Genomic DNA, 72089 nt, shown 5'->3' with positions numbered 1-72089 from the left:
AGCGAAGCAGAGACACAGCAGCGAGGGTGGCCCAATGCCAGCACTGGGACCACAGACGGACAGCAAGGAAGTCTGGATAGGAATGGCCTAAGCACCGAGTGGTCTGGGAGACCAGCTTAAATACCCCAAAACGTACCCTGGGGCTGGTGCTGTACTTGGTGGTTCTCACAGTTTAAAACAAAGACTCTAATGGGCTACTGAATGGCTTGGATGGGCCACTTTGGTAATCAGATTGTGATAAGTGACACCTCAGGAAGAGGGGACAAAAGAGGGAGGGGGAAATCCGAGTGGGCTGAAAGGATGTTCCAGCGGGCAGGGCTTGTCCTGATGTCATCAGCTCTGGAATGCTGCGGTTTCTTTGAGATGCATTCTCTAAGTGCTTGGGATGGTCGGCACTTAGTTCCTTCTCCGGGGCGGCTCCTAAGATATGCAGAGCGGGGCGAGGTGCTCTCGCTGCGGACGTGGTGTGCCCGCTTCGCCGAAATGGCTTCCCAAAGCAGTCTTCTTCCCAGGGTCTTCTGGCTGCCTGAGAACATGGATGCCGGCTGGGCATAGCTGGGGCTGGATAGCAGGCTGCCCGATAGCGAGGGCAAGCTCGGCGACCGGCTCGCGGGAGGCTCCAAGCGGGAACTGACCAGGGAGCGCCTAGCCAGGCTCGCTGGAGGTTTCCCCGGCAGGCGCCCGGCTGCTAGCAGCGGCTTGGGCCCATATGAGGCAGGCTTCCATGGAGGCAGGGGGAACAGCACACAAAACACAGTTTAAAGCAGGGAACAGGCACGGTCCGTGGTAGATGGCAGTGCAGGCACGGGGCACACTTGTAATAAAGTCCAAACACACACTGGGAAGTCCAGATACAGGTCAGGGCAGGGCTGCCCAGAAAGGGAGTCCTTTGTGCAGTTAACCAAACATGGAGTCAGTAAACTACACAGTCTATTACAGCAGCAGGGTACTTGACACGCAGGCAGGAAACTGACACGTGTATCAGAGCACACACGTGTAAAGCAATCTTTGGTGTAGCAGTGAAACAGTAACGCAGGAAACTTTAACACAGTTCATGGCAGGCCTTAAAGCAGGGGAGGGGGCCTACTTGGCAACATCGTTTCTTCCCTCATTGGAGGTTCAAACTGTTGGAACCAAGTATGGTTGTAAGTATAACAGATTGATTGGAGGTTCTATGACACAAATTACTGGTTCGATAGCTTATTTTGCTGCAGTTTGTTATAGAGTCAATGGCCTGAAGAAGAAATTATGTTTGAAACGAGCCAAAAACAAAGAGGCCGGCGAAGCTCGTTGCCGTTAGCAGTGATCGTCAATACCAGTGGACGCGGCGCCGCTGTCTCCTTTGAACTGCGCTGCTGCCGCTTGCAATTCACAGCAGACTACGAACGCCAACCCTTGGATACTTACCTTCGTTCCACGGGGCGTTTGGCTGCTCTTCAGTCCTCATTCCAGGACTGTTTGGTTATTACCCATTTGGGTTCAAAATAGACTGGGACTACATTGTATGCTGATCGGTACTTTTCAATTTATTGTATATTTTGGTCTAAGGTTGTTGTCAACTTCCCTGAGCCTGCTTGCTCTTCTTTTTTTCGGTGTTCTTTAGGAAGTTTTCCCTATCTGGTGTTTGTTTCTAAAACACATCAATTACAAATGACATAGACATAAAAAGGAAAGAAAAAGTGGAGATTAATACAGGATGTTTTTCTTCTAACAGGTGGTATCATCATCAATATCTCTAATTCCCAACATGGCCAGAGATTAAAGTTGTGAACAGATATGTCAGATTTTTTACAAAGCTGAAAAACTCCCCAGCACAGAAAAATCTGAAAGCTAAAATAAAAATAAAAATTGGAAGTTCAACCTCTCCCCCAAAATAATAGAAGCAACAGCTGTAGCTTTAAGAAACAGAATGCCTTCAGTGGTCATTGCTAGGCAATCACAACAGTATTGCCAGCCTTCAAGCCTTGGTTTCTGTCAGTAAAAGGTGGTGAAGTTATTGAGAGTGTACTGAACACTCGCTACTTGAACAGAGCTGCATGTGCTGAAGTTATTAAAAGTGTACTGTTTCCTGTTATATGGATTAATAAAATTTTCATGCTGCTTGTAAACTTGCAGAATGAACAGGTTGCACAAAGAAAATGTCCTGTAGCTGGGCTGGATCCCAACAGAATTAGTTATGACTGTGAATTAACAGGTTGATATGTATTATTGCACTATTATTGCACAACAATCAATCTTTTGAATTAGGTGTTGTTTTGAATGAAGTTTCTTGTCACACAGAAATATATAACAATATATTCCAATTTTTATATATGCTCATCTGTCCGGCGACACCGGCCTTTTGTCCACCCTCACCACCAGCCCTGCAGCCGCAGGCACCCCCTTTAGGCCCTGCAGCACAGCCTCTGGCAGTACCTCAGTTGCAGGAGCCCCTACAGGCCTCCAGGCCTCTCTCACCCTTAGGCCAGTTGCAGCCGACGCCCAGGCACAACTCTGGGGAACAGCCTGCAGCCACTCAGCAGACTCACCTGTCTCCTGCAGTTGCCCAGATGGCTCCACTTCATCCAGGCTCACGGGAGGTTGCCATCAGCACAAGTCAGGCAGGCGCAGGCCCCAAGATGCCAAGGGAGCCACTGGGGAAGGTTCAGAAGCAGCAGGGACGAGCCAGGCAGAGAGCAGGCCAAATGCCACACCCTAGGTGGGGACGGAGTGGGTGGGGCCAGGAGACTGCAGAGTCTACCCAGCCCTCCTATCAGATAGGCTGGGAGCAGGGCCAGTCAGGGAGACGGGGTGACGATTGGGGGCAGAGCCAGGGAGGTGGGGCCAGGGGAGGCCTTTAAATTTAGGTTCCTGTGAAGGCCGAGGAGGATTTTGCAGGGAGAGACAGCTGGAGCATGCTGCTACTCCCAGGGCAGGAGAAGGAACAAGGTGGTGCAACCCCCTTCCCTGCCCATCTGAGGCCGGAGGACACCTGCCTGGAGAGCTGGTAGGATGGCAGGCTGTCAGGAGAGGGCGCCAGTGAGGGAGGATCCTCACACATTTTAAGAACAAGGCTGACCAAGATCAATTTTTTAATTTAATTTGTAACAAACCCTTCCTGTTACAATCCAGTTGCCAGCTCCAAGTTGGGAAATTCCTGGAGATCTGGGGGGTGAAACCTGGAGAAACTTAGAGAAAGTGGAGTTTGGAGAGGGAAAGGACCTTGACATGGCATAATTCCATAGAGTCCACCCCCATAAGTAGCCATTTTCTCCAAGTGAACTGATCTGTGTGGCCTGGAGACCATTGTAATTCCGGGAGATCTCCAGCCACTACCTGGAGGCTGGCAACCCTATGTTACAAGCAGTGGTCTTGGAATATGCAGATTGTAGTATGTAAGCTGGTTTGGCTCCCTATCGTGGAAAAAGGCAGCGTATAAATGCAGTCAATAAATAATAAATATAGCTGAAGTTGGGGGTCAGATAAAAGCTAGGTTTGTTGGGTGGGAAGTGTTAGAAGAAGGGACAGGTGATTTCTCTTGCTCAGGCCTTTAGGACTGCCAGCAGAGAAGGAAGAAAGGCAACAACCATAGAGTCAGTTAGATAGATAGGCTGCTATCAGTCTCCTTCCTGCCAGGGGAACTTCCTTCTTTCCCCCTCCTCTTTTTCTTCTTCCCTGCATGCACCAGGAGAGGTAGCATGGTGTCTCCTCCTGAGAGAGATGGCCTACTTTCAATCTAAAGCCATCCTAGCTAGTCAGATCAGTTACTAGTTCTTTCTCTCCACTAAACTTATGTAAATATATTTCTTTAGATAAATAAACAGTTATTGGTTCTCAAACTTGGATGAGAGCTTTCTGCGTGCAGTTTATTTAGTTAACATGCCTTAACTAAAACTCACTAGGAAGGATGGAAGGAAGCAGGGAAAGGGGGAGAGGTTATGGTGACTGTCAGGGAAGGGAAAGAGGAAATAGTGGGGGGAGGGGAAGTGAGATGCGCCCAAGACCTTGTGGATCCCCCACTGTGTCTTCTAATTTGTTTTTAATGTATGGAGTTTTTATTGTTTTGAGCTGTTTTTGTTGGCTCTTTGGTCTTTGGTTTTCTGTTATGTAGGGAATCAACTTATTTTCTGCTACAGGGATAAAACAATAGCATTGTGATTCATACTACTTCTTTCTGAACTTCTATTGCAATTTCAGACTCAAAATCCACACACCTCAATCAGGTTCTGAAACCTATGGATGAGGACTATGTGCATTACAAGTATGGAAAGAAGAAGCAAGCCACTCAGATACCTGGATTTGAGTCCAGTGTCACCTTAGAAACCAACAAATCTTTCAGGACATAAGCTTTCAAGAATCAAAGCTATCTTCTTCTTCAAATACTTGAATCTGAAGAAGGGAGCTTTGGTTCTCAAAAGCTTATACCCTGAAACTGTTGCTGGTCTTTAAGGTGCCACTGGACTCAAATTCTGCTGTTCTATTGCAGACTAACATGACTACTTACCTGTAACTTGCATTCTTGGGGCCTAATGAGTGATCTGGAGCCACCCAGTGCATTACTGAAGCTAAGTGGGTATAAACATGGCCTGTCTAGGTTACAGACCACCATGAGCACCATGAAAGCCTCTGTGATCCTTCCAAATGGAGACTGAGATAGAGGTATGATTAGTAAATAGTTCCCTTTGCATCTTTGTAATGCTGTTCTAAGTGGGTCTGTGGAACTTTCCAGTATAAGTTTGTGAAGCAGAGCTCATGATGTGATATTCTTCCTGGTGCTCTCAACTGGCTAAAATAATTCATTACTCTCCAAATCTTTGGTGGTAGATATAACTGTATGTTTTCCTATGCTTATTTATTTAGTACATTTTAATCTTGGCCTTCCTCCAAGGAGCTCAGGGCACCATACATGATTCTTCTGTTCTCTATTTTTCCTCACATCTGCCCTGTGGGTTGGGATGAGAGAATGATTGGCCCTGGATAACCCAGTACAAGAAGGATGTGTCTCTCCCCTCCATCTGTTAAAACAAATGATATGTATAATTATTTATAAGAGGATGAAGTAGCATGGAATCTGATAACTTATACCATGAGATCAGAAACTACTTAATGTGATATAGCCCTTGTAAAGTCTTTGGCTACTTTCACAAGGAGATTTTGCTCCACTCTATGCCCCCACACCCCATTGTAGCAGGTTATTGTTTGTTTCCAGGTGACATTGTTGTATAATCATCTCTTCAGGGTTTTCCTTGCTTTCCTGTTTTTTCCAAAACCTGAGTTGGTACGATCTCTCCTGAAAGATTGTACTCAAAGGTGCTTTGGTCACACATGGATGGGATGTGGTACCATCTAGCACTATTTTCCTCCCTATCCGCTTGCATCAGCCATTCCCTTCCAACCACCAGTGGATTTTTTCACAGCTTTTAAAAAATAGTTTCCTTTGCCCCGGAGATACACATCTTGGGAATCCTCAGGATACAGTGAAGCCTCCCGCCATTATCATTCCACACCCTGGGAAACTCTTACAGGATGACTCAGCTCAACCCCACCCCTCCTGAGTAGATATAAATGACCTGCCAACACCTTTTCCACACTGTGACACTGAGAGATCTCTGTCTTTTGGTGCTACACCTCTGAAGATGCCAGCCACAGCTGCTGGCGAAACGTCAGGAACTACAATGCCAAGACCACGGCAATACAGCCCGGAAAACCCACAACAACCATCGTTCTCCGGCCGTGAAAGCCTTCGACAATACATCTTGGGAATACATAGAACAATTTTTTGAAAGGAAAAAGATTCCTTGCTATGAAGAGCAAGGTAACAGAAAGAGGAAGAAGAGTGAAGCCAAAAGTGCAAAGGCAGAATATAAAACTAACTTAGCTGGTTAACACATTCCACAGTGATAAGGAACATAGTGATCAATCATGCACGACCAGCAACATATCCATCCACCATGCCAAATAATGCTACTGCACAGGTGCAATAACTGCTCACAACACAGCTTGTAAACAAAACTTTCAGATGAGAGGTTCTCATTCACAAATGGGCATTTTGAAAAGAAAAATCTGTATGGTACTTGGGATCTCTGCAAAATTCTCTCTATCCCTGTTTGTTTCATGAGGCTGCTTTTTGCAGGATCTCCAAATCTACAATTCACAGATGTACACACCCCAAGACATCCAAAGAATTTCCCCCCAGTATACATGCTTGGTGTTCTGCCTAAAGGAAAGTTGGGTAGGTGCCGAGTGAACCTCAAGGGGAAATGGTGAGGTACCCCATATACAGGTAAGGTACCACTGTTGAAAAAGCCCTGTCTCTTGTTGCCATATACCTCTGCTCTGGATGTAGGGGCACAGAAAGCAGGGCTTGTGGGGAGGATCTTAGCTGATAGACATGATGGGGAGGGCAGTCCTTCCAGTACCCTGGCCCCAAGCCATTTACAGACTCATAAGGTTCTTTAAAAACCAGCACTTAGAATTGTGCCTGGAAACAGATAAGCAGCCAGTGCAGACCTTTCAGCGTGGGGATTCTTGTATCATGTCTGGCTGCCACATATTGAGCCTCCTGACGTTTATGCACGTTTTCAATGGCAGTGTCATGTAGAGTACATTATAGAAAGATAAAACACTCTCTTCAGAGACTCAGAATCCACCCACAACAGCTTGTGATTTTGTGTCAATGCAGTAAGAGCCTCCTTACTTGGGGAGAAAGAACATTCAAATAAATCATAGTATACTGTTCCAGATCACTTTTGCAAGGGAGGGCATGATATTACTTACATCAAATGCAATCTTTAGAAAGAGATAACAAATGTAGATGAATTAATGTATGCAAAAATGAGGGAAGAGGTCTTCAATGAGGACTGCAGTGATATATACATATAACTTTATCATGCATACTAGCTTCATTCCCTTCAATGGAAGAAACAGCCCTTCATTTACAAAGATCAAAACCATTAAGCAAAAAAGCAGAGCGAACCTACAATAAAGAAACTATGCAAACATCTTGCAAAAAGTGTATTAAGAAACAGTTCTAAAAGTGCAAAGTGCTACACAATTTCATAAGAACAACCTCATGTACAATATATGTATATCAAATTATCAAATATAGAAACAATCTAATATAAATCAGTCAACAGTTAATAAACAATATAACAACAGTTATTCTTTAAGTTAATAACAATTATTTCTTAATTAATTGTTGCCTTAGACCTCTCTATGGCAATTACAAAAAGAAAAAAGAGGAAAGCAGCGTCAGCGTTCCAGCGTGTGCAGCAATAAAGATAAGGTAAGTATCCACAATCTAGGAGTGAACTAAATGTAATCTTATTAGTATAGTCTTCTTCGTTTTTTCTTTTGCAGGTGCTGTTAAAGGGGTACAAGGACCCATGATTAGCGACTTGCCAAGGAGCCAGCTAATAACTTGTTTCATGTCCCTTCCTCAGGAGTCGCTCAACAGAAACACCCAGGCTGGAAATAAAGATATAAATTAAAGCAGTTGTCTCTTGTTGTTAATGAGTATAACTGACATCAAATAAACTAGGGCATAACATTAGTAATATATCACACCTGTACTGTTCCAGCAGCAAGCTGACTATATTAATCAATATGTACCAGACTAGAATGTATGCCTATAGTTTTAAGAGAAGTGCATCTTGGGAGTTGCAGTGCCTTACCCCACAGGTTCAGTTCCTGGGGCATTTAAAGCCCGCCAAAACTTGTTAAGGCCATTTCCTCTTTTGTTCATTCACACCTCAGCAGGGAGAGGAGCAAGTCATCTCTCTTTTTTCACCACATTCACTGGGTCTACAAAGCTCCATCAGGTGCCTTTATGCATGAAAGATGCACTCTTTCATTATTTAGAAGAATTGTGAGTAGAGATTCCTTACGTGTGTGAAGAAGTTAAATAAAACCATTTAAGTTTGTAACCCGTGTGTGTGCGTTGACACTTGACGACAAAGGGTTGGGATTCCCTCCTCGCATCGGAATAACACCCATGAACACTCACTCATAAATTCCACCGTGAAACTCTCTGGTGGTACATCTCATATAGCAGGAAGACAGCTGTTGACAAAAAACACCCTTGAGCACATCTGATTTAACTACCGATCTTAAATGCACATTCCACCCTAAACATTTAAAAGAACTGTTGGTAATACATTAAAGATTCTATAGGAAGAAAACTGAAACATCATCAATGACAATAACAAAATTACACAATTATTATGGGGTCACAAGCAATATTATGGGGTCACAAGCAACAAGTAAATGACAGTTCTGCATTTAACCCCATAGGTTTAAGAGTCTTCAAGCGATGGATCCAGAAGGACTCCTTACGTGCAAGTTCTTTCCGCATCTTTGCCGGGTCCTTCTGTTGTGCCTTCTGTTGTAAACTCCATCTCTTTCAAGTGGTGTTGGCAAAAATGTTCTGTTAAAGGAGCCTCCATAACTTTGTTGCAGATTCTTGACATATGCTCCAAAATCCGAACTCTTAAAGGATAACTGGTGTTACCAACGTATAACATATTACAATTACAAATAATTAGATAGACTGCACCCAAAGTTTTACACATTGAAAATGCTTTTAAAGAGATATGCAAGCTACCATTATTTAGCATAATATCTGTACCATTCAAAGACATAGGGCATACAGTGCAGTTGCCACATTTGTAATGTCCTCTAATAGGAGCAGTGTTAGACTGCTGTACCAAATCTGTATGCACTATGCAGTCCCTGATGCTACGGGTGCGACGAAAGCCAATGGTTGATAAGTTGTCACAGCCTGGAATATCAGAAATTAAATGCCAATATTTGTATATGATGTTTCTAATCTTAAAAGCCAAAGTGGTGTATTCAATGGCCCAAGATATTCCAGTATGGTCCTTTTTAGGTTTATAAGTGAGCAGTTCAAATCTGGGAACTGAGTCAGCTTTAAATACAGCCTTATTGATAATCTCCTTAGGGTAGCCCCTATTAAAAAAAAAACATGTCCTAAAACATGCTTCTCATGTTCATAGTCCTGAGATATTGTAGAATTACATTTTAGTCTTAAAGATTGACTATAAGGGACATTATCTCTCAGATGTCGGGGATGATATGAGGTGTATTCAAGATGTGAATTGCGATCTGTTAATTTTTTATAGGGGCATACCTGAATGGTGTTATTCACACTCCTATATACAGTCTCATCAAGGAAACTTAAACAATTTATATTAGCTTGCCAGCTAAATTTGATATTAGTATCTAAGGTGTTGAGCCATTCCACAAAAGGGGATACTGTATCAGTATGGTCCAGAAAGGGCTGCATGGACAAAACTACTCTCCTCATTTGAGTGGGTAGGGAATCCCTTGTACGTACAAGACATCCATGCTGCATCACACTATGGACTGAAGTTTTAGTCTGTGCCTCATTCCAGAGCTGTGTAATGCAGGATAGAGATCCTTCATGCACAAGGGCTGTCTCATCCATTACAGATCACTAGCTTCCCTGGATATAGTGACGAAAGTAATTAGGACTTAGAAAATCTGCCAGCTTAGTAAATGACATGATATCATTTGTATTGCCAACATGTTGAGGCATTTAGAGGCAGAAGCAGGGAATATGCCTTGGACTGGAACGTTCTCAAAGGGTTGCTGTGGGAGAGGAGCAATCTTCAGGGAGAAGTTAACTTGCAGGATTCCACAAGGCACAATCTTCCATGTTGTTCAACCTCTATGTAAAGCTTTTAGGAGAAATCATTCATAGTTATTGATGGAACTGAATGCCATCAATATGCAGATGACACCCAATTCTATATATCACTATCCCAATCACAGCAGGATGCAGTAGAAATCTTGAGTTGATGCCTGACAGCTGTGGACAAATAGCTGAAAGTGAACGAATTGAACCTGAACCTAGACAAGATGGAAGTAATGCTGGTTCGGACGTTGTCCTTTTGACCTTTGAGGAGGTTCAGTTGACCCTGGCTGACTCGGTTAAGAGCCCAGAGGTTACACTGGATCCAGCACTGCTGCTAGAGAAGCAAGCAATGCTGCTGCAAAAAGGGGCTTTTCACAACTCAGGCTTGCCTGGAAAATGTCCCCCTACCTTGACACGGCTGATATGGCCACCTGGATTCATGCCACAGCAACATCAAGACTAGACTACTGGAATGCACTCTACATAGGTCTCCCCCAAAGTCATCTTGGAGACTCCAGCAGGTACAGAACGCTACAGCTCTAGATGGAGCAAGCACATCACTCCCATTCTGCAGTCACTCCACTGGCTACTCATCAGATACTGGGCTCAGATCAAGGTTATGACTATCACATTCAAAACTTTCTTGGTCCCTTATATCTATGCAACTGCCTCTCTCCCTGTGTTCCACTATAGCAATTTTGCTCATCTGAATAGGGCCTTCTGCAGATACCTCCCTGCAGTTGGGCAAAATCAGCAGCTGCCCATACATGTTCTTTCTCTGTGATAGCTCCCACCTTATGGAATGGCCTGCCTGAGGAGGTCAGGAAAGTTCCCATCCTCCTGCCTTTCTGTGAACTATGCAAAACTGAATCATTCATGAGGGCTTTCTACTCAGATTGTAGAGCTGTGCCATAAGAAATAGCTCAGGCTGATGTCTTGGTAAGGGACAGGGATTATGCTATTGAGCATAATGTAGCTAATATAGATAATGTAGATATGCTCCTACTGAGTAGTTTCCCCATTGCTAATAGCTGTCACGTTAATTAGTTACTTTGTTTCAGAAAGGTTTTGTCTCTGTTTTGTTTTATGCTTGTTTTCAAATTTTATAATAATTTTTTTTAGCCTAAAAAGGACCAGGTCACTGGTCACAGGAGTGTGGCTGCCCTATTTAACCTTGAACTGCTGTTTGCATAAATAAAAAAAATTATTTAAAGGTGAAGGGGGGCAGTAAACCAGGAGAATAAAACTTGGAGTTTCAAATGAATACTGCTGTCATGGAAAATGAGTGGAAGCTCAAAGACTAAAGTACTCATTCATTGTGGATTTGGGACTTCTTAATTTGAATGAGTACTTTAGTTTTAGTCTTTGAGCTCCCACACACACACTCTGGGATAGTGTAGAGGCTGGATGGAGAATATCCTCTTTATGGGTCCATGATGTAAATGTTCCTCACAACCGCAGAAATGCTTCCTCAGAAGGCCTACACCTGTTGAAGGTCACTGTTTGTCAAACCTTTTCCCCCTATTCTCCAGACACATGCGTCTCTCAGATCCTTCACTCCTTCCCAGCAGGGCTTCCAACTGCCACCTCCCAACTCCCATCCTCAGGCAACCACTCCTCAGCCTCTTTGTAAAAACCCCTCTCTCTAGAGGGCAGTGTTTTGTCTGCTGATGTAGATATGCTCCTACTGGGTACTTTCCACATTGCTAATACCTGTCATCTGAATTAGTTACAGTTTGTTTCAGAAAGGTTTCATCCTTGCATTTTGATTTTAAGCTTGTTTTCAAATTTGTATTAATGTATATTGTATCTATTCGTTGTCTGTCTATTCATTGAATGTCTTAACTGCGGATCATATTGTCTATTTGCTCATTTAACGTCCTAGCTGTTGATTGTATTGTACTGTGCAATCTGCCTTGGGTCTTAGTGAATATATGAATATGAATATATGAATATATGAATATGAATATGAATATGAATATGAATGAAATTTACACAAACTCGAGATACCACAATGGGTGGCTATGTGGTCAAAAACTTCCAGGATCCTGCTTCAGGTGTACTATTTAAGAGGAAAATCTCATGACCATAACTTTACAAAACTTTAAATCACAGTATTTTCCCCTTTTTGTACCACAGACGCTACTTTACCACATAAAATTGCCTAGCCCCAATTTTCATCTGAAAACTATAAAAGAAAACAGAATTGTACTGGCAGAAGTCTATATGATTAATGTTTCCTTCTATTATTGAACAGTAACTACTTATGGCCACCACTAGATAGTTGTCATGGTTTCTTGAAGCCTCCTGGCAGCAACTTTGTAGCTTAGCAGGGAGGAAAAAGTACACAATAGCATTTAAAAAGAGTGCATTCCACAGAACGTTCACAATCATTCCAATCCAGTTCTTCTATCATGAATGGGCAAGTAAACGGGACAGACCTTGTCCTTGAAGGTGTTTATTAAAAAAGTGAAAAATGCAAGAAAGCTTCGTTCACAGCAAACAGATACACTTCAAAACATATCGCATAACAAGTGTGTAAATGTTGAGAAGCAAAAGTAAACCTCCTCCACCCATCTGTGTGTAATCCAGTGAAATATTTGTTACTTCAGTATGCTCTATTACTCCAGTAGTGTTTTTGAACAGGCAATTGCTACCAACATATTTGTAACTGAACAGCCTTGTAAAATTCTGAATGGACTTCAGAAGTGGATATAGTTAACCTATTAACTGTTGTGTAGCCTGTTATGCACATTTACTTATAAGATATACCCTGTGCTGCTTACACCTGCAAACAAGTGTGCACTAAAATCAACAGCAAATATATCATTAATATGAATATATCTCAGACACAAAGCAAACTTAAGCGTGTTTAAATTCCATTGATATGGGATGGAAAAGTTCCTATGAGAATCAATAGGACTGAAAACTGCTTAACTCTGGCTGGGTTGTGTGTCACTGTACTGGTTGTGAAAGTACTAGCATTCCTTCATTAAAAAAATTGTAATATAATTGTGTTTTTATCAATCATTAGGTCTTAATATGTTATTGCCCCCCCCCAGTCAGAATAAGAGGCAGACACAAGGCTTGGGTAATAAAGGGCCACTTTTATTTAGGCAACAACATGAACTGCAACAACTAAAAAACCCTGGCAAGGGCCTAACCAGCGGTACAGGTCAAGCCCTGGGGTCACGCCCCTGGACCCCGCCTTGACCTGTCTGGGCGAGACCCGCTGCCCCGGATGCGAGCCATCCACATGCATGGCTGGGATCCGGCCGGCCTGGTGGATGGTTTCCCCCTTAAAGCTCCAAGCACCTCCACCACGGAGCATGAGGGAAGGACTTGTCCAGGAGATCCCACCAGGCATCCTGCCCTCTCAACTGGCCGCCCCCAGGCATGCCAGCCGATTCTGACAGGCCCCTAATATCCCCACCAATGGGGATGTGCCAAGGGTACTCACTGTCCCACTAACATCCCCCCAACTAAATCCTGCCATTGATGGCCTATACAGCACCACCGTAGTCCAATAGCCACAGCTCCAGCAAGCAGTACAAGGTAGGCAAAAAACTTCCTTCCCCAAGGCCAATCAGGGAAAGAAAGGAAAAATTCCTACCTGGCCCCCCAAAAGGCAACCAGTCAAAAACCTGCACTGCTACTGGGTGGGCGGGTGGGCTGAGCATGAGGCAACAAGTGCTGATGCAGAGGCAGGGCTGTCCTGTTAAGGCACTTAGCCCCGCCCCCTTCCCATGTGACCCTGAGAGGCGGGGGAAATGCTGCCATTTATCCTCCATGGCGGCAAATCCGGCCCCCAGCCTCAAGCCCTTTTTTGTCAGACCCTGGGCCTTTTCACACTGCTTACTTTCAGTCGCAACGAGCCGGAACATCATGCAAAAACTGCGGAAGATCGTGTTTTCTTGAGCGAGATTTGCATGACATCGCGTGAGATTTGCATGCGAGAAAACTCGATCTTCTGCGTTTTTTGCGCGATGTTCTGGCTCATTGCGACTGAAGGTAAGCAGTGTGAAAAGGCCCCCTTGTTTGCTTCTCTATTTAATAGGAAAAAGTCCAGTAGCACCTTTAAGACTAACCAACTTTACAGTTCTCTTCATCAGATGCAGACAGGAAAATGAAGACAGGAAAATAATTTATTGCTAAAAAAACTAAAATATAGAAACATAACACTGGAAGGGATCCCAAGAGTCACCTTGCCCAACCCTCTGCACAATGCAGGAAAATCACAGCTACCCCCCCCCCCCCCCCGTGACTTCTGCTCTTTGCTCAGATGAAGGCAACCCCCACCCCCCATCTGGCCTGGAAAAAAATTCCTTCCTGACCCTGAAGTGATGATCGGCATTACCCTGGGCATATGAGAAAGGGCCATAAGAGCCTCCCCGCCCTCCCTTTCACAATATTCCTAAATTCATACTGAGTCATAGAATCAGAATTGCTATCAAATGGTTATCTAGCCTCATTTTAGAGCCCATCATGTTCCTCTATGAAAACCACCTTGCCCAACATTACCAAACTTCTTCTCAAAGAGACAACTGCAGAGTGATTGTTGGATTCATTCTAGCCTGCTGTCGTGGGGAGGGCGGAATACAAATCGAATAAATTAAATTAAATTGTGTGCATGGAGGGAAAGTAAATGAAGAAGTCCTGTACACTGAGCCACTGTGAAAATCTGTGAACTTCCTAAGAATATCCCAGAGTCCCCTGCAATGCCCAGGGAGGTTTCTGTACTCTGGGAATCCTTGGCCAACTTGTAGAAAGTTTCCTTGAATGAACACCACTGCCACAGAACATGAGAGTTTTTGACTATGATATAAGCCCATGGTAGTAGAAATAAAATCAACACATAAAGGCAGGTATATCTGGAACAATCAGGTTTATTTTAACAATAAAAGTGAGGTAATCCATGCGACACTCTGAGATAGTAGGTGACATTGTACTTTTGTATTATGCCTGCAATTCTATGTCTACAAGGAAGTATTCTACTGAATGCAGAATGATGCCATGTGATTCACTCCTGGAGTACATCCCAGGAAATGTTTCATATAAACAGTACATAACATTATAAAATAACAGCTCGCTTAGGGCTTTTATATTATCAGCAACAGGGACGAAATAAATCAATAAGATAAAACCAAAATTAAGAAAGTATTTTAAAATCTCTTGATATAAGTCTTTGAAAAAAAAATTAAATATAATGTGCCAATTTGACCCTAAAAGCAAGTTGGCAGATCTGGGCGGGGGGGGGGATTACTTTGTACCTTCATATACTCTCAGGTGTCCTAGAACAAAATCATATGTTCTTAAAGTACAGACAGAGAAATAAGGCCACTGTTTTATATAAATAGATGTTTATTGTTGTAGACACATTTTGCCAAAGTTTTTCTTAACTGACAAACTGAGCTGCTACTGGAGCCTAGGTTCTCTAAAGGTTCAGAGTTTGCATACTTATTTGAATGGAACGTTTTCTCAAAGTCCTTTCAGAAGCACCTTTGCTTTGAACATACTGAGACATTTCTCCAATTGCCTGAATTACTGCAGTGCCAAAAACTTAAAGTTTTTAAAGGTGCTTATAAGAAATAAAAAGTGCAAAAACATCTTGTAGCAACACTATCATATACAAGGGACGGCTTCTTACTAGAAAAATGTCATTTGGTTGTTGTTCAAGCCTGTAATTATGCCATACCATAAAGAATGAATAAAACATTCTTTGGATTTTACATTTAGAGGATACAGTTCGTTAGAATGAACATTATCTTTTACTCATATTGTGATTTATCTTCCTTTCCAATACAATCTGTATAAGAAGTAAGATCTAAATACTGAATTGCACAGAGTTGATTGACCCTACAGTGATCTTCACAGAACATGTTTCCATCATAACTTACAAAGTAGTTGTTATAATACTTGGGGAACAATTTGCTGTGTGGTACACTGAGCTGTATTACCATTTCATGTAAACTTTCTGGCTTTAAGTCCTCTATCCCATAAGCTTTGGTCATAATATATTCAAGTTTCCAATCTGATTCATTTTTCAAGTTGGCTTCAGTGAGGTTCAAATAAAATTGCCAAAGATCCTAGAATTAAGAAGGAACAAAGTGTGAACCATTTGGTCTCTTGCTTCATTAAGTTTCTAGAGTATGATGTATTGATTAAGAAGCCGTCACTGCCTATTATTCACAAATGAAGAGAAGGGTCATGTCCCACCCCAAGACACAAACTTCTAAACCAGCTTTGCATTTGCTATACACCAGCAGTGGGGGGAGGGAAAGAGTGTGAAGACAGACAGACTTCTGAAAAGGAGCTTTGGCCTAGGTAAAAAACGTGCGAGTGTGTCCCAAATATAATGCACACCGATATAACTAGTGCTGTGACTGTGGCACAAATGAGTAACTAGGCCTAAAATTGAAGAACGAGAAGAGAAAACTAAGTTTCTAGCCAGATATGTGTAAAAGTATGTAGTATGTAAATTATAAGCAGCCAGCACTGCAGGGAATAATTTCAAATATTTGGGTTTCAGATTATCAATGCTTCTGTACCCTCCTCATAGCTAGCAGAACCAAAATCAAATTTTGCAAAATAAAAAAAAATACAAAAGAGAAAAGTTTAAAGGTTACTGGGGGGTTAGAGGAAAGAATTCACTGTAAGTGTGCTTTATTAGAATACTTTACATATTTACTTTTAATAGTGGCAGTCAGGGAAGAAAAGTGCTTGTGCGAACAATTTGAGGAAGGAATATAGCAGCTCTAAAAATGACTTGACAGTGAGGAGGCAGGTAAATGCATGGATATTTCCCCCCACCATTTCATACAACATCAGATATTGATTTTAGATGAGTCTATATATGTTGTACATTATTTTCTCAATTATTTATAGATGCTAAGAAATTAAAGGAACATGGGAAATAACTATTTGGACCAATGGATGCTACATTTTTATGCATTTTTAGCTTTTCTACTCCCTGAGGTAGGCAGAAATTTCAAACTTTGCAAAAGAATCCTCAGCTCTCAGTAGGGCTGACAAGCCTCCCACTATGGGAGCAAACAAACAGGACCCCCCTGCACTGGAGGAGAATACAACAGACCACAGTGTATGAATTATTATGTATCTATTTAAAGTGATGAGTATGAACATAGAATAAATATAAATCACATACAATTTCATTCAACATCCTAAAACTGTATATAAATAACCATCATTACTAGAGGTGGGCATGGACTGAAAAACGGACCAAAATTTCACATGGACCAGAACAGTTTGGCGTCCGTTAACTGGCGGTTTGTGGGATGTGCATTTTTTCATGGACGCAATGACTTTTGGGCCGGTCTGTCGGTCCATGAATCCAAACATCCTGGCGCAGAGCAATCAGTTCCCTAGGCAATGTAGTGGAGTCACCTGTAGACCTTCTGCTGCCTTTGGAACACACCAATCTTAGCCCTGAAAACCTTGATAGGCAGCTCTGGCTGCCAACCAGAGAACTCCCATTATTCTGTATGAGAGCAAGCAGTTTATATATAACACCCAGCGCTGAGCTGTAGTTTCACTTTCCAGCTGGCAGTTACCGAGGAAAGAACTGCTTGTTGCGGGAGTTTTTTTGGATTGCATAAGAAGGTGGTTTGGGGCTTGTGCTGCAAGGCTCTGGGAACAAGCTTATTGGGTTTCCTCAGCTGAGGACTCCATCTTCTGTTTAAGTTTTTTTTATTTCAATTCTCATTTGCTTGTGGGGTGGTGGGCTAGCCTAGGGCTCTTCCCCAACCCAGTCTCAGAGCTGTAGTCAGGCTCTGGGTGCAAGCTTATTGGGCTCCTTGAGGCCTCACACCTCACACTTTTGTTTCATTTTTTTTCTTTCAGTTCTTGTTTGCTTGTAGAGTGTTGGGCTAGGGCAATGCACAGCTTGCTCCCCCTCTTGAAAGTTTTCTAAGGGCCTCTTGCTCCTAGAGACAGCCGCTGCCCCCCCCCCCCAAGTGCAGCCTCCGTACCTCTTTGCAGACGTCTGGCTTCCTCCATTGGTGGAGCTCCTCATTATAGATTGCAATGCTGCAATGGAGACCTGCCGATGCCTGGCTGTCCACATCTGCCTCCTCCCAATTTTTGTCTGTCCCCCACAAAATCCTCACTTTCATCCTCCTTTCCACCAGTGTCCCCTCAAGATGTCTGCCCCCCACCCCAAGATTCCTGTCTTTTAGTCTCCTCATGCCCAGGTCCACCTCCTCATGATGATTTTTCTCTCCCAGAGTTGGCGCTTCCAGCCTCCCTTTGGCCAGCCCATTGGGGAGACTTCTATTCCTCCAAGGAGACTCTCCTTCCCCCCAGGATTAACCTCCCCTCATGGATCGCATCTGTCCTTTCCTGTCCTGTCTCCCCAAAGAACATCCACTCCTCCCCCCTAAAATTAACCTCCTCTCATAGATTATCTCTGTCCTTGTGTTCTTTAAAAGAATATTCCTCCTGTCTCCCCCAAAACATGTCCTTGACCGTCCCCTCAACGAGTACTTCTCTCCCTCCCGATTCCAGCCCTAGAGCAGGTTTTTCTGCTCCGAGGAACCATCATTCCACTTTGGGGGCCATGATTCCATTCTTAGAGGAAGATTCTACAACTCAATCCAACCTTTTCATTGCAACTTTTTGGTGCTGCAAGCCAATGTAAGTCAATTGGCATTTGCAGCTCCTATTCTACCTGCTGGAAGTTTCCTAGGGGCAGTCAATTTGAGGGTCTGTAACTCAGACCTCTGAAATGCAATCTTGGCCAAACTTGGAAGGTGGCTGTAAGAGAGCCTGCTGAAGACTCACTGCAAGTTTGGCATCTCTGAGTGTGAAAGGAGCCCTCAGAAGTGACAGACCAACGAACCAGTCCATAAACAGGAGGGTCTGTGAAAAGTTCATGGTCTGTGGTACACAACAGACCACGGACCAATGGTCCATGTTTTTTTTCCCAGTCCATGCCCATGTCTAATCATTACAATCCATACATATAAAAAAATTCTTCTAATACTTCCAATGTTAATAACATCCCACCTAAATCAACAATGTGTAAATTACAAATTTAAACTGATCCTTTTATGCATCTGTACATGGCAATATTTCCATAACTCAGCCCCATGATTGTAAATTCTTTGTTTCTTTTCTTTTGCAGAGCATCCAGAGTGAGGTCTCAAAGTGACGGGCACCGTCAGATGAAGATAACCCAGTAAGTGTATCAGACTCTATGGATATACAGTTGGTAATGTCCTCTTTCTATATTATTTCTTTACAGGTCGGATACTGCAACCTGGAGGTGCTAGTACCCAAGAGCCCAACAGGAAAGCCAGCTCACTCAACCTGTTTTGTAATTTCCACTTTTTCAAGGGCAAAAGGAATATCCATACATCCGGTAATAATAAAGAATCCTCAGCTCTCAGTAGGGCTGCCAGGCCTCGCACTATGGCAGGAGGTGTCTCTCTGGCAGGCATAGTTGCCTACTGCCACTTGGAGCAGCAGCGGGATAAAAACTGGTGATATCATCTGCATTTCTAAAGGAAAAACTGGAAGTGATGTAGGGTAGTTCTAGGAATCTCTGGAAATTCTGTGGTTTTCCCCCAAAGTGACAAAACAACGCAGATGACATTGTGCCCTCCCATGTCCCTGCACCCAACCTTCCTGCTAGTTGCCAGACCACCCTAGCCTGGAAACTCCAGTTGTCTTTTTAAATTTTGCTACTAAAATTAATGTCCTAACCTGGATAACTCAGGTGAGCCTCACTTCAACAGACATCAGAAGCTAAACAGTGTTGCCCTTGGTTAATAATTGGATGGGAGGCCTCCAACAAAGACCAAGGTTGCAGAAGCAGGCAATGGCAAGCCACCTCTGTTAGTCTCTTGCCATGAAAATCCCACCAGGGGTCACCATAAATCAGCTATGAAGTGAAGACACCACCACCACTAAAGTTCTTAATTTTTTTACTTACCAAGACACTGTATGAGAGAGCATCATATTGATATAGTCTCACTCCAGGATTGTTGGAATCCACCTGCCATACAGACTTCACTGGTGTCACAGCAGGTGCTACAAACAAGGAATTTACTGCTTTCCCTGGACAGCAACAAACAAACAATCAGCAGCTCATGAACTGGGCTTTAATACACAAGAATGGAAGTCATAATAAATGTGTTCATTTTATAACATAATGCAAGACTTCTTTTTGTTTTTACAACCAAAAGGAGTGGGAGACAGAAAAGAGGTTGGATAGAGATTAAATATGAGATGGCAAATACGTATTTACACGTAGATTGAACAGCTGCAGAATATTTCATGTGGAAATATAATACATACAAGATAGCATATATGTTTAGGTTTAAAACAAATGTCTTGGAACTAGCACCTTTCCCTGGCTCCATTTTATTAAAAATCCTTATGCAAGAACAACACTAACAAATTCGAAATTGCAATCTCTGATGTGGGTAGTGAGTGCTTGACATTTGCACTCAGGGCTCATTTGGAGGCGGAATGTGCCGGAACGATGTTCCAGTAGCTCTGAAAAGAGGTCACATGGGTTTTGGCCCCGCCCACATGATTCCTCCTGGCTATCCTCGTCTTTAACAGCAGGCTCTGCTGCTTTATTTTCATTTGTGACTTGTGGGAGAGAGGGAGGGAGAGAAAATGAGTGTGTGAGTGCAAGCCGAGTGGGGCTGGGCTGCAAAGGAACATAAACTGCTTTGAATTCATTCTGCTCTGCTTGCTTCATTTTCCTTTGTGACTTGTGGGAGAGAGGGAGAGAAAATGAGTGAATGAGTGCACGCCAAATGCCGCTGGGCTGCAAAGGAACATAAACTGCTTTGAATTCATTCTGCTCTGCTTGCTTTATTTTCATTTGTGATTCGTGAGAGAGGGGAGGAGAAAATGAGTGAATGAGTGCAAGCCGAGTGGGGCTGGGCTGCAAAGGAACATAAGCTGCTTTGAATTCATTCTGCTGCTTTATTTTCCTTTGTGACTTGTGTGTGTGCGTGTGCGTGTGCGTGTGTGTGTGAGAGAGAGAGAGAGAGAGAGAGAGAGAGAGAGAGAGCGTGCAAGCAGGGCTGGCTCTCCAGAGGACGGTAAGCTGCTTTGAGTTTATTCTGCATTAAGGAAATACCTGGAGATTTTTTGGGGAAAGGGGCCTGAGGGGTGGATGGTGCCCTCTGACACACTTCTGGTGATGTCAGGGGGTGTGGCATATGCTAATGAGATATGCTAATTAGTTCCTGCAGTTCTTTTTCTAGGAAATGACCCCTGTTTACACTGATACAAAATCTGTGAAGAAGACATTTGGGACTTCAAAGATTTGGACAAGGGTGTAACTAGTTCCAGCTTTCTAATGCCATCCCCATTCCACACTGTGATGATGCATGGCAAACCACATTTCAGACTGCCTTGGTTCAAAACATATGGCATAGGAATTTGCCACTGAACAATACACACAGATATTCTATTGCAATCTACTGCAAGTCACACAATCCCTTAAATCTGGGTCTTGATTTGCATCTGAGTAGTCTTCTGGGGAGGCAAGTAAGGTCTCCTTTTGAAAGCTATCTTTAAGAGAACCTCCTTAAAAGGAAGTTGCCTGACTTTCCTGTGTTCTACAAAGAAGGACTGGTAGTAAAATCTAAAATGATTCAATTTGAATAGTTTTTATCACTAACACATATTTTGATTTTACTGAAACAAAACACTGTATATCTTTCCAAAGAAAACACATGAGGAGAGCAGATAGAGGAGTGTAAGCAAGGTTGTATTAACCGACGGCCAGGCCCCTAGGCTTTCAGGTATTTTACCCCCCCCTCCTCTCTAGCACTTCAATCTTTCACCCCACTATAGCTGACAGCCTGACCCTGGTACGGTAGGTACTAGATGGCATTATTTTATTTATTTATTTATTTATTTATTTATTTATTTATTTATTTATTTATTTTGATTTTTCTTCTGCCCTCCTCATATTTCCAGCAGGCTCAGGGCGGATTACAAAATACATAAAGGTTAAAATATATAAAACAGTTGTTATAATTAACAATTCTAAAAACATCCAAATTACAGTTAAAATACAATTATATATATCAACATAGCGGCACAGAATTATATAGCCCTATATCCATTTTGAAGGTTTCCTGAAGAATTCTATTCAAAATTTTTAAAAATATTTTTATTGCATGAGTTGAACTGTTCAGGAAAGCACATTTTGGGGGTATAATTGTTCAATACTGTAATATTTTGAAGTGAATATTTTTTTTATTATTTATTTAAAATACTTAATTTATGGATAATTGTTTTAATATAAGAGACAATTTGTTTCACTTCAATAAGGAAGCAGTTAATTATCTTATTAATAAAGGTTTTATAAGAGAATCAATTAATTGTAATTTATGTGGAAGTGTGCCTCACCAAAAAAACAGATGGGCCCCTAGGCTTTAGCCTAGTCAGCCTTATGATTAATACGGCCCTGAATATAAGGGAGAAAAGGGAAAGAGCTAAGGTATTCTTTCTTCTTCACTATTCCAGCAAGATGGAAACATGGTAAGGGCTCCAAGAAACCGATGTGGATGCACAGAGAGCTCCAGAATAAGCTAAGGGAGAAAAAGGAAATGTTCAGGAAATGGAGAGAAGGACAGACCTCTAAAGAGGAGTATATGAGGGTTACTAGGTACTGCAGATCAGCCATCAGAGAGGCCAAAGCTCAGTACGAGCTGGGTCTGGCCAGGAGGGCTCGCTACAACAAGAAAAACTTCTACAGATATGTGAGAAGCAAACACAAGGTAAAAGAGGCAATTGGACTGCTGTTGGGAGTAGATGGAGAAATTCTGATGCAGGACAGAGAAAAAGCAGACAGGCTTAATGACTTTTTTGCCTCTGTTTTCTCCCTGAAGAACTCAGGCACATCTAGAGATAGTAGAAAATGTGGCAGGACACCTGAGTGGCTAATTGACATTGACAGAGAGGTAGTGGAGAGGCATCTGGCTGCACTGGATGAATACAAATCTCCTGGGCCGGATGGGGTGCACCCAAGAGTGCTGAAAACTTTCCAGAGAACTTGCAGAACCCCTGTCCATCATCTTCAAGGCCTCCTGGAGGCTTGGGGATGTGCCACAAGATTGGAGAAGAGCGAATGTTATCCCAATCTTTAAGAAAGGGAGGAAGGATGACCCGGGAAACTACAGGCCGGTCAGTCTGACTTCTGTTGCTGGGAAGATATTAGAACAGATTTTAAAGGGATCAATCTGTAAGCATCTGAAGGACCGCTCAGTGATCCGGGGAAGTCAGCATGGTTTTGTTCCTAACAGATCCTGCCAGACCAACCTGGTTTCCTTCTTTGATCGAGTGACCAGCTTACTGGATCAGGGGAACTCTGTTGACGTGATTTATCTGGATTTCAGTAAAGCTTTTGATAAGGTCCCCCATGACATTCTGATGGGCAAACTGGAAGACTGTGGAGTAGACTATAGGACAGTTCGGTGGATAGGGAACTGGTTGGAGGACCGCACTCAAAGAGTGGTGGTTAACAGCGTTTCATCAGATTGGAGGGAGGTGTCCAGTGGGGTGCCGCAGGGCTCGGTTTTGGGCCTGGTACTTTTCAATATTTTTATCAATGATCTGGATGAAGGAGTGGAAGGGCTGCTCATTAAATTTGCTGATGATACCAAATTGGGAGGGGTAGCAAACACCCAAGAAGATAGAATTAAAATGCAACAAGACCTGAATACTCTGGAGAAGTGGAAAGCTGTAAATAGGATGCAATTCAACAAAGACAAGTGCACAGTATTACATCTGGGCCACAAAAATGAGAAGCACAAATACTGGGTGGGGGATACGCTTCTGGGCAGTAGTATATGTGAAAGGGATCTTGGGGTAAGAGTGGACTGTAAACTGAATATGAGCAGTCAGTGTGATGCGTTGGCAAAAAAGGCTAATTCAATCCTGGGTTGTATCAAAGGGGCCATAGCATCGAAATCTCAGGAGGTCATAGCCCCTCTCTATACTGCCTTGGTCAGGCCACACCTGGAGTATTGTGTGCAGTTCTGGAGGCCTCACTTCAAAAAGGATGTGGACAAAATCGAGAAGGTGCAGAGGAGAGCGACAAGGATGATCAGGGGTCTGGAGACTGAGCCCTACGAGGAAAGGCTGAGGGCCTTGGGAATGTTTAGTTTGGAGAAGAGGAGGTTGAGGGGGGACATGATTGCTCTCTTTAAATATATGAAAGGCTGTCATTTGGAGGAGGGCAAAGAGCTGTTCCAGTTGGCAGCAGAGGGTAGGACGCGAAGCAATGGGCTAAAACTACATGCACAAAGGTACCGACTGGATATTAGGAAAAACTTTTTCACCGTCAGAGTAGTTCAAAAGTGGAATCAGCTGCCTAGGGAGGTGGTGAGCTCCCCCTCACTGGCAGTTTTCAAGAAGAGGCTGGATGAATATATGTCAGAGATGCTTTAGGCTGATCCTGCACTGGGCAGGGGGTTGGACTAGATGGTCTGTATGGCCCTTTCCAACTCTATGATTCTTCCTTTGCTTCTCTTAGCCTTTCTCCTTCAATTTCATGTGGGGCCCCACTTGTATATTAAGGTATCTCAGGATGTACTATACCTTGACAGTCTTTTGATTGTTCTACAGAGAAAAAAGTATTTAGGTAATGTTTTTAGATTTTAATGCTTCATGTTGTAAAGTTTCTTTCTTCAAGAAAGATGACTCTAGAGTGTAATCTATAATTTCGAAAGGTGGATTTTGCCTTATCCTCAACAATAGCAGACGCATTGCTGGCAAAGACTCTCTTTTCCCCTCCACCCTCGCTCTCTGCCCCAGTCTTAATTAACTTTGAAACTGCAGGGAACCCAGAATAGAGGCACGTTAATGATGCAGGAAGCACACAGAAAAAAAATGAAGTATGTCTAGTCATGTTGAGAACATTCCTTTGACACATTACACAATAGGAATAGGCCAGCATAATTTGCCATTGTCACTGAAAATGTGGAAGGGAAGAGCAGAAATTTTTAGAAAGCTATTACAGGACATTTTGAAGACTCTTAATTCATAGGTTCACCAAAAGTCTGAAGTGATTTGATGGCACATAACACCAAAAAACCAATGTTTTTTTTAAAGATCAAATGCAAACCTTATAAAGCTGTTTTGGGTTCTTCAGGAAAATGAAAAACACTAACAAAATATCGTCTAGTACAGAGCTCTTATTAGACTGACTTAGAAAGAACCACAGAACATATTAGACCTCTGTGAATTTTTGTCTAGCTGATATGATTGTTTAGCATTTAGCAAATTTGGTTCACGCGACTGAAGTAATTAATTAGTATTATGAAGATGCAACTTTCTACTCATTCATAAAACCGTTTAAATTGAAATTTTCTTCTTGTTTTTTGCAATGGTTATTGTTTGGGACTATCCTAATATAATTCAGATTAAGAAACTGAAAACACACTCATAAATATATACAAAGGATCTGGAAAATTTACCTTTTACCTATCATAAAACTTACTATTTTACTGTCATTTAATCACCCCAAATGTATATAAAAAAAGGATAGTTTGGGTACATTCAAAGTCAGCATACCTTATAAGGCAATTTTGAGAATACAGCCTCATACATGGAACAGTGAAAAATCAGTAACTAATTACACTAAGATCAGAATGAAGAGGGGCGGGGTGGGGAGGGGGATGTTTTCCGGTCTGCAAACCATGAAACCAGCCAGGAAAGTGGCCTGCTATAAAGATCATTACCTTTTTTATCCAGGAGAATCATGATGCTGTCTCTATGAGTGTGTCCAAAAAACTGTCCAGCAATTACACTGCTGTGTCTGCGAAAAATCTCTATCAATCTCTCATTGTAGTATTCCCTTAGAGCAGTAGTATTTCGAACAAAAGGCAGATAGCCCACCGGCACATGTCCTATCACATATACCTATGGGATCAGAAATATAAATATCAAAATAATGTATAGTATAATGCACACATAAAGCAGATGCTTGTGATTTGCTGCTTTCTAATTGGCTACCATTTTGCATTCTGTTCAGACAAACTATGTTTGAAAAATAAATCTAGCACTACAAGCAAAATTAGATGATGCTTGAGTGTCCAAGACTGTACCTGCAGTGAGTTTGGAATCAGTCTCCTGAATCAAGCAAGCTGGGTCTCAGAGGTGTAACATAGAAACTGAAAATTGGAAAAATCCAGTGGTAATTTGAACAAGGGATTACTGTGACTTTGACGAATAAAATCCACTTTGATGGTCGGCAAGGAGGATGAGTTGCACTACAGATTTATTCCTGGAGGCTGAGTATCATCTGATTGATTGTCTATTCTGAGGAACTGTGTAATGAAGGGGAGTATGAGAAGAGATGGAAAAGGTTCAGGCACTTCTAAATAATCATCAAAGTGAGTCTTACTCTGTGAGATCTGCTGTGGTATACAATAGCTGTCAGGAACAACTTCTGCTGAAGCTGCCAGAGGTTAAACTCTCCTTCCCTATTCCATTTTAGAAATACTAACCTAACTGGGCTGGCATCAGAAAGTCCTGTGTGTATGGGCTGGGGAAAGAGAGAAGACTGGTTCTCCTGCTGCTTTCTTTTCATTTGTCATGTGAAAGCAAATGCCAGGCATTCTGAGGCACATTGCATCTGGGCCAAACTCTGAGCTCCAACAGTATTTTTCAGTTAAGTATTGTTAGTGTCTGCAGTTCTTCATATTTTCCAATTTTTCCTCTTGCCAGCTGGTTCTACGAAAGAGACCTGTGGCCTTGCCAATTTGTAGACTGTTCCTCTAGGATATGCAAGATGATTCTCATCAACTTGTTGATACATGCAAACCATTTTTCTTCTATTAGCCTGTTCTCACATGCTTACAATATACACCATCTTCTCACTACAAGGTCTGACATTTTTGTCATAAAGCCCTGTATTTCTTCCTGATGGTTCTGCTGTATACATCAGTAAGTCTCTAATGGTCTGAGGTTTAGCAGGCTATATTTACATTATTTCATAGCCAAAACTACCAATCAGATGGCTGCCAACTGTTAACTCTTTCTTCTTTCTTGACAAGAATGACTCCAACCTGCTGTTTTCCAGCACCAGAGTCATAGCTGGGATTTAGACTTGAGATTCTTAATACTTTTGGAAGCCCAAAAGAGGGAAAAGAATCCCCCTTACTTAAATTTGCATATAAATGACCTATAGGGTGTATCCCTATTATCAAAGAGGAGCTCCCCTGGATTTTGAGATCCAGATTTGGCATGCTTTCCATTCTCAGCAGTGGAAGCTAAGGAAAATGGGTCCTCTTGTCCAAAGATCCCCACCCCAAAACCCCACGTTTTGTTAGCTTTCTTTATGTAAATAGTTATATTCTCATATCATTACTATTTACATCAAAATTATCCCTACCTTTTCTTTGTTCTGTTGTGCCAAATCTAGTATGTTTTCCAGCCATTCTAGTTGGTTTGCTGGGTCAGTGATATTCCGAGTTGCATCATTGGGACTATAGTACAAGACGGTATTTAAACTGATTATCCTGAGTGGTGGTGAAGTAATGCTGGGCTGAACTATTTGTGTATAAAAGCCACCTGTAAAAAAAACCCCACATTTTAAGAAAGTTTACCAAACATTTTCTGCAATTTTCAAATAATTCTGGAAAAATTTAATTAAAAATTTGTCTGAAATTCTCAAATAATTCTCGAAAAAATCAACTGAAGTTACTGAAATTTTTGAAGGGAGTAAATTCCTGGAATGACATTTTTAAAGTTACTCTTCTTAAATATACATTTTCATGTTGGATAGCACAATTCTTTGACAACTTCTACTGATATAATTTTACTAGAAGGTACTCCAGGAAGGTATAAGTAATGTTCAAATCTAGCATTTAGACTTCATCAGAATTTTTCTAAAGAATATTTCATAGACAATAATAAATTACCTAAGGTAGAAATTGCTAGTCTCAAGTTTTATGTAATCTAGTTTACTGTGTAAATTGAGTCAATTCAAGGTAAGCACATCTTCCCATCCTTCAGTGGATACCTTGGATTGTAATTTGATTTGTTTGCCCTAATTCTAAACAGATTGTAGGACCAAGTTACACCTGAGGACTAAATTAAAATAATGCATTAATTGCACATATCATAGCAACTATTTGCCATGTGTTAAATGCATGTTCCCTTACTGCCCATCTTACCTTTCCTCAAGGTGCTTACTGCTTCATCAGTAAGCCAAGGCTTCCAGAAATCTGCTACAGCACTATAGACTTCACTGACAGATGCAGGCAGCTGATCCTGTAAAAGTACAGACACTCTCCTACAAACTGTATCTTCAAATACAACTTGTTTAAATCCACATGGGTTAAAAGTAGCTACCGTATGACTAGCATACAGGTATGCAAAATCTTGTGCAATAATCAGATTCATGTCAGATTTAAAGATGGAGTTTGGCTAGTATTTTTGGATTTAAAAATGATTTTCAAATTTACCAAATCTGCTATTTAAAAGGCTTCTTAGCACTTGAAAGGAGACAGATCATTATAAATATTAAGTTAAGACCAATTTACATATCCTTAAGCAAAGACCAAAAAGTGGGTTAAAAGTGTGTAAGGAACCTGGAACTGCAGTGGGGTTTTGTTTTCCAATTGCTTCATCACTTGTACAAATTCCAAGTTTTCAATTCAGACTTACAATGTACCAAACAAGGAACAAAGAGAAGTAAACAAAAAAGTGTTACTCCAAATGATAAAGTAGAAGATGCTTCCTCAAAGTGATAAATGATCAGGCTGTTGTGCTATTTATTCTTCTGGAAAGTGAATCTTACCTGTGGCCAGTAGTCATGATTTCCCAATGCAGGGAAAACTTGGAGATCTGGAAAGAAACTTCTTATGGTAGAAGTCATGTTACCAATAATATCAATGACCACTTTTGTGGAGATCTCTTTAGCTGGAACATGAGGGGGGCTGTCTCTTTAAAAGAAAAAAAGAATAGCCTAGTCCTGTACCACAAAATAGCTGCACAACTGTTTCAGAAATACATGCAATTATTTTTACTACTTCAGTGCTTGAGCAATTTGATTAATCACAAAAATAAAATACTTTGAAAAAACAATGAAACGTGAATGTTTTCATGTTTGAAAGAAAGCTGGGTTTCAGTTTGCTCTCCCAACTCCAGATCTCTGCCATCTAGCCCACAGCAAGTAATGTTACTAACCATTCAATTCTTTCCTTCTTGCAGGTTTTGTGAAAGAGCAGAAAGCAGCATTTATTTATTTAAAATGCCTTTCTCCTCAAAAGCAGAGCATTTTAAAAACAAACATTAAAAACGAAACAGCCCAGATAAAATCAGAAACCATTGCTTCTAGCTATCTTCAAAAATCTTTCATAGATACATCTGCCTTACAGAGTCTTCTAAAACCTGGGAGAACAGGTGCTTTCCTCACCCATTCTGCGAGGCCGTTCTATGACACAGATGCTGCTGTGGTATTTTATTTATTTAACGTATTTATATGCCTGCCTTGCTCCTGGTGGAGCTGGGACCCAAGGCAGGCCACAACAAAACACAGTACACAGCTTCCTTTGAAAAAACTCATCCTAATAAAAAACAAGCAACCAGTTAAAGGCCTGGGATCAGGCAGCAGTCTAATATCAATGAGACTGGATTTTCTATTAGTCAACTGTGTTTTCCTCATGACAAATCCAAAAGAAGGGTCTATTCAGAGATTCTAATATTTACCCACCTCACAATACCCAACAGGCCCAAACCCTTCCCTATCTAAAGGGAGTGCTTATTTCATGGCAGTCTCTGCTAAAATGTTGGGCATTGGAAATAATAATTTCACTGAGTGATACACTGTAGCCATACATGCCTAGATCATAAGTAACAGTTACCATTCAGATAAAATTTATGATTCAACGCAATGCATCTTCTATGTATCAGAGCTCTCAGTCACAAAGTACATACAACAAATTTATCAACTTTGCAAAGCTTTCCTCAGAACAGAGGCCCATAAATATTAGCTTGGCTTACAGACATACTTACCCTGTCCATATCATAAAGGATGCCTGTTGACCAGAATCCTTCATGTACTTCAAGGCTGACAAGATAAGTTTATATGGGGAATCACACATAAAATCTCCAAACATGCCAGGACTTGAGGCATTCACACCTTTGGAAGAGGCACAGACCTGAGTACGATTTATTGTAACATGGTAGCTGGGATCCAAATGCAAATCTGTGATGTGCCAGAACTGACCTGTTTTTAGAAAATGATAAATTGTGAATGCAATGCATATTTTCCAAGCAAGATGTTGCAGGTAGTTCTAAAATCCATATTAGGGGTGATTGATCATCATTACTTCTGAAAGAATGTATTCATTGGATCAGAAACCTTGTATTTGGCAAGCATTAGGTCAAAATGTTCAAGTCCTAAATAAAAAGCCCAGCTGAAAGATTTAAATTCACTTATCAGTTGCCTGAACGTATTTGAAAGGGTCGAGCAGAAGATATCCACTAACGAATATCTGTTCCTCACAATTCAGATAACATTTGACCCAACCAGTTGCTTTCCTCATCTTAATCCTTTTTGTTTTTCCCAGATTGGTCATAATTTATTTAGTATCCACCACAATAGCAGCACAGTATAATTAGTGTGGACTACAGTAGCGCTACCAGCCGGCAGGAGAGGTTTGGTGCTAAGCTCCAGCCAACTTCTCTCTTCCCATTTCTCCATAATTTCTGTTTTAACAATACTGTACAAATTTCCTCCTACCCTCCATTCAAAAAACATAGGTTGTTTTCTCAACTTGGAGATTATTGACACAAACTTTCAAGTAAATGCTTCCACTTGGCCACACCCAATGCTATTTAAAGAAACAGGAGATATGACCCTGTAAACACTGGAGTGGCTTTCTAGCCAATACCTTAGAATCCCTGCCTCCCCCCACTTTCCGTTTCCTTCTAATTTAGACTTTTTGGTGTCAGCCAACAAGTGTGTAGGTGAAAGAAAAAGAAGATGGAGGTGATGGAAGGGGCAGCTGTGAGAATTTGCATGGTTATGAACTAAATACTCATTGTGACTGTTGAGAAAGATGGAGATGGTGGGCAGAAGCATCTCCATCTTTCTCAACAGTCACAATGAATATGCAGTTCATAACCATGCAAATTCTCACAGCAGTGTGCAGCAGCAGTGTGGGAGATTTGGGAGATCTGGTCAAAGGGAGCCCCGTGGTCACCATCCCAGTTCCAAAAGGGGAGAATGTCCTGTATTGAAAAAACAACAGGAGAACGCGAGTAAGAGGGCCTGCTATGTAATGTGTGAAGATGAAGAAGTAGTTCAGTTTCATTTTACATGTCTTACCCGCTTGAAAAAACCATTAAAGAGGGAGTGGTAAATCCCATTCACAAGTGACCCATATAAATATACTCCTGCATTTGTGTGAACAAGAATTTGTAGGATTTCAACAGAGGATATAAAGCAGCACTGTCCATTGTGTGTAATTATGGTAAACCCACTTTCATGTACAAAATTCGGGTCCAGTAGCACTTAAGAGGCCAACTAGATTTCCAGGGTGTGATCCTTCGAGAGTCAAAGCTCCCTTCATCAGACTCATGGAGTGGGAAAATGTAGCAGTCTTTAAAAACCAGGTAGAGGGTGGGAGGGCATTACAAATTAGATTGTCAGTAAGCTAGCTATAATACATGTTGTAATTAGGTTGATAGAACATGGGTGTGAAGTGTGTAAAACTAGCATCTGTAATGCAAGAAAAATCTTATGTCCCAATTCAACCCTAGGGGATCCATTGTTCCAAGTTTGCAAATAAACTTAAGTTCAGCAATCTTGCATTGTAACTTTCCTTTGAAGTTTCTCTCCTTGAAAACTACTAATCTGAGGTCAGTAATGGAACATCCTGGAAATATTCTCCCACCTGTTTTTGAATGTTGTGATTTTTTATATCAGATTTATGTCTATTCATGCTTTTGCAAAGGGACTGACCTATTTGTCTGATATAGAGAGTTAAAGGGCATTGCTGACACTTAATGGCATATATAATGTATATATATAATGAGCGCTCCTGTGCTCCGCAGCACCTCAAAACAGGCCCAATCTGCGGGCGCGTTTTGGGCTGCTGTGGAGGGCAGGAGCGTTCCTGCGCTCCACAGCAGCCCCCAACCCAAGCCCCTGCAGAGCGTGGGCATGCTCCCAGGGCTGCATGATGACATCACTTCCCAGAAGTGACATCATCACGCTTGCGGGAGTGTGCTCCCCCCCCTCTCAAAAGTAAGAGCCAGGCCTCAATCCCCCACTGGGAGATTGAGGGGGCCTGGCAACCCTAATTCCATGTCTCTAATGAAACCCACTCAAAACCACTTTCAAAATGCAACAGGACTCCTGCAGAGACTTCCCAGGTTTCCAGTTTCCTCAAAGATCAGAAGCGTTAAAAGCCCAAGCAGTTCCATTACAACTACAGAGCAGCCTTAGGATGAACACTGACTGGCATGCCAAAAAGCTACCTTTTAAGCACCCAAAAACCCGAATAAACCAATGGGATTTTAAAGGGCTTTCTCTCCTTCAAATAGCATACCACAGCACAAGCTGCTTTTGACAAACTCTTCATTGTTCAGCTTTCCAGTAGCATAAGGAGGAAAGATTGTGCAAAATTTTTCAATTCCAGTTCAACACTTCATGTAGAATTTCTTTTTGAAGGTATTTTTGTAGAAGAATGGTGACTTTTCCATCAACAACCAAATGGCCTGGAAAACTGAAATACTTCTGCACTGGTGTCTCTGAATACTGGAAAATCTTACTGTTGAATTTGTGTCCATTTCACATAATTATATTTCACCCTGTACTTCCAGGATTTTATGGCTCTGTGACCCTATTACTTCCCCAACATATCTCCCCCATAAAAGATCCTAGTGAAAAGGCATGACATTGCATTGGAAGAAATTAGTTCTAGTCCACAAAAGCTTATGTTGAAATAAAATTGTGACAAGTCTTTTATATTTGACTAGATTCCTGTTTATTTTTGCTGCAACAGACTAACGGGCCAACTCATTTTTCCTAGTGTCTCTTTTGCCCAGTAATACCCCCCGCACACACACACACTTTTAAATTGGCATAAGACAGGCCCTTGTAGAGAAAATGAATACAACATGCAGAAGGCAGAGTAGAACCTTCAGGAATATGCAGTAAAATGCAGGCTCGGCCAGTGATCATTTGGGGTGTTAAAAACATGCCCCTATTTTCATTTCTGAAGTATTCAGTGGGAGGTATATTTACTACACTATATGAAACATTCTTCTACCTTATCATTGCATATTGCAGCGTATTTATTTTGATAATGGAAGAAAGCAGTAAGACATGAAGCCTGTTGGGAAAAGAAGGAAGCAGCCAGACTATAAAACTATCAGAATGACATGAAGAATGGGGATATAATATGGAGAAAAAAATTCAGTTATTTTGCAATTATTTGGATTCAGAAGCATACATACCTTGAACAATAGAGACCTGTTTAATTAAAAGACATCCTGTCACCTGTTTCAATGTCAGAGTACTTATTATCTTGGTATGTGTTACACTGTATTCATACTATTAATCTCAGGTGGAAAGAGCTACTACAGGACTGAGAATACTAGAGCTACAGAACTGTTGGACTGAAAGAGATGTAAAGACAATATATTCCAATGAACTTTGCTAAGAGAAAGGCCTTTACCAACACTTCTCCCTTGCCAATTACTAGGTCCCAGGACTATTACCAACAATGAACTTGGGAATAGGCCACATTCTGAAGGTGGAGTCAGCTACACAGGATTGTAAAAACTGTTTTAATGTAATGCTTTAAGCACCTTAGCATTTAAATATTAGAAAGAAAGGGCGTAAAGGAAGAACAAGTGAGGTGCCAGAAGACTGGAGGTGGAATATGTCCTTATCTTCAAGAAGGGGAAAAAGTAGGATCCAGGTAACTACTAGTACCAACATTCATACCTAGAAAGGTTTTTGAACAAATCAGTCAGTCCTCAAGAACAACTCACGCTAGACTAATCATATCTCCTTTTTTGAGAGAGTTACTACTTTGTTGAATCAGGGGAATACTGTGGGCATAGTTTATCTCGATTGCAATAAGGTTCCACATGATATTCTTGTTGACAAGATGGTAAAATGTGGTTTGTATCCTACTGCTGTTTGGTGAATATGTAACTGGTTAACAGACCACACCCAACGAGAGCTTGTAAATGGTTTCTCATCCTTTTGAGAAGGAGTGGTAAGTAGAGAGCCTCAGAGCCAAGCTACAAGTGACGCCTTACACAGGTTGGACACTTGTCAGCTTCCCTCAAGTTTTGATGGGAAATGTAGGCGTCTTGGTTTTACAGCTTGGCTCTCCATTACAGCTGCAAGACCAGGATGCCCACATTTCTCATCAAAACTTGAGGGAAGCTGACAAGCGTCCAACCTGTCAGGCGTCACTTGTAGCTTGGCTCTTGGTTGAAGGAATAGAGGATGCTCATTAAATTTACAGATGATACTAAATTGGGAGGAAGGTAGCAAATACAGTAGAAGACAATCAGGATTCAAAGTGATCTTAACAGGCTGGAAAACTGGGTTAAATTCAACAAAATGAATTTCAACCGAGATAATTGTGTCAGTCAGTCAGTTAGCCATTACTGGCATCAGTTGTCACAATATACACAATACAAAAAACATACAAAAACAAGGTTATTTCTGGAGCCATTCTTGATGGACTTTTATAGCCATATAGAGTTCATTGTTGGTAATAGTCCTGGGACCTAGTAAATGGCCAGGGAGAAGTGTTGATAAAGGCCTTTCTCTTAGCCATATACTACTTTCTCAGTGTTTTTAGTCAGGGAGTCATTCAGAGGGCAATAAACCTTTAAGGAATCTGGGATGCCCCTCATATTGACTAATTCTGAGTTTAAGTGAGATGTAAGCTTACTGAACACTGATTCCTATGCAGTTCAAGAAGAAATATTCATTCATTCATTCATTCATTCATTCATTCAATCAGTCAGTCCCCATGGCTGCTAAAGCTTTTCATGGCCTAGCAGTAAATAACATCCCATTAACCCTTTATTAAAAGGACAAGACAATTTCTCTCCAGGCAGCTGGCAACTCTACTCACAAGGCAGAAATTGCACATTTTAGCTCTACGCATTTTATCATATTCTTCCTGCATGGTTCTCAGGTTCTCTCATCCATTTTATCCTCACAACAACCTGTGAGGTAGGTTAGGCTATTTGACCAGATATGGCATGATCACCCAATGAGCTTTGAGGCATTGTGGGGAATTTAAACCCAGATCTTTCCATTTCTAGTGTGACACTGTAACCACAACACTAATAAGATACATGAGCAAATGTCACTTGTGATTGATTTGCCAAGCATCCACATGCAATGCCAATATGCAGCTGAAACAATCAAGGCTTTGTGTCACACAACAGACCAGCAGATTGCCGGGCAGACTTCTGTGGTTCACAGCCCGCCTTATCAAATACCTACGCTGCTAATCTAAGCATATCCTCAGCTGGCAGACCTTACGCTCACAAACACAGTAAGCAGCCAGGCCAGAAAATGCAACGTTTCAATGCAAGGCTCAAATGCGTGCGGGACAAGTACTGTTGCTATGAGAGGCGCTGAGTGGGAGCCGAGTGTGACTGGCTAGCGCTCCCGACTTGTTGCTTCTTTTGTGCGCAGCTCTTCAAGTCAGAAGAACCTTCCGTTTCTGCCCGGTCCACCCCTACCCTCTCCCCTCCGCCCAGCGCCGTCCTGGCGTCTCCTCTTCCACCGGCGCGGCCCCTCGACCTACTTTTTGGCGGCAAGAGGCTGTCCCCTGTCACTATATCTTGGCAACCGACCCCCTGGCACCTCGAACTGTCGGGCCTGGAATTCGCCCAGCGAGGGACGGCAAACTCACCGACGCTGAAGGGCATCTCGGGACTTGCTTGGGCCGGGGCTGCGCTAACGAGGTCCTGCAGCACGTTACACAGCAGCAGCCCCCACAAGCTGAGAGCGACCCCGCGAGCCCCCTGCGCACTTTCCATGTTCGCGTGAGCTTCGCTTCAGCGCTGGGACTGGCTCCCTCATGTGACCTATTCTCCTGAGAAGAAGAGGGAGTGTAATGCCCGCTCCCTTTCCATAACGCGCCCTTCGGTTATGACGAGGTAGAAGGTTACACTTATGAAAGTGAAACGCTGTGGAATAAGGAACGAACTCGTTTCTTTCCCCTACTTCCCTTGGAGCAACTGGCTCCTCAATAAGCCATTCTGTGGCAATGCAGGAGTTTCCTCTTCGCAACCAACAGCCCGGAAGACGAGTTGTTTTTATTCCGTAGTTGCCGCCCAGTTCGAAATCACTTGGAAAGGAGCGAAAACATATCAGGCAAACAACTGCCGCTGCATATATGCTCTCTAGACTATCACTCCGGCCCGCCGCGGCAAGGCTCAGGAACCAAAAAAACATCCCATCCCATGGGGTTAATGGGATGTTTGGCAGAAAAACCAAATCCTTACCCTTTGCGTTAAAGTGTTGTGAGCGGCTGTCAAGCAAATGTTAGAGAATCAGGAAGTATTCCAGGAATAATTGTGACCATAAGCAAAAGTATCTTCGTACTCGCTGTCATCGATGTGCTAATCAATTTGGATTTAATTCATTTGCTTTAATTTGGATTAGAATTCTTGATTTCAAAATATGGGGGAAATCTCTTTCAAGAACTGTGCACGTTTGGAGTCTGGGGGAAACTCATATATCTAGGAGTCTCTATCTTACACAGGGACGCTCATATGAAAGATCTTACACTTGTTCTCACATTGTGGATACACGTGCACTGCTAGGGAGACAGAGTATGCTTTTGACCAGACAAAAAGTAAGTCACTTGAGCATCTCCTGTGCAAGGCAAAGCAGATGGAAATTTAGCAAGTTTTCCATACTTGAAAAAGATTCATGTACTGAATTTTTACAGCTCCATAAAAGTGATAAAGGTATAGGAAAACCAATTGTTGGCAACCACTCTTTAACACTCATTTTGTCAAGGGAGTTTGACCTTGCTACATGTCTCTTTTTGTCTGCTACATTTTTGTCTCGCCCTTACTCTAAGCAGCTCAAGACAGTATAGGCAGCTCTCTTCTGTTACTTCGTATCCTCACAGGAACCCTGTAAGGTAGGTTGGGCTACAACATAGTCACTGGGAAGATCTTACAAACTTCATGGTTGTGTAGAGATATGAACCTGGGTTCTCCTACTTCAAAAACCCTAACTGTTATACCATTCTGCTTGTCACTTGAATATACACTTTAAATACAGCTCCTTTAGTCACCAGGTTCAAATCTGTTGAGGAAGCACATTCTGGATCCTAATCCTAGGTATTTGGACTCAAATTGAATAGTCATGTGGAAAAGAAATGCAACTTGTTTGCCATAAATGTATTGTTGCTATTATTACTTTACATTTTCTTTCAACATTCTATGTTCCTGGAGCTTATTCAGGCCATTGTTTCTGGTTTTCTCTTAGTTAGTTTACAATGTCATTTTCCTGTACATCTGGAGCAACTCTAAAGCCTCCTGCTCTGTCTGTGAGTGGCCTATTGTCAGTATTTTAATTATTGGCATTGGAGCTAGCTACTTATAGTGATTAACTTTATCTCCTAACACTTTAAACAATACTTAGAATACAGGCAGATAAAGGGGATATTTCCCGATTCTTGCAAATGGTTTTGACTATTTTAGATTCAGAGATTCTTCCCAACTAATTCATTCAGATAAAATGATAAGACCTTGTATATGGGCATAGCTCTAGGAGATTCTGAATGACCTCCTACCATCTTTATAAAAACTTTAAAGGTTCAAAGTTAGCAGCAAGCAATATTGACTTTTTCATAAACACAATATACACATTGCTCAAGTTAATAAGTGTCTCAGTATTGATTTTTGAGTGTAGTTAGCTTTATCTTTGGCAAAGAGAATATACCATCTGGAAAATCAAAAAGAGTCCAGTAGCACCTTTAAGACTAACCAATTTTATTGTAGCATAAGCTTTTGAGAATCAAGTTCTCTTCGTCAGATGCATCTGGAAATTACTTATGCACACGTAAGTATACAGGTTTGCATATATGGGACAGCAGGATTTTAATCTTGTGGCATCCTAGAGACACCAACAAGATTTCAGGGTATAAACTTACAAAAAGTTCTCCAGATACCCAAAAAAGGGAGCTTTAACTCTCTGAAGAAGGAGCTTTGACTCTGGAAAGCTTATCCTCTGAAAAACTTGTTGGTCTCTCTAAAGTGTCACTGGACTCAGAGCCAGTTTAGTGTAGTAGTTAAGAGTGGCAGGACTCTAATCTGGAGTACCAGGTTTGATTCCCCACTCCTCTGCTTGAAGCCCTCTGGGTGACCTTGGGTCAGTCACAGCTCTCTCAGAGCTCTCTCAGCCCTACCCACCTCACAGGGTGATTGTAATGAGGATAATAATAACACACTTTGTAAGCTGCTCTGATTGGGGCATTATATTGTCCTGAAGCAAGCTCAAGGACAAAAAGGGACTTTTCTGTAAGACACAACTATGGATGTTCTAGGTTTTCTATTTACTTTTGTGACTGTCAGCTTTTGCGGGGCGTGGGGTCTGTTCTTAACAGCTGCATAACAGAAATGTAGGAAGTGAAGCTTCTATCACTTCCTCACCAATGTTCAGCAAAATTTCATCTGCTAATTTTTTACATATTGATTCTGCATTTAACAATACAGGAACCCTGCGAAAAGAAGCACTGAGAACAGTTCTGATGCAATGGAAGAAATTCAGAACTTTAGTCATATCAGCAGTACTGCCTGATTCCTGTAAGTCATAAATTTTGTTATACAATATTTAACTTCCCATACAACAGATGTAGCATTCCTTATCTGCTTTTAACAGCTTATGTATCTTCAAGTGTAAGCCAGCCAGCCTAAGGATATTTTTGTCATACAACATTCTGAAAGACATCATAAGTAGCAATACATTCCTAGTCCTTTGATGTTCAGAGTTATTATTTACATTTGAGGAGATAGGTCAATGGTTTTATTGGACTGGTGCTATGTGTGAAGTATGTAGGTAAAAGAGGAGAAGGGAGAACAGATTAAGTAATCTTTGTAATGTGTACGAAGAATATTAAAACAATAGAAGAGAATGTATTGTCAAATATTTATTCATTGTTTAACTCCACTATATATGTCAGAGTCTATTCTAACCATTTCTTCTTCTTTCCCCACCTTAGCAGTGCTTGTCTTTTTCTTTCACTTGGTATCACCATAAATCAGTTGCCATGGAAATTAATGCCACTCGAATGATGGCCTTTTCCATGGAGATGAAGTCAAAAAACTTGTTCTCACATCTTTTAGAATAGGAGGTCTGGGAAAGGCAGTCATCCACAAACCAGACAGCAGTGATGTGTGCTGTATTAATGGATTATAGACACAATGTGTATTACTATACAACAGCCATGAAACATTACAGGCTCTGTAGAGAAGTATTATGGGTTTACACAAATAGGCTACAGTCTTGCAAACCATTCACACACATACATCACACTTCTACATTTGTCCCAATGCAGAAACTTTTGAAAGCAAGTGTTGGCAGGCAGGGCTTTCTGCACCACCATTGTGCATCATTCCTGGGCACTTAAGCTTTGGTCCTCAAGAACGTTTTCCCTCTGCTGTAGCACTATTCCAGCTCTCAGGGCAGACCTTCCTTCAAATACAGCACTGGATGGGCTGAGTTGGAAGAGTAGCTTGAGAAAACTTGTAGCAAATCTCTTGTATGTAAAAAACCCCTCTCCCTTCCTCTCCCTCTGCTACTGCAATGCTAAACCAGTTGTGATAGCCAGCCAAAAAGAAGGTGGGCAACCTCCTGATACATGCAGTGGCCCCTTGGGCTTTCTTTATGCATGAGGGTGCATGAAAGCAGCAGAACTGGCCACTGCATACATTGGAAGATCCATTCACATTTTCCATATCAACAGCTAAATTTCTCATGCTCTGAAGCATGCAGTATTGAGATGGAAGGCTGCATGGAGATATGATGCACATAAACTTCCCATTCCCATCAATGGATTCTCTGCCATGTGCATAAACATCAATGCGGAACAGGGCTCTGTGGGGATATTGTGCCCATTAACAGACTGGATTGGGCCCCTAATCTCTAGAAAACCTATGACAAAATTCCATTGCCTTGTTAAAAAACAGATTACCTAAAGATTTAAAATCTCAAATTGGTTCATAGCCTAAACCTCCAAAAATTATTTCATGGATACTGCTCTGAAGTCCCAAACAGATTAAAGTGGTGTTTCAGAGAAGGCTTGTGTGGTAATTGTAAGTGGACACCTAGAAATTCTTGCCTGCATGAAGGTAATGTAACTTTCCTGTAACAAGGAAGATACTCTACTACAACATATTTTTTCGTCTTCTGGAAGATTGTCAATCTGGGTATGGTTTCCCTTGGGAGGGCACCATATTAAATGGATTGACATGGTGGAAATTTCCTCTGAACAATGGCATAATATGATCTCCATCAAGTCAAAAAGATGTTTGATTAAAATATTCATAATTGTTACTGGATGTCTGTGGGAGAGGCATAAGTGTTCTCCAAAAATCAGCTTCTCGACAGTCTAACCATCAGTTCAACTAGTAAATTTCAATTTATGTCACAGATTAACAACTGAAGAGGGATCACCTTTTTCATAATTGTAAATACAATACTACATAGCTTATTTTGTTCAGGTTTTGTAAGCCTTAAAATAGAACTTAATCAATGTGAGATAGTTTAGCAACTATATTTGTCTGTGGACAGATGCAGAGTGACCCCTGGACTTGACGCCTCCACCAGAAAGGGCCATCACACAGCCCTGGGAGCTTCCCTGGGCCTCTCAACTTACCCACATGCTACAAGGAGAGAGGCTTCAACCACCTAGCACTGCTGGCAGCCACAACACCTCTGTCTGCCCTGGGAGCCAGCCCCAGGATGGTGCCCGCAACAATCCCTTAAGTTGGCCAAGGAGGAGATGTGGAGGGGCAGCAGAAGCATGCACAGAGTGAGGGCCAGATGCTAGAATCCAAAGGACTGCTGGACCAAGGGTAAAGTAACCATTGCCCAGCTTTCCCAGTTCTGAAGCCATGAGACATCCATGGAGAGGTAGAGCAGGATGACGGAAGAACAGAAGGCGGGCCCAGCCCAATCTGAGGACTTAATTCTTTGTACTTTCCTGAATATTTCATAGCTGTTTTATTTCAGCTTTCCAAAGCAACCCTTTTGCTAAGGAAAAGAAATTTAGAAAAAAGAATCAGAAAAGTTTGGGAAAAGTATTCTTATAGCATTTTTGCTAAATTTTAGAAGTAAAGTCTTCAAAATGTATGCAGAAGGTGACCCATGAAAAAGCAAAGGCAGGAAGTTTACCAATTCTGCCATCAATGAAGGTTTCACAAAGTTTTGGAATCCTACTTATTGTTAAAAAATGTGAAGAGGGAGATCAAAACCATCCGTACCATGAGAGATCTAGGACTGAAGTTCGCAGTTTCTTTAACACTGAAAACTAGCTGTAAGACGAGGAGGAAAGAGTTGGGTTCAGATTGGGGCACAGGGAAAATAAGGTTTTATATGTGTGTGCACGCGCTCACTTGCACACACACACATAAACAGGCACCATGTTTCAGTTGATGGTGCCCTCTGGGGTCACGAATCATGATTAGAAATTGTGGTGTGTGTGTGTGTGTGGCGGGGGAGAGACTTGTACTATGCCTGCCTTTTCTGGGATTAACAGCTCAATGTGGGTCCTATCAGGGAAATGTCATGGGGAATGGGTTAACCCTTCCTGCAAGTAACCCGCCTCCCCAATCCAAATGGGGAGTGGGGCTGGTGACTGCTTGTTAATTTAAAGGAAATGTTAGGAGAAGTATCCATGATTTTTCCCAATAATGTGTAGTTTGGCCCACAGAATTCACAGTCAGATTTCTCTGTGCAGTTTCTGTGACCACCACAGTTGGATTTTTTTTTCCTGTTCCTGTGATCACAGAGAGGGCTGCAGACTACCCTAGCCTATACAGCCCAGGTTACACTACTTGTGCTCAGCATGGTTGTGCAACCACAAACAAAACTAGGTGGAAGAATTTGACAACATAGGCTACTGAGAATGGGTTTTTAGAATTTATATTTTGGGTTGTGTTAAGCTTGTGTCGCCCAAGATGAGATTCATATTCTTTGTATATTAGTCATATTTATTATTATAATAATACTATTATACAAAGAATATTCTCTGTATTATAATTATAGTTATGAATATAAGCAAGTTCCAACATAGAATCCCATCAAAAGAATTTGATATAATTATTATGTATGATCCATTTATAGAAACATTTGCTGAACCTGAGAGTCCAGTCAGATGTAATGGTATTATTCATGTGATATAAAAACAAAATAAACTCTATAACTTATTATTTTTATGTGGTTTGTTGACTTTGGCATCCACTAACAATCAGTCTTTGAGAAAATAGATATGTCTGCATGCTGCTTAGGAGGCAGAATAAAAGAGAGGTTTTATCAGTGGTAGGACAACCTACCTTTGCAGACACTTAGAGGGAGTCAAAATGGTGCGTATCTCCTCCAAAACCACTGTGGATGAGGTGCAGGTGCTCCCCAGCAACAATGTAACATTTGTACATTAGCCCTAGATCTGCCAGAAAAAGGAATTGGCTGAAGGTTCCCCTCAACCGAGACACAAAGCCCTGTGGCTCTCCTTATGATAGGGTTGTCGGAGTGCTCATCAGTTAAGGACATACTCTGCACCAATCTATAATCAGTTGGTGGCCTGGAGCAGTTGGGCACCAAGACTCTGAAGAGGATTTCATTCTGTCCCAAGTACTATTGGAGTGGTGTACCTGCCTATACACCGCCCTGATGGTTCCTGGGAGCTAGTCAACATGAAGACTCTAGAGAGGTCATGGATATTAATGCTGCCATTAACATAATTGTTGCTATCACCAGCCAGTAAAAGGAGTACAAGAAAGTAGAGAGAGTGAGAATATGGAAGAAGGAATTGTTGTGTATTTATGTATGAGAAAGAGATGTACATAATGTGGTTATTCCCTTAGTGTGACTACTTGTTGAGTAATGGGACAATCCTATTTAAACTATTTGTATTGAACCATAGTACCATGCGTACAAAGCTAGAATATTTGAGTTTATGTTTGTTTTGAGTTTCATAAAATGTGAACCATCATTAACTTATATGTAAGTAGACATGGAAGAGTTTCAGAAATTTATTGCAAAGTTTTACTTGTCACAATTTACATAACATGGATTGCCAATTTGATGGCATAAAATTTAAAACAATCATGCTGTTTTCCTTCCATGACAGCAATGTTCATTTCAGAGATAGTCAACTGTGGGTAGCTCTTTACTCTTAGCAGAAGAACTATAAACCCAGCTAAGATATTACCAAATTCTATGCCTTTTCATAGTGGCGAACAGCAACAATATCGCCGAAGGTCAGGGTCTGCAAGTTCAAGAAGAAATGGAATAATTAGGACAAGTGTGCACCATTGGACATGACACAAAGCAATGTGTAGATTCTGCAATGCTTCCATAAGACACTGTCATGGATAGCTTCTGCTGTACAATCTGGCACATGGGCTACAGAATGCAGTTTCGGTGAGTAGCTGAAGACTGCCAACACAGTAACTGCTATCAATAGAGACTGCCCATTATCTACCTGCAATATCTGCCATCTTCAGCATTTATTGTACATAATGTTGGAATTTTCATGTCCGTGTCCAGAAATGACAAACCCTGAAGCCAGAATAAAAGTGAAGGGAGCTCTTCACTGTAGTGTACTCCGGCCTTTGCAGTTTACTTACTTACCAGCAAACTGAGTACCAGTTCAGCCATCTGTCTTGCCCTTTCCTTGTGATTTAAACAATATTTTGAAGAGGCATAGATAAAATTACCATGTGTATAAAAACTTACTTTCAGCTTATAGAATGCAAGATTTTAAAAAGAAAAATGTAAAAATGCTCTGGGGATCGGGAGAAATGTGGTTAATGTCACAAGTGCTTGCCAACAGGTATTTTTTTCAGCCAGCTTTCCCTCAATTTAAACCAAATCACACTGAACACTTGCAAAATTGATTTTCCAGAGTTTGCTCAGGGGCAGAAATAAGTACATTCATTTTGAATGCTCTAAGGTTGTTTTTAGCACCTCTGCACCCTAATGTAAATGAATAAATTTGCATAACTTCCTAATTTGCATAATATACTCTGATTAACAAATAATGATTCCTTATAGCTTTCTGGTTGTGTAATTTGAAATTTTAGTTCATTATGGATGGGGTGCAAAAATTCATTGCACACATATTCTCATTTACTACTGCAGTAGATTTCCCACAGCCATGTAGCGTTCAGAGTTGGATGTAACACATTAAGACAAAAAGATAGCCATGTGGAATTTTTTATCTCTTAAGACAATTGACAGTTGGACTGACCGTGGTCTATAATGATTGAAAAATGACATGTGACAGGAAAAGCTATTTTTCCTAGCAGATAATATGACTTGGATCCAGAAGAGATTTTCACAGGTGAAAGGTTTTGCAACTGCAGAACAGGACCTCCCTGCCTCCCCTTTCCTGCTGCAGTTCAAAATGTCTTCCAAAATGTTGCTCCTTTGGGAAATAGGATCCCTAGAAAGGAAAGAGTTGGTGAAAATTGCCTTCTTCTGTTTGTCGAAATCTCTCTGCTGGATCCAAGTCAACCAGCCTGTATTAAAATAACACATTGAAGAACAATGATTTTTTCATTGTATATTGCATCACCAATACATTACATGATTATTTCATCAGAATATTGCATGATGAACCATTTATCAAGGTCTGCTGAAAGACAGGATTCCTTGATCAACTGAGGTTTAGATTTTGAAAGAAAATGAGAGACAAAATGGGCAGGAAAAGAATGAGAAAAGAGGAAGACACTTTATAGATTCTTGAGGGATATGTTATGAAATCTCATTCATTCAACTGAAGTTTAAAGAAGAAAGGATAAGATATCTGGAAGGGGACAAAGTTAAGATGAAGATGTGGTTGTTTTAGAACATTCCCAGCTAAGGCGGGTGAACATCAGAGATTGTGCTTTACTTGTTTTTCAAATTTTCATGATTGCCAATCTTAACAGTGGGACTGTGCTATATATAACACACGCTCTTTAGAAACTTGTTCTTTTTAATATAAAGAGAAAACCTCTCAAAATATTTGAGACAAACCCCATAAAATACTTCACAATGTTATCCCGCATGAGTGCATATAATCTCAAAAACAAAAACTTCCAGGACCTACCATGACCATTTTGCCATCTTTAATTTCTCTAACAAAGTTTGTTTCTTTGCCATCCCATTTCTGTACATGAACTAGTTTATCTCCATCCAGGGTCACAACAGACTGCAGGCAGAAAAGCAACAAGCAAAGACAAAGAAGATTTCATTGGAAATCATAGGAAGCATCATGAAGATTTCACAAATAACTCTGATTACCATCTAGCCACAGTTGGACATTTTCAAAAAACCCTTTGATTTCTGTTGGGCAATTGACAACATATCTTTGAACCCTTATTACTGACCTGGTATGAGTTACTGAACATGTTCCAGCCATTTTTAATTTCAAACCAATAAACTTGTTAATAAATTTCAAACAGCTTAACCATAAAATATATACATAAGTGTTTAATTCTTGTATGGATAGAATAAAGTGTGTTTTGAACTGTGCATATTATTTATCTCGTTTTTCATATTTGACCTGCTGTAAGGTCTTTCAGTTTTAGTGACCTGCCATAAACATACTTTGTAAAGTAATGTATTCCAATATACTTGCACACTAGAATTTGGTTAGCTACTTAAGGGACAGGAGGGGAGTTAGAACTCAGGACAGAAAACTCTCACAGGCATTTTCTGGAATGGACCCAGGGTACACTGCTATAGAGCAGATTTTGGAACCCTTATGGAAATGTAGTCGGTAGAGTTCACAACAACCAGGTGGGGGCTGGTTTTTTTCTGGAATTATAACTGACCCCGCCAGACTACTGAGATCAGTTCCCTTGGAGGAAATGGCTGCTTCGGATGGTGGACTCCATGGCATTATACCCCACTGAGGTCCTTCTCCTCCCCTAAACTTACGCTCCTTAGACTCCACCCCCACATCTCCAAGAATTTCTCAACCTGGAGTTGGCAGCTCTAATAGTAGGGCCAAAGGTGCTGTTTTCACCTCCTTTTGGAGGCCTCTGGCACACTGACAGTGCAATCCTAAACAGAATTACTGTGTTTTAAGCCCATTGACTTCAATGTTCTTAGCTGTAACTCTGCTTACAATGGTACTGTAAGAACAATCCTAAACAGAGATACTCAGAATAAGTCCCATGTTTATTAATGGGATTTACTCCCAGGAAAATTCCTTATGATTGCAAAATTATTGCTTTAACATATTGAGTAATCTGAAATCTATCCTTTCTTTTTTTTCTCTCTCTTTCTCCCTCTTTTTAAAGCTCTCTTCAGTGACAACAGACAGAACTTTATTTTGCTCAACCAAAAAATATTAACTTTTCAGCAGTGGTACTGCAGAAAAGGCTGTTGCTCACTCACTTTGCAGTTTCTGTCATCTGCTGTAGTTTCGTCAAATTCTTCACCAAGTTTGAAGCTGATTTCTGTGTTCTTGAATGTGCTCTGGGTCCTGATCACCACTTTGTTCTCCTCCTGACTGATGATCACAGTTGGTTTGGTAACATTCCCCACTTGGCGAGTAGCAAAGCCAACTCCTAAGATTTTTTTTAACAAATAATTATTGCAACAGGCTGGTTTTATTATTTATTTAGAATTTTTCTATGCTGCCTCCTCAGAATCCTGCTTGAGAAGGCAAACAATTGTATTTCATCTAAGAAGAAATGCATCTCTTCACTTTATTTTATTTAATCTGCAACCAATTTATGGCAACCTCAGCAATTTCAAGCAGTGGAGATTTGCCATTGCCTTCCTCTTCTTTGGTGGTCCCCTATCCATGTAATGACCTTGCTTAGCTTCCAAAATCTGGTGAGATCTGATTATACCACACCACCTTCCTTCCAATATTGACATGTTTAAGATAGCTAAAAGAATCAGCATTCAAAATAAAAAAATGATCAGAATAAAGATAAGAATATTAAAGCTAGAATCCTATGTTCCCTTCCAGGGGAGAAAATCCAACTGAATCCAATGGGACTTGCTTCAAACTGAATATATAAAGAATCAGGTTGTGCCAAATTTTGTTTTTCTGTTCAGTCATGCATGTTAACTTAGCTGTACACTTTTCCATTCAATTTGATTCTCCATCCCCCACCCACCCACACTTTCACCAGACTGCAAGAGAGTACAGAGGCACTAGAGATGCCTAATATATGCGCCATCTGGGAAGAAAGCTATATTTTTGCTCACAGTTGACAATTTTCCATTATTAAGGCCAGATTTGTACCTGCCTTTGTCAATGTGCCGGATGTAATTTCTTTCCAATAAATACAATGGTACAACCAGCCCCAGTCACTTAGAGAATTGAACAACGTGCTATTATTCTCTTTCAGACATCTTCTAAACACACACACACACAGAGTTTGTTTGTAAACGATTTCTATTTTATTGGAAAACAACCTGATTTTCAGTCCAGCTAAACTCCAATATTTGAATTTAAAATGATGGACATTTCAGTCTATTTAACTTTCAATGGAAAGTTTCAACAGTGCCTATAAATAAATGAACTTAGGATCATATTGCTAGGCTATGATTCCTGAAGGTATTTTCTTGGAAGAAACACTGACTGAAATGCAACAACCTGACCCTAAAAACATTAACAGGTCAGCCATAAATAAATTTACTCTGAAGTAAGTTCTATTGATCTAAATAGAACCCATGTAAGAATTAAGAGTTCAGCCTTAATTCTAAGTCATATCATTTTAAATGAATTTTTAATGAAACTTGTTTCCTAGCAAGCACATTTAGATTCACAACCTGCATTTGCTTAACTCTAAATGCTTTTATTTAACAAGGTTGTACATTAGTTTATACAGATCTATATTACAAAATCTTCTTTGCAACCATATGCATTACTTAATAAAATACTTTTCTTTTTACTCTCTGTGGCCAACCTGACATCAAATTAGTCAAAACCAACAGAAAATCTCCAACTCTGTGACAACTATAACAGCTAAAGAAAAAGGGTGATTCTGCATAGCTCCTTCTACATACCCAGTACCTTCATGTACTCATCAAAATTCTGGCTGTCAGTCAGCTTCCAGGTAGCACAGAATGCCTCAACCATCTTAGCTGGTGGGTAAAATATACAGCTGAAATGAAGTTGTTGAGGGAGATACTGTTCCTGTTTGTAATACTAGGTTAAAGTCCTGCAGCTTCTCAGCAGTACAGCCTTTTCTTTCGTGAGAGAAAAGGCAGGCAGTCCAGAAAAAAACAATTTAAATGGCAGGCTCCACCCTAGCCTTCCCATTCCTCCTTTGAGGCAATGGTTGGGGGTGGGGGGAATGTGAAGATTTTCAGTTTGTTTGATGATTGGATCAGGCCATCAGGTCAACAGAGTGGGTTGGACAAGCTACCGTAGTTAGCCTGTGAAATTAAGGGAGGGAGAGGAATAGGCTTTTCTGTGAGTGAGGGGAATGCAAAAATGTGAGGGTCTTTTAGGTTCTGTTTGAAAACTTGGCAAGGGACATTGCAGCCTCTAAAGGAAGGCTGAACAATAAGACATTCAGAATAGTTTCCGTTGAAACTCTAGGATGGTGACAGTTATCGAAAGACACTGAAAGTCTTATTCTCCATGCGATTAAATAATCCAAACCCAAATACTAACTCCTAATCTCTTAAACAAGAAAGGTATGAAAGAAAAAATGTAAGATTCACAAATCTACCCAAAAAGATAAATTAATAGGTAGAAATGTATACATTAAATCTAGCTTGTGGGTACACTTACGGAGATTTAAAATGCTTCCTTCTATATACCCAGTGTCTCAGTCCTACTTGAGATTCACCAATTACATTTTTTATTGTCTGGACCAGTGGGAGAAATTCTACCAGAACTTCAACAATCCCACCCAACTCTCTATCTGAATCCAGACCTGTCTATAGAGCAGGCCCAATTTTAGGATACCAATACACAAATAAACACTTTATATGATGGTTGTTGTGGGTTTTCCGGGCTGTATTGTCATGGTCTTGGCATTGTAGTTCCTGACGTTTCGCCAGCAGCTGTGGCTGGCATCTTCAGAGGTGTAGCACCAAAAGACAGAGATCTCTCAGTGTCACAGTGTGGAAAAGATGTAGGTCATTTGTATCTGCTCAGGAGGGGTGGGGTTGAGCTGAGTCATCCTGTAAGAGTTTCCCAGGTTTCCAGTTCTGAAAAACACCAGGCTAACAAAACATTCTATCCCCGACAATAGCCCTGCAGAGAAGATTACCACATCAAGTACCAATCCATATGCAAAAGAACCTCCTCAGGATACAGTGAAGCCTCCCGCCATTAGCATTCCACACCCTGGGAAACTCTTACAGGATGACTCAGCTCAACCCCACCCCTCCTGAGTAGATACAAATGACCTACATCTTTTCCACACTGTGACACTGAGAGATCTCTGTCTTTTGGTGCTACACCTCTGAAGATGCCAGCCACAGCTGCTGGCGAAACGTCAGGAACTACAATGCCAAGACCACGGCAATACAGCCCGGAAAACCCACAACAACCATCGTTCTCCGGCCGTGAAAGCCTTTGACAATACATCAAACACTTTATATCATTGCACGATTATACGCTTCTAGCTACCATCCACTCCACTGTCTACAGTCTAGAGATTCAACTACATCTGCACCAGTCCTTCAGACAGAGACAAATACCTGGAGGATTTACACCAAGCAGTCCTGAAATTACAGTAGCCATCTGAAGAAGCGAAAAGACTGGTTGGCAAAAGCAGGCTGGTACCCAGGAGTCGCCTTGTACAGAGCAAGTCAGCTAAGTAAGTAACAAAAGGCCACTGTCTTTTTGTCATATACAGATCCTAGGTAACCTCTCCAGCATGTCATAAGCATTTTGCAACCACTTCTGGAAAATTATTCTTCGGTCCCACAATCCTTGAGGGCTCTCTAGTCCTTGCTTGCAAACATATCCCCAGCTTGGTTAGCTATTCACCAGCAACAAGGGGCCACCCAATGGAGATACAAACCAAGGTGCTAATCCCCTGTGACAAATTTCAGTATTTATTTACTTCATTTATACCCTGCCTTTCCCTCTATTGGGAACCCAAAGCAACTTACATTATTCTCCTCTCTTTCAATTTATCCTCACAACAACCCTTTGAGGTAGATTAGGCTGAGAGAGTATGACAGGCAAACTCCCATAGCAAGTAGGGAATCGAACCTGGGTCTTGCAGATCCTAGTTTTGACACTTTTATCCACTATACCACACAGATCTCCTTATCCATCTGTCCATCCATCACAACGTCCTATGACACTATTACAGGATCCAGCAGTATCAGATAGCAATATCAGATAGCATCAACGGCTCATTTCCCTTGAAATCCTCAATTGCGATATAGGGCATTGCTGGCATATGAATCTATTGATTGATCAGATCAGATCTGATAGATATGCCCTTTTATATTAACTAAACAAAACAGTGTCTCTACAAGAGAAAAAATGGACCCAGACCAGATGTTACAAATGGAAACGCTCAAAATCCATGGAAGTCATTTCTCTTTAACAGCTGTGTCAGTTGGGTCTGTGAAATCCTGAACAAGTAATGGGATGAATGAGGGCCAATATAAACTGATCCTCAGTCCAGACAAGACTGAGACAAGCTGCTCAGAGCCGCCCAGTTAGCCTGTGTTGGAGGGTGTTGCACTCCTTCTGAAAATATAGGTTCCCAGCTTGGGAGTGGTGCTGGTCTACAGTTGGAAGCTCAGGTCTCCTCTGTGGCTTTTCATCAACTTCAGTTGATACATCTGCAAAAAGTGTGATCTGCTTATGGTGCTCAATGCTATGATCACATCCAAGTTAGATTACTGTAATGTCCTATAGGTGGGGCTGCCTTTAAATATTGTTTGCAAACTTCAGCTGGTCCCAAATGCGGTAGTCAGACTATTATCAGGGACAGAATACAGGGATCATGTCACCCCTGCGCTGAAAAATGCCCATCTTCACCCCTGCACTGGCTGCCCATCTGTTTCTAGCCACAAGCCAATGTGCTGTTTTAAATTAACTATTTAAAACCCTAAAGAGCTTGAGTCCAGCGTACTTGAACGATTGCCTCATCCTGTATTGCCTAGCCTGCCCATTAAAATGTGCCCCCCCAAGCCCTGCTCTCTGTGCCCCTGCCTTTAGAAATGAGGTTGGTGGGGACTAGAGAGGGCTTTTCAGTGACGCCTTGCCTGTGGAATTCCCTTCCCGTTGAGGCCAGCCTGGCATCTGCCATATTGTCTTTCAATCTCCAAGGTAAAACATTGCTTTTTACCTAGGCTTTAAAATAAGGGTTTGATCTTTTAAACTCATTTTTGCAGTCAGCTTCTAGCCTAAGAAGTGTTTTATGAGAATCATTTTAAGATATTATGTTGTAGGTTGTTTTTATTTTTTTACTCGGTTGTTAATGGTGTTCATTAATTGGTACAACTTTTATGATGTTTTGTTCTTATTATATTTCACTTGGTAAGCTGCCTTGAACAGGCTGTATGGTGAGAAAGTAATAAATCATCTAAATAAATACATTTCGGTATCCCTGGATAAAGGTTGCAGTACTTCCACAGAAGAGTTTTAAAGGGAGGTTTAAAAAAAAAATTGCTGAGCTGGAATTCATATGCACATTTGTAAGTTCATTTTTTATTTTGATTCAACAATTCTTAAATTGTAAACCTGCAACTGCTCATTAACTTTACACTAGCTTTATCCCAGTCACTAAAAGCCAGTTGTGAAAAATCACCATGAATTACTCCCTTTGCTGTAAAGTAACTCTGGGACAGACTAGCTAATCCTCTGGTCCTGTTACATCAGTGACTTCAATATAGTTATGCCAGCATACTATATACAGAAGACCTCTCAATGAACAACAGTTACAGGTAAGTGCAAATATGTTTTCATTATCATGGTATCTGTACAGTCCTACATGGGACAATAGCGAGCTAACTTATCCTTGCAAGGAAGGTAGGTATGATGCTGTCAATGAAACAATGATTGTAATATCTTCTTCCATGGCTTAATGCTTCACAAAGGTCAAACCTGAGGATCACGTGGCTGCCCTACACACAGCTTTGAGGAGTAGATCTGCCTTCACTGCAGCAGCTGAAGCTTGTACCTGGTGGAATGTGCATACACCTGCATCAGACAAGGAACCTTGGACAGCTCGTAGCAGAGCCTGATTAGAGAGAAAATCCAAGGAGAAATAGATTGAAAGGAGACTTTGCACCCTTTGTACTACCATTGTGATAAAATATTCAGACCTCTTTGTAAATGGCCCACTCAAAATCCTATTTGCTTAACCATCTGACCTTGTGAAATTCCATGAACTCAGGGAAATTCCAGAAGGCTTCATAGTATCTTGATACTAACTGTGTTTACCCCTAAAATATTGGAAGGAAAAAGATTTTCTCAAGCAATCTTTGTTTATATGGAGAAGAGAAACATATAGATTATTACTCTGATCCTGAGAATGTAATAAATATATATGGCTTGTTTTAAGTAACAGAATCAATGAGTTTAGAAGGCATAACTCTGTTCAGGATTGCACTGTGAGTAGAGCCCACCAGGCCAATACATCATATGCTTTGGTAGCATCCAGGCTGAATGATTGCAATGCATACCACATAGTACTCTCTTTGGAGACAGTTCAGAAACTTCAATCCACTTATTGCACAGGGCTGCCCAACCATATAGGTGATCTCAGTGGTGGCCTGGGAAGCAAGATTTTGAGGGGTGGATTGCAGGAGCCCCTTGCTGAGCGGCACCTCCTGCACAGGCTGTTTTGTGGCTGAAAGCTCCAGGCCAAGTCATGCAGCTGCCATCACTCTTTTGCTTGGCTTATATATTTTGAACCTTGGAGCAATATAAAAAAGCTGATCCCAGAGGTCCATGCAATTCTATCCTGCTCCTCCCTTATAGTTTTCGTGGATATGACCTTCTTTCTCCCAGGCCAACAAGGAGCAGCAGCTCTAAGCCAGTGTTGTGTTCATATGAGCATTTGGAGTTGCAGTGCCCGCAGCTCTATCCAGGCTCTTTATCTATTGGCCTGTCCACCTTGTAGTCTCCATCCTTTGCCAACCCTGCTGCCATTCCTCTTCAAGGCTCAGTGCTGGTAGTGTGTCATCCACAGTGGCAGGAAAATCTTCACCTGGCTATTTTTTTTCCAAGACAGGTTCTGAGTAAAGGCATAAAAGCAGGGCCAGTCAGAGGAAATGACTGGGTAGTACATGATTCAGCAACCTTCTTTGAAGCTAGCAGATCTGATCTGACTAATGCCTGTTTGGGAGGGTCCCTTATGTCTGCTGCCTTTACTTTTTGCAGAGTACATTCTATCCAGGCCCCAGGACTGATCATTCTTTCCTTCCATTTTAACTTCATTAAAACCTGTGAGGTAGGTTACTCTGACAGAGTGTCACTGGTCCATTCTCAGTGACGAATAAAGTCATAGTTCAGCTAGGGAGCCAAAATCCTTACACTAACCCAGTTATTGCAAACCTGGCTACCAAACTTTGCCTATTTATCTTTACCTGCAACTATTTCAGATCTGACAATTTATATCTTCAGATGAATTGTACAGTCATGGGCACCTACATGGCACAACAGTATGCAAAGATTTTCATGACTGACTTACAATAATGCTTCCTCAGTTTCCACCCATTAACACCTCTCCTTTTATTGATGGTATTCTCATCCTCTGGACATATGGGAAGAAAGCTCTAGAGAGATTCTACCAGTATTCAACCATTTTCACCCCAGCAATATCATCATCATCATCATCTATAGTCCACCTTTCTCACTGTGATCCAAGGTAGATTACACAGTGCAAGTGAAAATACAATATAATCAACAGCTAAGACATTCATTGAGCAAAGTATAATAATGAACAGCAGTTAGAACATTCAGTGAAAGAGATACAATAGGGTATGTGTTAGGGGAATTTTTTTAAAATAATACTCTGCTGCCAATTATAAATTCCCCTACTACCACTTACCCAAATATATTCCAAGACTCTAATCACAGTGTTTCCAAATAAAGCTCAGACGCATATTCTCTTTAGCTCATATGCATAAAGAACAGTTACATCAGAGAAGCTTATATACCTTAGCATTAATTGTTTACAGAATAAACAGTCAAGAAGAGGATTAATACAAACAGTTCTTCAGAATTACATTTCACAGGATACAAGGCACTGAGTGACAGGACAGACAGACCTCCCTGTAATATAAACATTTGAGATGCTTGGAACCACAGTTCTGTTATGGGTTCGCGACTTCTCTGGGAAACTATTCTTCCAAGACTAAAAACAAAGTCAAAATTACAAAGTTAAAACAAGAGGAAATGTTTATAGTGGAAAGGAACTTTCTCACCTAATTGAAAGATTGAGTTTACCTGCAGTTTAATCTCTAAAGTGAGGAAGAGAGAGAATCTGCCTACTGAGGCAAATTTGCCTCTTGTGTCGGTGTCTTGAAAGAATGAATGCTCACATATGGGATTTTTGAAGAGGGGTCCCTAAAAATCTTTTTACCGAATGGTAGCAGAATATTTTAAAAACAAGCATAAAGCTGAGCACAGAGATAAAATCTTTCTGAAACAAAGTGTAACTAATTTACATGGCATGTTTAGCAACACAGAAACGCCCTAGTAGGCACATGTCTATATGAGCAGACAATACCCAACAGAGTAGCATACAGTAACTGTTCCTACCAATGCATCTCTCTGAGCTACTTCTTATGACACCATCCTGTAATCTGGGTAGAAAGTCCTCCTGAAAAATTCAGTTTTACATAGTTTGCAGAAAGCCAGGAGAATGGGAGTTTTCCTGACATCCTCAGGCAGGCCATTCCATAAGGTGGGGGCTACCACAAAGAAACACGTGTGCAGGCAGCTGTTGATTTTTCCCAACAGCAGGGTGGTATCTGCAGAGTGCCCGGTCCAGATGAGCAAAGCTGCTGTGGCAGAACATAAGGGGAGAGGCAATCGCACAGATACAAGGGGCCAAGGCCATGAATGGCTTTGAATGTGATATTCATGACCTTGAATTGAGCCCAGTAACCAATGGGAAGCCAATGGACTGCAGAATGGGAGTGATATGCATGCTCTGTCTAGCTCCTGAGAGTAAATGAGCTGCACCGCTCTGCACCAGCTGGAGTCTCCAAGTTGACTTTGGGGGAGACCTATGTAGAGTGCATTCCAGTAGTCTAGTCTTGATGTTACTGTGGCATCATGAATCCAGGGGGCCATATCAGCCGTGTCAAGGTAGGGGGACATTTTCCAGGCAAGTCTGAGTTGTGAGAAGGCCCTTTTTGCAGCAGCATTGCTTGCTTCTCTAGCGGCAGTGCTGGATCCAATGTAACCTCTGGGCTCTTAACCGAGTCAGCCAGGGTCAACTGAACCTCCTCAAAGGTCAAAAGGACAATGTCCGAACCAGCATTACTTCCATCTTGTCTAGGTTCAGGTTCAATTTGTTCACTTTTGTTTAAGAAAAACAATCCCTTTTTTAACCTCACAGCCACCTTCACACGCTGACCATTTTGTCAAACTACCATCTATAACAAGTCTTCCTATATTACCAGTCAAACTGAGGAGGTCTAAGTCAAAAGACTTTGTTGGCAGTAAAAACTTTTGAGGGAGTCAGTGAGGCAGCAATATAAAGGTCACACAAACACAAAAGTGAAGGTTTCTCAGAGTAAAAGCTTGGGTAAAGTAGGGAACACTTGAAGCTCTGTGTGAGTGGAAATAAAGAGAGAGACAAGAGCCCCCCTGAGGTAAAATAAGGAGGAGCTGGATTTAAAGTCTAAAGGTAAAGGTTTAAAAACAAAGAACAAATAATTTCAGTCAGCATGGACCAGTTCAGGCAACAAGCATATTTCCTGAACATCACTGTGAAGCTATGCTACAGATGCCTACGCACCACCTTATATTGCAAACCTATTGAATGCCAAACATACCTCCATGGTTCCATCTGTCACCTAGAACATATAAAACACTCCATAGTCTACCATCAAGCACTGTGCATCACATTTGCTCCAATCCCTCAGGAAGGGATTCTTACCTGGAGGATTTACAAAAAGCATTCTTAGGATTACAGTATCCTTCAGGAAAGTAAGGGAGCAGATAATCAAAACAGAACAGGTACCCAAAACCAGCCTGCTGCAAGACAGATCCAAAGCACATGACAACAGAACACCAATGACTGTCACGTACAGCTCACCACTTAAACCAGTTCAATGCATCATTAGTGACCGACAGCCTCTACTAAATAAGGATACTCCTCTCTTATGGGTCTTGGTTAGCAGTTCTTTCCTTGCTTACAGACTGACCTCCCCAACTTAAAACAGCTTCTCACCAACAATGATGGACCACCCAACTGAGACACAAACCAGGAACCAAACCCTGCAACAGACTTAGATGTCAGCATTGCTACCATGCACATTTAATCAATACTATTATATGACCTAATATCATCAGCTGTATCATACTGGGCTCATCATCTAAGTGCATATATGCCATCATGTGCCAACAATACTTTTCTAATACCTCCCATTGGACAAATGGGCCAGTCCCTTCATAAATCAATTAACACAACTCTGACATTAAAAATGCAACATTCAGAAACCAGCGGGGAAAACATTTTAAACTTCCTAGACATACTGTTGCAGATCTGAGATTCACTGTTCTATTGGTAGGGGGGTGGGCTTCAGTGAGAGAGAATACAATGCAAAAATGCTGAATTAGAACTCATCTTGAAATTTACACTATGTCTTACCCAGGCTTAAACAGAGACTTGGATTTCCTCAGTATCCAATAGCTCAATAGGACCTACTTTTTAGAGTCTTTAATTGGCTCTTCTTAACATGATGCATCATAGTAACCCTTTACTGATGTAAATTAATTTTTCTTAGGCTTCAGAATTTCAGGTGATTTCTTGATTAGTTACATTTAGCCTACTTCATTTGTTTATTTGCATCCCATGAGACTGATGCGTAACAACCAGATCAGTTCCTGTCCCTTAAATAGGGAATCACTCTTGAAAGATTTATGACAGGATTCACATCAAGTCTTTCTGTGCTCTTTCTCCTCCCCCTTCTGTTGTTTTTGTTATAAACATCTCCAAAATGATTTCTTTCTCATAAGAATTTTAAGAAGCGCGCTCTGACTCACAAAAAGCTTGTGCTGGGTTCAATTTTGTTAGTCTTCAAGGTGTCACTGGACTTGTGATTTCTATTGCTACAATAGACTTACACAGCTACCTTGTGCAATTATTCTCTATCAGTTCCTGGTCTCCCCCTCTCCTGAATTTAGTTATAATAATGTGTTATTTCAGCATACGCCTAGTTTTTCCTATCCCCATTCCATTCCATTTCGTGATTGTTGCTTTTAGGGGAGATGAGTTTATTAGACATTTCACTATTATTAGAGGTTCCTACGGGTGTAAGAGGAGGAGCCACAGGACTTTTTTTCCCTTTCAGTTGCAGCTATACATTCTACTAATTCTGATTTTGGTTTGCTATTCATAGATAAAAGATGGAAATAATAAAACTGTTCTGTAGAACAGCCTTATAGAGAGGGTAAGATGTATACCAACCCTCCTAGTATTTTAGAAGCTCCACAAAATACTCTGCAGAGCCTTCTAAGCATACATCCAAATGGGCACAGAGGAAAAGAGCACACAATGGGGCCTTTGGAATCCTTCATTGCCTGGGTATTGAAACCAGACATATATACAAGGACAAGAAAGACAGCTGAGAAAGGCATGCTATGGAACAGCACAGCCTTAGCGTGCCTGGGTCTCTGGCCAAAGCCTTGAATGGGGCCAGCTACAAGACCCAAAAGAGCAGTTAGCTGCACACTAGTCACTGAAGCTGTTGGTTTCATTTTAGACTCAACAGATGGTTGGCGCTGTGTTGTGAATGGGGATGATCCTGTCTCTGTCTCTGCTGGAAGCCTTCTGAAAAGAATCAAACGAGTTGGTGTAATGTTATGCTGATGCAAGGGCAAATTGTGAGCTGAGGAAGGTGAGGATACCTAAGCCCTATCCAGAATACCCCCAGCATTTCCCACTTCTGCACCCCTACACAGGTGTAGCTACCCCAGAGTTGGGTTTTCACAAGTGTAGTGTTGGTATATCTCCTGTTGTGCTAGCATATATTTGAGTCATTCCAGCATATCTCCACAGCCAGTGTGGGCATTACTTGCTCTCCTGACAACTGTAAACAGGTGACAGTTATTTCCTCACCATCAGATGTTGCTGGGGTTATTAAATGACATGGCAAAGCCAGAATAAACAGCAACACTATTAATTATGCAATTCATTAATGCTTCCTACACCCTTCACTAAATCACCAGTGACTAGAATCATTTCCAGAGGGGTAGCCGAGGAACATATATCAGAAAAACATTAACAAAAAGAAGTCTTGTGGTGACCAGACTAATAGATTTATTGTAGCAATAAGCTTTCTAGAATTTGTTTGCCTTTTGAAATGTGAGCCTCACTGGTTATATTTCCCCCCTCTGTAAACATGTATATAAACAAGTTGTTGAATGGTTGTTGGGGGTTTTCCGGGCTGTCTTGCCGTGGTCTTGGCATTGTAGTTCCTGACAATGCCAAGACCACGGCAAGACAGCCCGGAAAACCCCCAACAACCATCGTTCTCCGGCCGTGAAAGCCTTCGACAATACAAGTTTTTGAATGTTTGTCAACTGATGTTATATCTGATGAAGACTGTGCAGGGGTGGATTGGGGAGGAGGAAATGGTCCTGTCTCCAGCCCAAATTTAGTACACACCTCCCAAAGGAGGGAGAGACTCCATGCTTGGCCAGCCACAGAAAGGACATGCCTGACCAAGCCACTGGGCTTGGTGCATGGTCCTAGCTGTGGTGAGGGCAGGACTGCTGGGTGAATTCCTTGCCAGTTTGGTGTAGTGGTTAAGAGAGGTGGAAGTCTAATCTGGAGGACCAGCTTTCATTCCCCACTCCTCCACTTGAAGCCAGCTGGGTGACCTTGGGTCAGTCACAGCTTCTAGGAGCTCTCTCAGACCCACCCACCTCACAAGGTGTTTTGTTGTGGAGATAATAATAACATACTTTGTAAACCGCTCTGAGTGGGTGTTAAGTTTTCCTGAAGGGCAGTATATAAATCAAATGTCGTCGTCGTCGTCGTCGTCATCATCATCATCATCATCATCCTCATCCTCATCCTCATCCTCATCATCGCTGTGGCAAGGCCAGAACCAGCCAGGTGTGTTCCTTGCTACACTGAGGCCAGGACTGGTCACGTGCTAGGCAGTGTGACTCCAAGTGGGGCACCTCCTTTTCTGTGACTCTGGCACATGTTGGTGGGGACTCATACATACCCCACTCATTGGGCTGAGGGTGGCCTCCAGGCTGGAGTAGGCCTAGTGGGAGGTGGCCTCCAAGCCATTGGCTCACTGGGAATTTTCCTGGTTGGCTTAATGGCCAATCCACTCCTGCGTCAATGGAAAACTATGCCACAGTAAATTGGTCAGACTTTAAGGTGACATAAGATTCCTGAATTATTAGAATGGTGTACATAACATGAGATATTCTGGGCCATACTAAAATTCATCTGTCTAATAAACTGAGGTAGAACTGTAGCTATGCATCAGTTAGACTTGTAAGCATACATTTAAAAAGAAAGCTATAGTGGACAAAATCTTAAGAACCAATTTCTCCACAAATCTCTGCAAAGGTGACTCAGAAAGCAAAATGCATCAGAGATGAGCAAAGCATCTTTAGGGAGATTTTCCCTTTCTTATAATGTCGTTGAATGACACATGAATATTGCAGCAATTTGAACGCAATGTTGTATACCTGGTAATGATTATAGTAACTTGGATACTGAAGGTTAAACAAAAAGTAGGAAAATGTTTAAAACCTCGAGACTGTTTTTATGATGCAGGATAGAAATTACTTTACAGCCAGAGGCTGTAACTGAAATAATCCATACTGATAAAAAATGTTTTCAGTAGAACAAGCTTTCCTTTTTCCCCCCAAGCCAATTTCCTTTCTTAAAATATTTTGTTATATTCAAAGAAATACTTAAAGGACTGAGACAAAACTCTTTTAAAAAACAGAAAGCTCTCCCACCATGTTCTCTTTTTTTGCCATCTAACAGTCGAATCCTTGCAGAATTATTACACTCTAAATTCATTTATTTCAATGAACTTAGACTGGTGTGAGCCTACCTAGGATGGCATTGCCAGTTTCTCAAGGTAACATCAGTCCTTGAGTTACTGGATCTCTCTGCTGCCCAGTTTATTTTTATTGAGAAACATTTGCAGGAAGAAAGTCCTTATCGATATATTGTCGAAGGCTTTCACGGTCGGAGAACGATGGTTGTTGTGGGTTTTCCGGGCTGTATTGCCGTGGTCTTGGCATTGTAGTTCCTGACGTTTCGCCAGCAGCTGTGGCTGGCACTTCAGAGGTGTAGCCCCAAAAGACAGAGGTCTCTCAGTGTCACAGTGTGGAAAAGATGTTGGCAGGTCATTTATATCTACTCAGGAGGGGTGGGGTTGGGCTGAGTCATCCTGTAAGAGTTTCCCAGGGTGTGGAATGCTAATGGAGGGAGGCTTCACTGTATCCTGAGGAGGTTCTTTTGCATATGGATTGGTGCTTGATGTGCTAATCTTCTCTGCAGGGCTATTGTCGGGTATAGAGTGTTTTGTTAGCCTGGTGTTTTTCAGAACTGGAAACCATGCTCTATTCATTCTTAAAGTCTCTTCTTTCCTGTTGAAGTTTTGCTTATGCTTGTGAATTTCAATGGCTTCCCTGTGCAGCCTGACAAAGTAGTTGGAAGTGTTGTCCAGTATTTTGGTGTCCTGGAATAAGATACTGTGTCCTGGTTGAGTTAGGCTATGTTCAGCCACTGCTGATTTTTCAGGTTGTCCAAGTCTGCAGTGTCTTTCATGTTCCTTTATTCTTGTCTGGATGCTACGCTTTGTGGTCCCGATGTAAACTTGTCCACAGCTGCAGGGTATACGGTATACTCCTGCAGAGGTGAGGGGGTCTCTACTGTCTTTTGCTGATCATAGCATCTGTTGTATTTTTCTGGTGGGTCAGAATACTGCTTGTAGGTTGTGCTTTTTCATAAGCTTTCCCATCTGATCTGTGATTCCTTTGATATATGGCAAAAACACTTTTCCTGTAAGAGACTGTTTTTCCTTAGTTGTTTGATTTATCCTGGGTTTAATTGCTCTTCGGATTTCATTTCAGGAGTAGTCATTTGCCTGAAGTGCATGGTTTAGATGATTAATTTCCTCATTGAGAAAGTGTGGCTCACATATCTGTCTTGCACGGTCTACTAATGTTTTCATTATGCCTCTTTTCTGTCGAGGGTGGTGATTGGAGTTTTTGTGTAAGTACCGATCCGTGTGAGTTGGTTTCCTGTAGAACTTGTGACCTAACTGATAGTTTGCTTTGCGGATGACCAAGGTATCCAGAAATGGGAGTTTTCCCTTGATTTCTTTCTCCATTGTGAATTGTATGTTCAGGTGGATGTTGTTGAGATGGTTCAAAAACTCCATCAATTCTTCCTCACCATGGCTCCAAATGATAAATGTATCATCCACGAACTGGAACCAGACACTAGGTTTGTGGAGTGTTGATTCTAGAGCTGCTTTTTCAAACTGTTCCATGTAGAAGTTTGCTATAACTGGGCTGAGAAGGCTCCCTATGGCCACCCCATCCATCTGTTCAAACTTCTGTGCCGGGCCTGGCAGGCACAGGGAGGTGGCAACGAGCCACCTCCCCTCAGAGGGTGGGGGGTCTGGCCACTCGCTGGTGGCACCCCCCATGTGCCTGCCCACCAGACCAAAGAAGAGTGCGCTGGTATTCCCTGCGACGGCAGGAATGTGGGTGATGACGGTGGCCGCCGGGACTGGTGGGCACGGGGAGGTGACAGCGAGCCACCTCCCCTCAGGGGGCAGGGGGTCTAGCCACTCACCGGTGGCACCCCCATGTGCCTACCCGCCAGGCCAAAAAGGAGCGCGCTGGTATTCCCAGCACAGGCTGGAAAGCGTGTACTGGGGGTGGCCACCGGGCCTAGCGGGCATGGGGAGGCAGCGGCGAGCCGCCTCCCCTCAGGGGGAGGGGGGTCTGGCTGCTTGCCGGTGGCACCCCCCATGTGCCCTTCTGCCCGAGGTTGGTAAAATGAGTACCCAGTTTCCTGGGGGTAAAGTGTAGATGACTGGGGAAGGCAATGGCAAACCACCCCATAACAAAAAGTCTGCCAAGAAAACGTTGTGATGCGACATCCCCCCCTAGGTCAGTAATGACTTGGCACTTGCACAGGGGACTACCTTTACCTAAGTAAGTACATAAATAGATAAAAAGTCATAAGAAAATATTGTCTTAATCTATGATTAGGAGTTCTTAGGTCACCCCCAGGCCAGTCTAGTCTCTAATGAATAGATTGGTACTGAAGAACATGGAAGACAAATATTCCTAGTATAAAGAATAAAAAGTCACGGGAGGAGGATTTGAGAATGAGCTTGAAATAAAAACATATATATTGTTGCTTTATTTAAGAAACTTTATCAAGGAGAGCTCATGAATATGAGATGTGGTTAGGCTTGAGATTAGCAATGCACTCAAAATGTTGTTACTCTCTTTAAGATTGTACTGTAAATCCAGAAACTGACCTATGGAAACAGATTAGTCCTTCATGTGAGAAAACATACAAAATGTTATCTATGGATTCTCCAGTAACTGGAGCAAGCTTAGCCTTATCTTTAACTGGAATTGAAAGCAAGATTGTCACATTGCTCCAATCGGGTATCTATGTGACATTGTTTTAAATTACATGTCCCATACTAGATCCAATACCTCTACTGACCTTCAATCTCCTTGCTCTTTCATATTCCTACAATGCAAAGCTGGAAAGCATCTTACAATATGTTAATAAACACACAGTAATGTCTCGTTTGTATGAGCTACTGTGTGGTGCAGACCACTACGCAGAGAGGGAATATTGCAGCTATAGCATGTTCATACACCTGTCTCCAGTGTAGATTCCAGCTCTCAAAGTTCAGCTGGTGAACTTAGTCCCATTCCTTTCAATTGAAGGAGCTTTACTGTCTGCAGGGGACAATTTACTTCTAATGGGTGCAGACTGCCACCTAGTGTTTAGAATGATCATTATACAGCATCAAAATATTTTCTGCCGCAACTAGCATTCATGTATTGTGTGTGGAGACAAGAAAGTAATGATTCCAGTCTTTGCCTAAAGACTTCTATATTTTAAAAATTTAAGAGGACATGTCTGTAAACTCTGGTTCATAACTTTCAGCCTTGGAAAACAGATGCATCAAACATAATAAAATTTAGGACCTCAGATGAGCTTGCGAAGAGTTCACTTGAATTTCTTAGCATGAAACGTGACCTGTTGTTTGAAGGAGATTTTGAAAAGAATGTTAGCAGGGCAGCAAGGCAAACTGAGCGAGCACACAGGCAGATGGTGGCAATTCTACTGATATATGGCAAATGGTTTCTGTCCCCAGTGGTGATGCATGTTGGGAGACAGAATACTTTGCTCAAGTGTTATTGTGCAGTGATAGAGAGAAGGGCACCTTGCCATAGGATGTAGCTGGAGGTAGGCTGGGGTTGCATGGCACAAACTCCATATAGAGAGAGGCAACGTGAAGCTGGGGCTCAGGGTGGAGCTGTCATAAGGCTGCACTAATAAATGGGGAAATTCTGCTCCACTGCCTTCATTTTCAAATCCCATTATAGCAAATAATGACATGTCCAGTATGCAGGCTTGTACTAGCAATGCTGAACTGCCTTTAGGTCAGCACTGGACAGAGAAGGGTACTATGTGCCTGCAGTGTATAGTGCAGACACACTCCATCTAGTGGCTTTCCTGGGTACAGCCTGTCCTGTTTTGCCTCTACAATGTCCTGATTTATCAGCTTGGGAGTAAAACCACAGGTTTCGTTGATAAAGCAGTCATCGTGACCCATCCAAATATTTTATTCCTGGTACAATTGGCTCATGGAATAATTGTATGAAGAAGATTGTAAAAATAATATATGCAGCATACTTTAAATAATACAATCTTTATTATAAAACATGGATCTGTCCTTTGGTACAGGCAAGATCAATGAGAGAGGAAATGCTTTAACTATGATGATTGTAACAGGACCAGTGATTAACCAATAACCCCACACCCTAACTCATATGGAAAGCTTGTGTTCTGGAACCCTGTGAAGATGTGAGTGACAAAAGATGCAACTGAGCAGGAGATGATAAGAAAGTTCATTTTTCATGAGGAAATATACCTAATGTAAAACAATTTACAAATGTCATGAGATTCCATTTAAAAATGTACGGATGAACAACCTGTCAAGATCACTTAGGGCCAAAGTACACAAAAGCAGAAGCGTTTGGGGCGGGGGGGGGGGAGCATATGTCTAAACCTTTCCGAGTCACAATTTTCAAATAGCCCACCACCTATTTATTTTTACTCCCGGGGGAAAATTTCCCACATTCATGGGCTAAACAGCATTGGGGGGGGGGGGGCGTTTTGATCAAGAAGATGGCACAGGGGGAGAGTTATATTCTGGCTTTGTCTGCTGTAGCTCCCTTCCCTCCACCCAGTTCCATGTCAGTAAAAAAAAAAAGTTGGGAGATCTAAAAGTTGGCTGTCCTGTGTGGCATGCAGTTTGGCACAAAAGAGGTCAAATATGAGAAAGGGGGAGTATAGTGAAAGGTATTTCAAATTCCTAGGAGCTCTCAGTAAATCCTGATATTTTGAAAGGATGAAGATAGCGCATTTTTCATTTTTCTCTGTGCAGTTGTACATCTCTAGCAAGAGATCAAGTCCCAGAAGATCTCCATCAGCTTTTAAACAGGTGACGTTCCATTTCTTTTGAAGATCCAACAGCCTGGCCCAGCACAAATACAGTGTGCTCTAGATTCTGTGAAAATAAACTTCGATGTCTGGGAAGGGGAATGGATACAGAAAAGGTTACTTTTTTAAAAAGATCCAATCAATAAGAAGGGCCTTTCCAGAAAATAGCATATGTGCAGTTGCTATGGAGAATCCAGAGGTCTTTCCTCTGTTTCAGGACATCCCAGTTTTACAGCTCACAGGATGCAGTTTTCTTGCCAGGAAAAGGGATTCCCACCACCCAGTGCATCTGTCTCTATTGTTATTTCTGTGTGGAGTGTGGTTACATGAGAGCCATGGGATTCTGCTTATAGCATCCTTCCAACATCCTTAAATGCTGGGCTGGATTCTAACTCTTTCGGCTGTCACATTTCTCCGTTGCAAAGAATGGTCTGCCTTTGCAAGAGCCTCCTCTAGTGGTGGAAGAGTCTGTGGTGTTAGTAGAAGTGTCCAGAGGTAAGTGTCCAGCCCCAGAACAGTGGGCTACTAGGATCCAGCACACTCCAGCATATTCAGGATTGTTGGCGGCTTTATTTATTGGTGTGCTCCTGGTCACTGTACAACTGAAGCAGGGGAGTTCTCATGAAACTCTTCAAACAAGTGGTGGACAATAGCAAGACAATGTCCTACTATTCCATTACCTTTTGCCCATTTAAAAACATTTGGTTCTTTCTAAGGTGCCTCTCCCAGGATTTATATTTGTTTTTAAAAATGTGATTGACTGGCTACTCAGTTTCACCATGGTAATCCCTGCATACATTTTGGATATTAGCTCTGGACTGAGTCTAATAATTTTTGTAATTTTTTTAAAATCTATTTTTATTTATCCCTGAAAAGATCTGAGTAGGTATTTTTGTTGGGTTGTGCTTATTTATGTACACTGTTCAAAAGAATACGGTGGAGCTGATTTCATTACAGGATAGAAAACAATGCTAAAACCTTAAGAGATACTCTGGCTCATCACTGATTGATTTGTACACAGATATTTTGCTATCTGATGGACTGGGTAACATCACAAAACTCTTAAGTAGCCTCCCTTCTCAACCATTACAAATATTGTGTCATTCAGAGTCTAGCACAGATGAGGAGTGAAATCTGTTGGTAGTCACAGCAAGCCAAACAATCCTGAGACATTAGGAGTCCATGCCTTTTCCTTCTGTTTCTTCTTTTTCCATTGCAGTGTTGGAGGATGATGTTTCTCCACCTTCAACCCCTTCACCTGAAGAGATGTGTATATGAAAGACAATATATTAGATGCTCATGGAGCAGCTGGGTCACAACATTAAGATCAACAGTACTTCAAAGTTATATGGCTTTGTAACTGTGCATGTTGATTTGCCTGCACAAAGTTTAATCTGTATGCAACTGCAGGGACCACCTCTCTGAAGTTATGTTCCAGTGGAGTAGTTGCGTTTCTCTAACCAAAGTCTGTTTATTGTGCCCTCTTTAAGCTGGTACGGATTGCCTTTGCCACTCCCACACATACTCTGTGGCAATGTCCACATTTTGGAACAGCCTTCCTGGCTTTGTTGGACAGGTACCCTCTTTGTTAACCATTCATTCATTCATTCATTCATTCATTCATTCATTCATTCATTCATTCATTCATTCATTCATTCATTGTCCATCTTTCTCACTAAGACTCAACAAAGATTACATAAGGTAATTCAATACAATCAACAGCTGAGACACTCAATAAACAGCAAGATAGACTGTAGTAATTTGAAAACAAATAGAAATCTAATACAGAGCTGAAACATAAGCAATTTAATAGGACATAATAAATGACAGAAACAGCCAATGCATAGTATTATAGTTTACAGTCCCTGTCCTTTTATTAAAGCACCTCTTTGAACCATTTCCTTCAAAACAGCCCTATTACCTGTGTATGAAAGCCCTTCTGAATAATTTGGTTTTGCACAGTTTGCAGAAAGCCAGGAGAATGGGAACTTTCCCAACTTTTTCAGGCAGGCCATTCCATAAGGTGGGGGCTACTACAAAGAACGGGCAGGTATGGGCAGCTCTTGATTTTGCCCATTTGTAGGGTGGCAGCCGCAGAAGACTGTGTTCATATGAGTGAAGCTGCCATGGCAGAGTATACAGAGAGCAGCACTCCCACAGATATGTGGGTATGCAAGGCTAAGCTTTTCAAAAGGGCTTTTGGGCCCATGTTTAATTTTATGTGGAGTATCATGACAGATAGTATGGTTACAGAATGTGTGTACTCTGTGCTGCAATTATTTTAAATTTTTAATACTTGCTATAATTTTAAATGTGTGTTAGCTTTTTTGAGTCTGCTTGTGGAGCTAAAATGTGCCTTGAAAAAATAATTAAATGTGTAACAGAGCAGTTCTAAGAAGGGTCACACCCTTCAAAGTCCATTGAAGTCTGCTTAGGATGGCACTGTAAATTATACAATACTTTTTTGCTGGTTGTAGATATATGAACTGGGCAGCCATTGCACGTACTTATAAAATAGACCACAGGTTTCATTCAGACCAAGTTGCACAGTCACTAAGAAGTACCAACCAAGCAGGGTAACTCCTGGCTCTCAAGAATGGGTAGGTGTATTACCTTCTGACATGGATAGTTCTGCTAATTTAAGTGGCAGTTCTGATGTGCCAGCTCCAGCGGCAGAAGAACCCAGAATGTCTGGTAAGGCATTTCGGCGACCTGCTCTTCCTGAGGCTGCAAAATCTGTGACCACAGGCTCCACATCAGTCATTTCTGACTTCTTTCCTCATAGCAACATCTGCCAAAAAGCACACAGTTTAAAATAAAGTTCCTCCATTTCTATAGCCTGGTGTCAGAACATGAAGTAATACTGTTATTTAACAGAAGAATGTAGTTTGTCTTTTGAACACTGAAATGTCAACTGACTGAGAAGGTTCTTCCTTAGTAAATGTCACAGGCCTCAATTTTACAACATTGAAACTTTATCCCAAGAATCTCTTTCACTTTTCCCTCTTCACCCTCCCCCTTCCTCCCCCTAATTGCCTTTTCTCTCTCCTCCTCTTCTGTATTTGACCAGTCTCTGTATCAGGCATCTGACGAACAGAACTTGATTCTCGAAAGCTTATGCTACAATAAAATTGGTTAGTCTTAAAGGTGCTACTGGACTCTTTTTATCTTTGTATTTTGACCACCAAAACATAATGGATGTAATAGAAAAACTACAACATTAATCAACAACACAAAGAAAGTCACTTGTACACTTCCTGCGAGTATACTTGGAATGAATTCATATTCTCTCTCTCTCTCTCTCTCTCTCAGTAATTTGAGAGCAGTTTTACCAATCAATAGGAAGGGCATTGTACTGGATTGTCTTGTCTCAAAGAAGCATTTCATGCACTGTTTTAGGTTGAAACAAACTCATCCCAGAATTTGAGCAAGTTGTAAAAAAATGTAAGGATAATGATACAAGTGGACATTTAAGTGCTGGACGGAAGAGGCACATATAGTGAAATATAGTAAAAGTGATATAGATAGTGAGATATGATTTTGAAATATTAAGATGAGATACATACAACATTATATCAATATGTGTAACAGGTTCTCTGATTTCCCAGCTCTCATATTTTTAAAATGTACAGATATGTCTTTCCCCTTATACCTTCACAATGGAAAGAGCCAGAGACTTACTTTGTAAAGAAATGAAAACTGGGAAACCAGAGAACTGACTACACATAGTATTATAACATTACAGCAATATAACAATATTCGGTTGCCAATTGTTTAAAAAACCTCCCAGTGGCTGTGGGTGGGACAAGGACAGGGAAAGAGCTGCTATGGGGCGGGCATGCACTTTCCCACCTATGTCTATCTAGTCTTCACTCAAAACTTTCCCAAAACCTCACAGCAAAGCAAATATGAGAAGGATCAAAGGAAAGCCAAGAAAACCCTTGCCAGTTCACAAATGTACCACAATGCTGGGGAGAAGTAGGGGGGGGGGAATCCACTTCCCAACAGGATCCAACCCTGGGCAGATTACTTGTGTAGAAATGGCTACAGCCTGAAGAACCTACTCAATCCAGGAAGCAATTAGCACCCAGGTGCCTGTTTCCAGCAAGCACAATCAACAAGTGGATCAAAGTGTCCATAGCTTTTAATTTAACTGGATTAATTATATATTTTAAATTTATAAGCAGGATTGGTTGGTGAGGAAACCTTTTAAAAAGAATAATGAATAGATATGTTTTAGGAGTTGATGACAAATATGGTTGAAATAAAGACTGAACCTGCAAATTATGATACTCTGTATGTGCCATGCTATTTCTAATGTTCAATGTTCTCATGGAGAAAGAAACTGAGACGCTGTGAATAGGATCAAAAAGTAGCACAGCTCTAATTAGTATCTTCCTTTGCTGTAATGCTGTTAACATTTGTTCGCTGGTGTTCTTTCCCCCCGTTTGTCAGCTTGTGGTCATGTTCTGTGCAGCTGGACTTTGGCAGAGAGTTCTTTCTGTCTTGTTAGCTTTACAGAGAGCAGCTCAGTTTCATTTAGTTCAGGCAGAAAATCTTACAGGTGTTTATTGCTGTTTTAGAGATTATCTTCATTTCAGACCATCGCTGCCCAATTATGCTGAAAACACTTACCATTTATAAATGAATCATTAACCAAATCAAGTCAGTAATAAATAGTAGCAGTTAGTGTTAGACTTGGCTTTTAAATCTTTGGTACATATAGAAGTCACACCAAGGGTTTTTGGAGGTTTTTTGTAATCACTTTCTTTTAAAAACTGAAATGAAGGTTTTCACTACCAAACTGTGAGTCACAAAAAGTGGGCTCAGTAATTCGCCTTCAGCTATGAGAACAATCAATTTTTAATGACACTTCCTGATTTTTACTAAAAAAAATTTCTTTTACAAAATACCAGGCTTGACATAAGCTTAAAAATAAAAGGAAGTTGCCATAATGGGGAAAATGTTTAAGGCATAGTGTAAGATTTGAAAGATAGCTTCTGATATTTGATCACGATAAATATGTACACGTTGTACCCTCCCTCCCACTGCCATTCATTATTCTTATGAGACTGGTCATACTCGGTTAACCTAATTCATGTTAAACCAAATGCAGGTTCAGATCCCAATTTCATTTTGACCCAGCTGTGGCTCTAATGCTTAGGTCAAACACTTGCAGGGATACAGTAAGGGGAATGAGATCACTTGTTCTTTTTTAGAGATCTGTCAGCAACTTGTCCTGTTATCAAGCCTAATTGGGGAAAATGAGTCACAGGTTCAGAGTTGAGTTCATCTTACTCAAGTAACAAAAGAGATTGTCTCTTGAGCATTATCATTACGGTCTATCTCAGGATCAAAAATTGTTCATAGTAGGCTGAAGGGAAGGGTCTTCTGATGAAAACTTCAATATGTCAGTGTGCCAGCTCTTCTTGTCTCTATTTCAGTTAATTCTTTTATGTTCTTTTCAGATCTCCTTTTTCTGTCTTTTCATCCTTCTCTGGCTATATGGAGCCAGAGAAATGGGCAAACCCCTCACACTTCCCTTTCTGCTGGCAACAGCAGAATGGGAGGGAAACCGGAAGCTGCTCCCCCCCCCCACACACACACACCTTACAGTCAGGGTGGATAAAAATCAATGATTTTTTTTAAAAAATCAAAAAAATCGGATTTTTTAAATTTAAATCAGATTTTTTTGATTTAAATCGGATTTTTTTAAATAAAATGCTTTTTGAGGAAAATATATTACCTTCCAAAGGTTATTCCATCATGAAATAAAGATTAGTTTTTAATTATGTAGAATAAGGCTGTATATGTTTAATTTTTTTGGTAAATAAATTCCATTAATCCATTCACAATGTCATGCTCTTCCAGAGGTTTTTGTAAGATTATTGGGCAGTTTCTCTGCCTACAAGATATTATCACAGATGCTTGGTTTTGCAGTTCTCAAAACTGAATTTGTGTCAGCTCAGCAGAGATCACATGCCTCTTCTTCACAGCAAAAATGTTATAACATGAACAGAGTTGAGAAAAAGACCTTAATCCTATTGTTCTACAAACCTATGAAGACAGAATCAACCCCTCCAGTGCTAAGTTTCAAGAAGTTCAGTGAATAGGAACAATATTTTTCTGATTGTTCGGAGTGGAATAGATCTGCACAAGAAGAAACTAAGTGTGAGGAGGGAGGGGCAAGCAGTACAAAATGAAAGTGAAACTTTTTGAGCACACTACTGCACAAGTCTTTGGATCTTTTGTGTGTATGACCTGAGGTTTATCCATTCTTTCCTTGGAGGAAAAAACCTATAATGGCAGCAGGCCGTAAAAGAGACCCAGTTTGGGAATACTTTAATGAAGTTCCTTTACCTATCGGTAAGGCAGGCATCTACTTGCATATTAAAGTTATACCAGCAAGAATTAGTCTTTATGTAGAAAACTATGATTTAAATCAAGCCTTAATGACTAGTGATTTAAATCGTGATTTAAATCGTGATTTAAATCAGTTTGATTTAAATCAAATCCACCCTGCTTACAGTGCTCCTTTGCAGCACTGAATGAACACACACCTAGTGTACATCTGACTAAGAGACCCGTTGCACACCTGTGACCCAGCATGGGTCAGGTGTATTGTGTAGTTATGCTCTAAGTTTAAGGTCCACACATATAAGCATATCCTACTGCCTGGAGATGCATATTAATAGTTCACTTGGAAAACGAAACAGTTCTCTGGGAAATGTCGTATGGCTCAGAAGCTTTCCCTTTACACAGGAGGTGGATTGGAACAGCATTACTAGGCTTGCCAGCCCCCTGCCTTGGATGGGAGAACCCCCACCCCCACCTGCCACCCCTCTCAGCCCCATTCACCTGGCCAGCAGGGGGGAAAAGGCTCTTGGGAAAAGAAGCAGACGTGTGCACTCCCCCGTCATACTGGAAAATGGTGTGATTTTCTGCCATGATGGAGATATATGCATGGGGGAGGTGAGTACCCTGCATCCCCACTTTCGCCTCTGGGGGGACTTGGTAATCCTAAGTATTACTATTTGTCATTTTTAGGCTGACCCTTTCTGAAACTTTCTCTTTCTTGTAAAGAACTATTCCCCCTGACTCGTTAAAGAGAGGGGTAGTTTACATATGCCAAAGGAGGGTTTAACAGGCCATGCAGGAGCACCATTTCAGTTTTCAATGGGGTGCGGGATACTTGGATATATTTGAAACGATACTTGGATGTATTGTAATATTGTTTGGATTGTTTCTTTACAGCTCAAAATAATACTGCAATAAAATCAACGCAAGTCAAACAGTCCCTCCCCCTTATTTTCTCTAAAAAATGTATTTT

The 72089-nt window shown here is 41.4% G+C and overlaps 3 protein-coding genes across 3 annotated transcripts; all 3 read right to left on the bottom strand.

The window, feature by feature from the left end:
• Positions 1–14523: 14523 nt before the first annotated feature.
• On the bottom strand, positions 14524–35969 carry SMPDL3A (sphingomyelin phosphodiesterase acid like 3A). Its single transcript, XM_054975162.1, has 8 exons — positions 35563–35969; positions 29672–29885; positions 28455–28599; positions 27829–27925; positions 27045–27223; positions 25390–25570; positions 19608–19732; positions 14524–15741 (listed from the first exon to the last, which is right to left on the bottom strand). The coding sequence occupies exons 1-8, from the start codon at positions 35687–35689 to the stop codon at positions 15424–15426; spliced, it is 1386 nt and encodes a 461-aa protein (XP_054831137.1). The 5' UTR covers positions 35690–35969; the 3' UTR covers positions 14524–15423.
• A 7034-nt stretch (positions 35970–43003) lies between these two features.
• On the bottom strand, positions 43004–48056 carry FABP7 (fatty acid binding protein 7). Its single transcript, XM_054984224.1, has 4 exons — positions 47910–48056; positions 46281–46453; positions 44986–45087; positions 43004–43158 (listed from the first exon to the last, which is right to left on the bottom strand). Exons 1-4 carry the CDS (start codon positions 47980–47982, stop codon positions 43108–43110), a joined length of 399 nt encoding a protein of 132 aa, XP_054840199.1. The 5' UTR covers positions 47983–48056; the 3' UTR covers positions 43004–43107.
• A 15899-nt stretch (positions 48057–63955) lies between these two features.
• On the bottom strand, positions 63956–69839 carry PKIB (cAMP-dependent protein kinase inhibitor beta). Its single transcript, XM_054971712.1, has 3 exons — positions 69797–69839; positions 67373–67537; positions 63956–66017 (listed from the first exon to the last, which is right to left on the bottom strand). The coding sequence occupies exons 1-3, from the start codon at positions 69837–69839 to the stop codon at positions 65932–65934; spliced, it is 294 nt and encodes a 97-aa protein (XP_054827687.1). The 3' UTR covers positions 63956–65931.
• Positions 69840–72089: the final 2250 nt, after the last annotated feature.

The sequence above is a fragment of the Eublepharis macularius genome, chromosome 1, assembly GCF_028583425.1.
Source record: "Eublepharis macularius isolate TG4126 chromosome 1, MPM_Emac_v1.0, whole genome shotgun sequence".
Taxonomy (NCBI): Eukaryota; Metazoa; Chordata; class Lepidosauria; order Squamata; family Eublepharidae; genus Eublepharis; species Eublepharis macularius.
Note: the sequence above shows the minus strand (reverse complement) of the source record. Positions and strands in the feature narration are given on the sequence as shown.

What these genes read in the sequence shown, in the direction of transcription:
- SMPDL3A (XM_054975162.1), bottom strand. Translation starts at nt 35,689, where the DNA reads ATGGAAAGTGCGCAGGGGGCTCGCGGGGTCGCTCTCAGCTTGTGGGGG. An exon ending in TCCTTTATGATATGGACAGG is followed by an intron (nt 28,600 to 29,671) that starts GTAAGTATGTCT and finishes TTTCTTTTAAAG; the next exon opens with AGACAGCCCCCCTCATGTTC. An exon ending in GATTCTCCTGGATAAAAAAG is followed by an intron (nt 19,733 to 25,389) that starts GTAATGATCTTT and finishes GTTGCTGTCCAG; the next exon opens with GGAAAGCAGTAAATTCCTTG.
- FABP7 (XM_054984224.1), bottom strand. Translation starts at nt 47,982, where the DNA reads ATGGTTGAGGCATTCTGTGCTACCTGGAAGCTGACTGACAGCCAGAAT. An exon ending in TGAGTACATGAAGGTACTGG is followed by an intron (nt 46,454 to 47,909) that starts GTATGTAGAAGG and finishes AAAAAATCTTAG; the next exon opens with GAGTTGGCTTTGCTACTCGC. An exon ending in CAGATGACAGAAACTGCAAA is followed by an intron (nt 45,088 to 46,280) that starts GTGAGTGAGCAA and finishes TTCTGCCTGCAG; the next exon opens with TCTGTTGTGACCCTGGATGG.
- PKIB (XM_054971712.1), bottom strand. Translation starts at nt 69,839, where the DNA reads ATGACCAGTCTCATAAGAATAATGAATGGCAGTGGGAGGGAGG. An exon ending in GAATGGCAGTGGGAGGGAGG is followed by an intron (nt 67,538 to 69,796) that starts GTACAACGTGTA and finishes TGTTGCTATGAG; the next exon opens with GAAAGAAGTCAGAAATGACT. An exon ending in AGAACTATCCATGTCAGAAG is followed by an intron (nt 66,018 to 67,372) that starts GTAATACACCTA and finishes ACATCTCTTCAG; the next exon opens with GTGAAGGGGTTGAAGGTGGA.